The sequence below is a fragment of the Pinus tabuliformis genome, chromosome 6, assembly GCF_031772625.1.
Source record: "Pinus tabuliformis cultivar Carrire ecotype Pingquan chromosome 6, CPIR1, whole genome shotgun sequence".
Taxonomy (NCBI): Eukaryota; Viridiplantae; Streptophyta; class Pinopsida; order Pinales; family Pinaceae; genus Pinus; species Pinus tabuliformis.
Window position 1 is genome coordinate 384,730,717 of NC_142292.1, and position 72,089 is coordinate 384,802,805.

The 72,089-nt window shown below is 36.8% G+C and overlaps 1 protein-coding gene across 3 annotated transcripts; it reads right to left on the reverse strand.

Annotated features, from left to right (window-relative positions):
* Positions 1-11,015: 11,015 nt before the first annotated feature.
* On the reverse strand, positions 11,016-53,369 carry LOC149258928 (tubulin alpha-2 chain-like). Of its 3 annotated transcripts, none has more exons than XM_089416778.1 (6): positions 53,159-53,369; positions 14,672-14,879; positions 14,359-14,573; positions 13,291-13,490; positions 11,822-12,330; positions 11,016-11,673 (listed from the first exon to the last, which is right to left on the reverse strand). In XM_089416778.1, exons 2-6 carry the CDS (start codon positions 14,782-14,784, stop codon positions 11,355-11,357), a joined length of 1,356 nt encoding a protein of 451 aa, XP_089272904.1. In that variant the 5' UTR covers positions 14,785-14,879; positions 53,159-53,369; the 3' UTR covers positions 11,016-11,354. The 3 variants fall into 3 exon arrangements, with proteins under 3 accessions (XP_089272904.1, XP_089272914.1, XP_089272897.1); XM_089416788.1 differs by lacking the exon at positions 53,159-53,369 and adding an exon at positions 23,395-23,417; XM_089416771.1 differs by lacking the exon at positions 53,159-53,369 and adding an exon at positions 18,242-18,539.
* Positions 53,370-72,089: the final 18,720 nt, after the last annotated feature.

A 72,089-nucleotide genomic window follows, 5' to 3' on the forward strand; every position in this document is an offset into this window, starting at 1 on the left:
TGAATAAAAACTTAGGGAGATAAATTGAAAATACAAGTTGAAAAAATAGTTTTATTTATTATTTTTTAATCTTTGTATAATTTTACTCCAAAAATGGTGAATCATCCCCCATGGTTGACATCATCATCTTGAATCCTATTGGCTCTTATAAAGTTTATTTTGGTTGTACATTTTTCTTAGGAGGCCCATTTTAGACCTCAAAAATCCCCTAATGGAGTTCCCAACACCACGTTGCTCATATGGGCCATAGGGAGAGTATCGGGAACTATAGTATACCATTTTGCTAGTCATCTTTGATATTCTTCCTGCAAAGTATATCATGTCATCTAAACCAAATAAAAATAAACCAACGTACCTTAGCATAATTCGGGGAGGGTACCTCATCTGCAATATCTACAAATCAGTGTAATACATGTATAACATAATCATGACAGCGTGTAAAATATAACACATAATCATATAACCATCATTTTAGCTAGAGTCCAGTCATCAATGCATGACTTTATTAACCACACATACCATTGTACACTTGACCACATGTGAATACTAACGTGCATAACAATGCATAATCAATGATACAGTCATGAAGACACACTCCACAACAACACCATCAACTTCCCATGGTGACCTCACTACAACCATGAATCATACCATACAAATACAACAAGCACATGGTCTTACAACCCAAGAAACACATATGCAACAGACATGAATGCAAGACCAACACACAGCCCATCCAGTTCAAGGGGTGAAACATGCTCTGATACCACTTTGTAACACCGTCCTCCCACATCTACTCCAAGTAACCGGCAAACTGGGGTAAACATGTATGATTTGACCTCCTAAGTCACCTTAAGAAACTAGAACCAATGAAAACACATTGTACAAAACTTCTACATTAGTGACCATCCCAACCTCTGAGGTAACCAACCCTTGGGTCCCACTGAGATTTTAGAACATTTTACCCCTAGACGCTCCCTTGATATGGGCATGCATGCGTCAAGGAGGCTCTAGACACTCCCATAGCATGGGTATGCCAGCATCCTGAGACTTTTATGCCCAGTGTTGTGCCTGTGTCCCCGGGATTTGAACCACTTTTTCTGGCCCAGAGCACTGCCCATAACTAAATGACACCTTCATAATAGAAAGATAACAATGGAATAATGATACAAATGCAATCACTTGAACAATGGCTTGACTGGACCCCTACTAGCCATGACGGGCATTTCATCAAACATGTCACAAATATGTAATCTAGAGGTGTAAACAACAGATCTGAGCATAGAGGTCTCATGCTCATATGAGAATCGCTAAGAAGAATTGATGCCTCAACACATTAGCTACAGTTTCATCCATTAGGTCATATATACATTGTTCATTCATTTACAAGTAAAAACATCATGAGAGTCATACATAGCCACTGTCATAATACATGTTCACAACCAACATAATAACAACAAAAATACCAAGGAAAACACAGTGATATCATCCACATATGAACCAATACAATACTCATGAAATAACAGGGAGAAATAACCTCATATTAATGATTCAAAGGCCAACCAGTTGTGGGACTTCCACGAACCACCGACCATAGACATGTTTGAGCCAAATCTCTCTTCAACCAGTCACCCCCATGCCATATTTCAAGCATGAATGTGGGATCTCATAAAACACATCAATAAAAACCATCCATGGCTTCTAGATGCCAAACCACCTCAACCCATCAAACAACGATTCCACCTCATGGTCAGGCATCACAAAACCATCACGAGATTGGTCTCTACCCAAGCCTTCTAAGGCTCCAGAGCGGTTGTTCTAACCAAGGCTCCAGGACTAGTAACTCAACCCACAATTGTCGACGGGCTCTAGAGCGTTTGTTCAACCAAGGCTCCAGGCTAGTAACTCAACCGAAGTTGTTACAGGGCTCCAAAGCATTTTTCCAACAAAGGCTCCAGGAAATACTAACTCAACCAAAGCTAAAGGAAACATGAGAACCAGCCAAAAAAACAAAGAAATAAAACCACAACAACATGGCTATCCAAGAAATGGAAAGGCTAGGCAAATCCACTGTCAATCTAGACAATCCTCCATGGCAGTGACAGATCATGACCAATAAACCACATGCATATGCCATGCATGCCAAAACTAGTGAGGAAAACAAACATGCAACTCAGTGCCTACAAGCAAAACCCGTTGTAGCAGCTGATCCCGAAGTCCTCTTTTGTTTTCCTACTCTTCCTTTGTCTTCTTGCTCCAATACTCCAAGTATGGTACACTCTCCAATGTTAGTTTTTGTAGCATCGGATGTGTTCTATCCATGAAATTTGGTGGAGAGGCTAGAATATATGTATTCTCCAAAGCCCAGAAATCGTTTCTGGAAATTCCACCTAGAGACAACTTAATTAAAATAATTAATCAGATTGTAATGTTTCCTAAGTCTAAACTTAGGGAATATGACTAATTAATGGGTATTAATTAATTCATAGTGAGAATCTTCTAGAAAAAGACATGGATCGAGTTCTAGTTAATCTTAGCCATCGATTAATTTTTAATCATGGTCATTGATGTCTCAACGAGAGATTATAAGAAGAAACTCGATAGGGCTAGGAGGAGACACACCAACAGTTCGATTTCACTGGCATGGTGATTTCCTGAGTAGCAACATTGAGTTGTCGGAGAGAGATCTAGTGAGCTTGAAGTAGTGAGAGAGGGGCAAGGATAGTAATACCGGAGGGAGATTTCCTAGTTCCAGTGAGTGCATTATAGATAGGCAACACAGTGCTTCAGAGGGGATTTTGTACTTTGTTGGGGAAAAGCAGTGATTTAGTGCCATAAGTCAGAGAGAGATTCTGGAGGGCAGGAGGATCCATCTTCTAGACAACAGTTTATCAGATAGCAAGAGGGAAGTAGTTTTGAGTTTTGGGACGCAGTACTGCGTAGGCTGACGCAGTGAATGTGCATAGGCAGCAAAGAGCAACTCAACTTGAGCCAAGGTCTGTGTCAAATCGCTAGTGGGAGTGAGATTTTTCTCACTAGATTTGTTGTCAATCATTTCTCTATACGGATTGCTAGATTTGAGCATCCATAGTTTTGTACTCATATTTACTACTGCATAATAATAATACCCTTAGCTATTGCACCCATTTTCCCAAGTTGGGTGTTTTCGGGGACTTAGTCCAAAAATAACTGTGTATTTGTGTGTGTGCATTTATTCTTCCGACATTTTTATTTCTTCTGCAATATTTATTTTGTGAAGGTTGTAGTGTATTTAATTTGATATTTGTCGCGGCACACATCAAGTAAATTGTTTGATCGAATTAACAATTAGAAGAATTATAATTAGTTGTTGCAATAGGATTCGAGGTTTTCCGAATTTCCACATGGTATCATAGCACGAATTGTAAGTCAGAGAGTTCAGTAGTAGAAGGGAAGAGGAATTTCAAAGCTCTACATAGGTAGCAGTTCAAAACCCTTAGATGCGGTGCAATTCTTGTTCAGGAGGGTCAATTTTTGAGGAAAATTTTATTTCTCTGAGAGAGTCGACGGAGAATAATTTTTTGAGATCAAAGATTACGAGAGGCAGAGGGAGAAACAGTATTTTCCTTGCAAAGCATATCTTCATCTAGGATGTAGTTATTTTGCAGCAGTTTGCTAATGCAAGATAATGTCAAGAGGAAGAAAGAGCACACACTCAAGGAATTCCTTCCTCAGGGAACTTGTAGTCCATAAGTTTGATTTTTTCACTGCAAAGCAGCAGTAGTTGTGAGCATATTTTCCCACTCCAACAGGGAGTGTGTAGCGCCAATGAGCAGCTACGCAGAGGAGAAGAGAAGGAGTTCGAATTTTTGCAGAGATGGCATCAGTAGAGCTAAGAGATTAGGATCGATTGGACGAAGCCTCCAAGTACTTGATCTGGAAGGAAATAATTTCATGCCTTCTAGATGAATATGAACTCAAAGGCTACTTCGATGTAGTGGTAGTTATCCCACGGATGTAGATCAGATGAATACCTACAAGAAGGACATGACGAAAAAAAAGAGGTTGATTCTCGATGGGGTACGAGATCACGTGGTGTCTCACATAGCAGGCAAAGATACTCCTAGGTAGATGTGGGTAGCTCTCGCTACACTATACCAGGGATCTTCCAAGCAACGGAAGATGTATCTTGAGAAAAAATTGAAATGTATAAGGATGCAGAAAGGGGAGCACATAGACCCCTTCCTCCCTAAGATTCAAGACGTCTGAGACCAGCTGTCTACAGTAGGGTCAGCACCCCAGCATACATAATTGGTGCGGTTAGCTCTAAATAAAGTTTCCGAACACTGGCAGGTCTTCGTCAGAGTATTCTAGGCAGAGACAAGTTTCCTGATTGTGATCAAATGTGGGATGATCTGCAACAGGAAGAGATGAGGTGATATTTGGTGAAGAGCACCATCAGTGGCACCAGTAATAGCAGTGAGATGAAGCAATTGAAGGAAGAGGAGAATGCGGTCCTCGCATCAAAGGGGCTGCAGGAGGAAGAAAGACATTTCCAAGGTCAAATGCTTCAGATGTGGTGAGATTGGCAACTACAGTACCCAGTGTCCTCTTAGGAAAAGGGACAAGGAGGAGAAGCAGGACCAGGTGGAAGATCATGCAGAGATCGACAGGTTGTCCTCTAGATTGGAGGAAGAGTTTGCCATGATCACCGATATACCTCCAAGAGTGAGGTGGGGTGATTTGGTTTTGTAGCCCCAAAGAGCTACAAGATTGGTAGGATTTTTTAGGAGGTTCACCTCATGAATCAATACCTTCCTAGGGGATCCCATAGCATGCAGTAGTAGAATGGATCAGTGGTAGATGGTGCAATCAAATGCCGAAGTGACAGATGTAGTGTCTAGTAACGGTCAGATACTAGGAAGCATAGTGTAGAGTTGACAGCAGTGCAGTTGGCACAGAGCAAAGTCAGCAACATCACAGAGGCTTCAGTGATAGTGCAGAGACTAGCAGCAGCCAGAGACTCGGAAGATAGATGCATCATACTGATCGCAGTTGATTCCATATTTTGGATGCTTTTCAGTTGTAGTTGTATTAGCATCAGATGGAGAGGGAGTTGCAGTGCAGATGCAGTGTTGGCAACAATTCAGCAGGGCCAGCAATAGCATAGATGCAAAGTATATCAGAGTTGTGTAGTAGTTGTTGGCTAGCAGTAGCCATACATCAGCAACATAACATGAGATGATGCAGAGACAGGGTGTTGCTTTAATAGGTTGCAGTGCTAGAACACATTCCTCGCTAAGAGGAAGTGTTAGTTTTTGTAGCATCGAATGTGTTCTAGCCACGAAATTTGGAGAGGCTAGAATACATGTATTCTCCAAAACCAAGAAATCATTTCTGGAAATTCCACCTAGAAACAACTTAATTAAAATAATTAATCAATTTTTAATGTTTCCTAAGTCTAAACTTAGGGAATATGATTAATTAAAGGGTATTAATTAAGTCATGGTGAGAATCTTCTAGAAAAAGACATGGATCGAGTTCTAGTTAATCTTAGTCGTCGATTCAATTTTAATCATGGTTGTTGATGTTTCAACGAGAGATTATAAGAAGAAACTCGATAGGGCTTGGAGGAGACACACCAACAGTTCGATTTCATTGACAGAACAATTTCCTAAGTAGCAGCGCTGAGTTTCCAGAGAGAGAGCTAATGAACTTGAAGCAATGAGAGAGGTGCAGGGATAGTATGGTCAGAGGGAGATTTACTAGTTCTGGTGAGTGCATTGCACAGAGGCAGTGAATGCCATAGAGAGGCAACACAATGCTTCATAGGGGATTCTGTATTTTGCTGGGGAGAAGCAGTGATTCAGTGCTAGAAGTCGAAGAGAGATTCCGAAGAGCAGGAGGATCCATCTCCCAGACAACAATTGATTAGATAGCAAGAGCGAAGCAATTCTGAGTTGTGGGACGCAGTACTGTGTAGGTTGACATAGTGACTGCGCAAAGGCAGTAAAGAGCATTTCAACTTGAGCCAAGGTTAGTGTCGGATCGCCAGTGGGAGTGAGATTTTTCTCACTATATTTATTGTCATCCATTTCTCTATATGGATTGCTAGATTTGAACATCCATAGTTTTGTACTCATTTTACTATTGGATAATAATAAAACCCTCAGCTACTGCACCGGTTTTCCCTAGTTGGGTTTTTTCGGGGACTTAGTTCAAAAATAACTATGTATTTGTGTGTTTGCATCTGTTCTTCCAGCTTTTTTATTTCTTCTGCACAGTGTATTTAATTCGATATTTGTCATAGCACACAAGTAAATTGTTTAATCGAATTAACATCAGTTGTTGCAATAGGATTTGGGGTTTGCCAAATTTTCACATCCAGGGGTGCTCCAAGAAAAATTTAAGTGTCCAAGAGTATGAGAGAGAGAATAGAGAGAGAGCTCCAAAACTGAATTGGCAAAAGTCTATGTACTAATCCTCAGAAGCCTTTTCTATTTTCTTCATTTTCCATTATTTTCCTTCAATTTCCTCTTCACATGCAATATGTGACCTTTCACCTCCCTTTCCTCCTAATTTCCATTATTTTCATAAATAAATGTGCCAAAATGCCATTTTGTCTTTCCAAAGCCTTTGCCATTGTCTTTGTCATTGTCTTAACCATTAATCAATCACCAGTGATCCCAATTACTGTACTTTTGCCCAACATTCAACTTGGAAGACGTGTCCCATCAACCGTGGTTATTATTTGTCTTTATTAACTTTTATTACATGGATTTTTCACTAAAGTTGTTACAACAGTCTATTGGGATACTTCCTACTGTGAATTTGACATTAATGCAATAATTTTCTAAACAAACAGTGGCTTTGGGAACTTCATACTAAAATTTGTACTCTTGTGTTCCTAGCCCTATGACTTCTGTTTTTGCCTTTGTCCAATATTTTGCAGGGATTGATTTTTTGTCCAATACATTTATATCTACCTGTGTGTCTAACAAAGTCTTTAAGATAAAGACTTCTCCCTAGATCTGGAATGTAAGCATAACATGATTTTGTTGATGTTGTACTGTCATAATTTTCGTATTATTTAGCCCTAAATAGTCATATGATCTGACTTCATATATGTCTACATTTGCATTCTTTTTTAAAGAGAGTGGTTGTTCTAAGATTTCATCTTCTTTCATTTTACCTATTTCTAGTCTAAACCTGAGCTTTGATATCACTGATTTCTTTTTTCAGAGTTTTTATCTCTTAACTAACTTCATTTATAATAAGAATTATTTGTTTGTCTTACCGGTGTATTCTTTGAAATGATTTAGTATTTTTCTCATAAGAAGCATCAACAAAAAAGGCTTTTGGTGCAATACATTTTCCTGAATTTATTGATGTAGAACCTTGGTTCTTGAGCATGGTCTGTAAAAATGTTTCCATCAGTTTCTCCTTCATTCGCCTTCAGGAAGCATTTTTATTCCATCTAAGGCTTTTGCTTCATCATCATCAGAAATGTGAGCCATGCAGATTTTTAATTTATGTTGTAGATTAGGTCCTCCTCAAAGATATATTTAGAATCTGACTCTGAATTGCTGCAATGGCAATTTTCTAAATCTGTACATTTGCAATGATCAACAACAAACACTGCATCATGATCTTCTGAATATTCCAAGTTAGAAAGGCTGAAACTTGAAGTCTCAATAGAATCGCAACAGCTTTGTCCTATAACATGTATTTCTTCTTTAACATGAATGTTAAGACAATTTTATGCTTTGTGGAATTTGGACCCACATTTATAGCATTGAACTGAGGTTAGTGATTTTCCTTCTTTTCTCCTTTGTTTGTCTTGCTGACATTTCTTAGCAAATTCTTGTGAACTTTTTCCTCTATGTAGCTTAGATTGTTCCCCTTGTGGACATTTATTTGAGGTATGGCCATGTTTCCCACATAACCAGCAAGGTTACAGGCTTCTTGCTTGTGAGTTCCATCTAACCATGGTAATGGGATCTAGGGATTCTTTTGTAATATCTTTTTGTTCCTTTTTATTTTTGAGATTTTGCAAAGAAATCTTCTCTTTTTGAAACTTTTTTCATGGTCTTTTTCCCTCTTCCTTTGTACAACTAGTTCATCTAAAGACATACCATATTTATTGCACATATATTTTCTATCAAGTAGCCTTGGTAGTTTTTGTATGGACTTGTTTACTTTCATATTTGTACAGAGGCCTACCAGGGCTTTAGTTATAATATTATATATCTTCCCCAAGTATAGGACTCATAAGGGTTTTGGAACACATTATGTATTTTATAATAATCTACAAACTTTGAAGGAAGGGCTGCAAGATAAACCTGTTTCAATAAAAGATTTTTACTATATTTTACTTCATGGATCCTTTGGACCCAATCTCTTTGGAAATCTTCATATTGTGACATTCTTTTGCATTCACTGTTCATTAACACAAATCTACTATGTTTCTACTATGTTTCTGCACCCCACCTCTATTTCACATTTATACTCACCTTTAAAAATAAATATTGATTTTTACTTGACAAAAAAATTAAATTGCAAACATCTTCACACAACCCTAATATAAATCCAGTTTCTCCATCTTTAAAGTATGTTAAATGTGAAAGCAATGTTCTTGTGAAAGAATTAAACTTTAATCCCTCATTCCTTCTCAAACTATCATTTATTAAATCCCTTTTCCGTCATTCGGGATGTACTATAAAATTAGCTTGATTTAGTTTAACTATTAATGTAAATCATTATTTGAATATCTTATTATGTCTGCCGCTCGAAAGATATAATGTATTCAGTTTTTCATTGACTTGTTATTAGTTTTCCTTTGACTAAAAAAATTAAAATCTATCAAAGTTTAAAATCATGAAATTAAATTTATTATTTTTAAATAAAATTTATTTCTATTTATCTCAAATATGATTGGTTAAAATGTCTGAGTGTACTTTATTATTAATTACTATGTACTATATCGCTAATTACTATGTACAATAAATATAAATAATTTAAAAAATAACATTATATATTAATTACTATGTACCATAAATACAAATGGTTTGTAATTAAATTCAAAAATTCCATTTTCTCATTGGTGTAAAGTATTGAATAGATAATTTTTATGGGTTTTATTTTTTAATTTAAAAAAAATATATACATTTAGAAGAAAAAAATGTAAAAATAACATTATACAATTTGTACAACTCTCATTATATCAATATATACTCTAATGAACATTATATAAAAAAAATTGTCATCATTCAATATTAAATAAATAATTATTAACTTGTTATCATTCTCTTTAACGTCAAATATATATAAAACTAACTTTTATCTACTAAAAATAAGTTTAATTATATTTAAAAAATTAATAAAAACAAATATTCATATAACTTATTTTACAATTTTATTATTGTTTGGAGTACATACAAAACATCATGACATTAAAATATTTTATTAAACTAAGTAGCAGAAGGCTACCTCTGGTTACCTATGTTTTCCCAATAAAATTCATGCCAAATTTACATCATATGGATTGGGGATTGGGGATTTGGGGATTTTTTAAGTGCGTGCTACCCTAATAATCATTATCCTATCTCAACAAGATTGGTTCACTAGACTTCCTATTTAAAGAGTTTGGGAGGCCGGATGGTCATGAAAGATGTGATCGTTAAGTTTTTAGCGGTATATGCATTTAAGGCAGGGACATAGCCTGTACTATCAAATCCAAACGGTTGGTGAAGGATTCATGGGCATGTTTGTTGAATTTACAGTCATTCTCATGCGCGCCATTTGCATTTGCACAAGCTGAGTACCTGGACATCAACATCTGAAGCAATGAGATGCTGGAACAATTTGTGTCTGTAAAAGTGCCAGGTTGGGGGTTTTGCTTCTTCCACCAACAGGGGTTTCATACTGTATAAAAAGTGCTTGTTGAGTATTTTGCTTGTTCCACCAGCACGGCATTTTTCTCGTACTGTAATTCATTACAAATTTTCTCATCGTCATTTTGGACACTGCACGCCAAAGTAAAACTTTCATAGATAGAAAATGCAGTTTCCCATCCATGTTGATTTTATATTTAATATCTCTTGGGGCACGGGCCATCAACTGGGAAATGAAAATGACAAAATTATGACCACCAAATGGCTATCGAAATAAAATCTCGCGGATTGGAAATGCAGTTTTCCATCTGTGTTGCTATTATATTCTAGTATTTTTGGGGCATGAACCATCAATTTTGTCATGAAAATGACAAAACTGTGAACATCACCTGGGGCTGATGGGCCGATGACTGTGAGAACGTTGTGAAATCAGTGGCAGGGATTATGATGAAAGCAATAAGCAAATAAATGAATCCATCAGTTGATTTCTCTGGGGAACTTTTATTTCCATTAGACAATTAGTTCAGATCGGGAACTTTTATTTCCTTTAGACATTAGTTCAGATATTATGGAGATGAGTTGAAGTTGGGGCCATCTCTGCGGGATAGTAACTGCCGTAAGGGTGTCCACCATCAACTTTGCATATTAGAACTTTTGTAGTTCCTTGCAAGGCATGTCTGTTAATGTTATTATTTTCCTTCTTTTGTAGAGGCCTTATTTTTGCTTTTGCAGTTGTTTCTTTTTCCTGGATAATGTTTTAAATTTTTCATGTCACAATATTCACCAGACATAAAAAATTTCATGTCACAATATTCACCAGACATAAAAGTCAACTAAGCAAGTTCTGCTATTGCACCACGTATGTTACCAAAAAAACAATATTGCAGGTCCATGGGAGTATTTTAAAAATCAACGTACAAATTTATTTCAAAAATCAATAGCATGTCAACATAATTTAATTTATAGCATTTGCATTGTTCGAATGTGAATTAAACAAAATGAAAAGACGGCCTTTTTTATAGAATTTCCAACAATGTTTACTGTAAGATGGTTCACCCAAGAATTTACAGCAAGTTAATCAGCCCATGAGCCTCTTCATATACAAGTTGAAAATCCAACTCACAGAAGTGCTCAATAAGAAGATGAAGATTAATACTAGAATTTAATATAATTTGGGAGAAAGTACACTCGCTGACTCTGGTGCAGAACAAAGATACAACATATGATGCTCTTGTTTTGACATTGCTTATAAAACAAAATTTCTGCTAAAGGTGGCTAGATACATAATGTGATCCATGATGTTACAGGTACAACAAATCCAGACAATTCTACAAACTCGCGAATTCTGCTTTAAGTGCACAGAACTGAAAATTGGAAATAAGTGAGAAGGGAATGAATCTAATAAGGAATGCAAAATGTACATAATAAAAATGTATAGAGATAAAATTGGAGGAAAGAAAGAACGAGAGATTGGAAAGGTCTTCAATAAACTTCATCTTCATCCACCTCTTCATCATCTAGATCATCTGCAGCCACTTCGTAGTAGTCTTTTTCAAGAGCAGCCAAGTCTTCCCGGGCCTCTGAGAATTCACCTTCTTCCATTCCTTCACCAACATACCAGTGTACAAATGCACGCTTTGCAAACATTAGATCGAATTTGTGGTCAAGACGGGAGAACACCTCTGCAACTGCTGTATTGTTGCTGATCATGCACACTGCTCTTGGGACTTTACATAAGTCTCCTCCGGGCACAACTGTGGGAGGTTGATAGTTTATTCCACATTTGAAACCTGTCGGACACCTGCTAAAACCACGTTATATCAATTAGTAAACCTGACAACAGTGATAGAAGAAACTATTTCAGATTTTGAAGACTTTAATATGCATTTATTTAAACACGCGTTACAAAATTGGAAGAGTTTAGTCAGGTAGCTAGCCAATAATCTTACCAGTCTACGAATTGTACAGCTCGTTTTGTTTTGATCATTGAAACTGCTGCATTCACATCTTTGGGCACCACGTCTCCTCTATACATTAGACAGCAGGCCATGTATTTTCCGTGTCTGGGATCACATTTAGCCATCATGTTGCTGGCCTCGAACACAGAATTTGTTATTTCTTTGACTGACAAAGCTTCATGATAGGCTTTCTCTTTAGACACTACTGGTGCATAAGATGAAAGCATAAAATGAATTCTAGGAAAGGGAACAAGGTTCGTTTGAAACTCATTTATGTCTACATTTAAGGCTCCTTGAAATCGCAGAGAACTTGTTAATGACGATATAACTTGCGAGATCAGTCTGTTCAAGTTTTTGTATGTAGGTCTTTCGATGTCTAGACATCGTTTACATATGTCATAAATAGCTTCGTTGTCCAGAACAACTGCTACATCTGTGTGCTCCAAGAGAGAATGAGTTGACAATACACTGTTATATGGTTCTACAACTGCAGTGGAAACCTGTAAATCCAAGGAAAGGTACAATATTTAAGGAAACGGTGGCAGTCTTGATGCAATAAAAACTTGCGAAGTGTGTCTGTATAAATTGATTAAGTGAATACAAAAAGGAGACCCCACCCAGAGATGCCACAAATTAGAGAGGTAAAACAGAAATCAAAGAAGGAAAACGCCCAAAATGCTTCTTAAAACTACCACATACACATCTAAACCCAGGTTTGACATGGACCTTGAGGTTGCAAGGATGAGTATGCATATCTCAAGTTCACAACCTCAAGGCGGAACTAGAGATTAGCCACCTTGAAAAAGCTTGAAGCTTGGCCACCGAAAAGTGCATATTAGACCAGGGACTAAAAGGCTATCCATGTCTGGCGATCAATAAGCAAGCTTGGCCACCGAAAAGTGCATATTAGACCAGGGATTAAAAAGCTATCCATATCTGGCTATCAATAAGCACCAGGCTACAGAGTATTTAATGTCCAATATGCCGGGTTTTAAATTGTTGGATAAAAATAGCTTTAAATCCAATAGTATAAAGCCCAACATACAGAGCAATAAATGTTCTGTAGCTGGGTGCTCATTGCTCGCCATCCATACCAATGCACTCTTGCACACACCACATGTTCTCCAACTGGGCTATAAAATGCATCTCTACGCACCTCCATCCCCATCTGGGATATAGATTGCACATCTACACATAACTCCACATTCACCTGGGCTATAGAATGTACTTAACGTCGCTTGGTAAAAAGACTATTTAAACACCATAAACAGAGTACGAATAGTCCGAGAAGGAGCAAATGTTTCTGTTTGACAAAAAAGATAAGAAAAGAAAAATAGTAGGCAAGAAATTCATTAGGAACAATCCGATATGGCTTCTATGGGTAAAATTTTGATGTTCAATTAACATAGAAATGTAGCATGTTTAACTAGGAAATGTGAATATGCTGGAAGGAACAATACCTGAGGAGAGGGGTATATATTAAATCCCAGCTTTGGTTTTCGTCCATATTCAACAGAAAGGCGTTCCAAGAGTAAGGATCCCAAACCAGATCCAGTACCTCCTCCAACAGCATTAAAAACTAAAAATCCTTGCAAACTGGTGCAATTATCACAGAGCTTTCTTATTCTGTCTAGACAATTCTCCAATACATCTTTGCCCACTAACAAATGGGGAGACAAAAACTCACTGTCAGCCTCAAGAATAAAGCAGAAGTCATCTAAGAATTTTACTTTTTATTCAGTACTGCTGATAAAACTTTGTTTTTTCTATTGTTATGTCCATACGCTTGATGAGGGAGTATTAATGAGGTCCACTCGGGGTGTGCCACAATGCCACCGAGTTGTTTGAAGTTGTTTTCAAAATGAGTGCATCTAGATTTTCCTTGAGTTTCCACAATTAAAAAAATAAATGATAATCTCGAAGCCATCTAAACAATTGATCAAAGAACGCATCCTTTTCATTTGGATTTTCATATAATTCTGAAGCCTTACCCTGATCTCCACAAACTCTTTCATTAGGCACGTAATGACTAATTTTAATACGCTAAGGTTCTGTATTTCGTTTTCGTGCCAGCTTTCTTTGGCATGTAGGTTGATGGTCATTATAGTTTACACCCAGAGATACATGGTACATCTGCAAAACGAGCAAAATAAAAGGAAAGATAGATGAAAGGGATATGCATTACCTACATGCATGATGTAACTTTGAACTAATGAGCTTGACAAAGCAAACAATTCACATCTAAATGAAGTTCGGATGGAAGGGGCAGACATTTTCACAAAATTGCACTACTTTGGTTTAGATACTCATAGAAAATAACAATTTTAGAGGTAGAAAAAGGAAGAAGAACCAAAACAAAACCGCAGTAATATTTAAGGTACTTGAAGACTCAAAATCAGGCCTCTTGCGTTAATTGCTGCTAAGAAACGAATCAACCCAATGAGCTGACCCTAAGGGTTCATTCATTGCCTAAACTCTCTACAAATGTCTGCAAGCAATATATAAAAGAAAAGGAGCAGGAATCTAACCAGTGTAATGGCCCCGAGCAAAGTTGTTAGCTGCATCTTCCTTGCCAGAAATAAGTTGTTCAGGGTGAAAAAGCTGCCTGTATGGACCTGTCCTAACCTCATCAATAACTGTTGGTTCAAGATCAATAAACAGAGCTCTGGGAACATGCTTCCCAGCTCTGGTTTCACTGAAGAAGGCACTATGCGCATAGGTTCCTCCATTTATTATTCCATCACTGCTCATAGAAAATAGTTTCAGAGAAAATTATTTACCTTGCCATACAATACTTTCAAACTGTGCTCCAAAGTTCCTATGGTTAGTAAGAGGGTTTACCTAGAGGGATAACCATCTGGTTGAATTCCATGCTCTAAACAAAATAATTCCCAACATGTGTTTCCCACTTGTATTCCAGCCTGCCCAACGTGAATATTTATAATCTCTCTCATCTCCTTTGTTTACTCCTTATCTCCTTCACAGCCTTGTTAAATGCCCTTTAGTCCCCCAATGATGAGTGAGAAAACCAAAGATACAACCTAGAAGTCTGCAGATAATAAATAGCATCATCATTAATGTATCAACATAATGTGGAAAAGAAATAAATTGCTTTAGAAAATCCTCATACATCTCTTGTATTTTAGCTCAAATACTAATACGCAAAACAAAAGAAGTCACAACATGCTGTGTTTGATAACTTTAGCACAGATCTAAGAACGGAAGCAATGGATTAAAATGTATTTGTAAAATGAATTTGACAAGGAAGAAGTTGATTTGATGAGTTTGAAATACATCAGAAGCAATCTCTTGGAAAGGGGTACAAGGACCATTGGTCAATCCAATTATTTATTAATATAATCATAAAGTATTTTCTAAATAGAATGAATTTGACGAGGAAGAAGTTAATTTGATGAGTTTGAAATACATCAGAAGCAATCTCTGCGAAAGTGGTACAAGAACCATTGGTCAATCCAATTATTTATTAATATAATCATAAAAGTATTTTTAAATAGCAATTCATGAATTGTGTGCCATTTTATTTCACAGTTTCCTCTGAGGTTTTAGATACTTAAATTGTTATAGTACAACTTGAGTGGGCCTAATGGTTAAGAGAATGTGTTTCCTTATAAGAGGTCACAGTTTCAAATCCAGAGCGGATAGAGTATGTACACCTCTCTAAACTTTAACAGTCAAATCACTGCACAGAGGCAGGTCCCTTGTACCCCAAACAAGAGGTTCTCATACACCAATTTGGTGGGTCACAAATAAGAGGTTCTCATATACCCCAAACAAGAGGTTCTCATACACCAATTTGGTAGTCAAATCACTACACAGAGGCGGGTCCCCCTTATTCCACAAACAAAACAAGAGGTTCTCATACACCAATTTGGTGGGTCACAAATAAGAGGTTCTCATACACTAATTTGGTGTCTGGCTTGGCAATAAGCTTAAAAATAAAAAATTATTATTATTATTATTATTTATCGATATGTAGTTGCTCCTTCTCTCCATGTGCTTCTAACATGCCTTGGGAACTGCAACAGAAAAGCATAGAGCCCATACTAGTTATGTGGTTTTGTTGTTTATGTAAAACTAGAGATGTTCAAACTGTAGATGTCGCTTTCTATTAGTGAAGCAGATATCCCACTCTGTAATCACGTGTTTTAGCCTTTAGGCTGTAAGAGATTCACCAAGGTTCAATTGCTGAGAATGGATTTTACCTTGAGTTGTGCTTAACTTATACTGTAGATATTCTCGTTAAGAAAAAATTCTTAAATCGTTAGACATCTTTGTTGGAAAACATACTTCGCAGTGTACAAAATGTTTCCATTTTGAGTGAATTGTTAAACATTTGAAGGTGATTTAAAACAAGCACTTGGGGATTATATCAGTCTTCTATGTTGTACTATAGATGGACAACACCAAATACTTCAACCTCTTCACCTTGGGGGTATCTCTTACATACAGCAATTGGCATGCTGGGCAAGAGGAAATGTCTTGGTATTCCCTCAACCTTAGTGTTGTAGGAAGAATTTCAGCAGAGTCTTTGAATTTGACCCCAGAAGGCAGTGGTAGCCGGATTGTTGTTATTGTGTTGGTTCGTTTGTCTCTCCGGTGGTTATGCTTAACGTTATCTAATTTCATAAGACTCTTGCTAATAGTTAGTCCATTCATGTAACAGAGTATCTGTTGTAGGGTCACTTCCCACTGCTCAAACGTAAACTTTTATTTAAGATAATAGATGTTTTGTACAGGATTCTTTTAAGACAAATTCAGTCAACCAATTCTGTATAGAAGAACCAAGCTGAGTTTGATTGATGTCTGCGCCTTTGAAATTAATCAGTGGAAGTACCTGAAGAGCTCAATTGATGATCTACTTCAATAATTTCACAGTTGATATATGTTTATCTAAAAATGCTTAATATTCGTCCACCAAAGCGACCTTAATCTTTAATCTCCTCCGCTAAAAGACACTAGTAAGACTTTTTACCATCAAAACTAGATTTTGGACAGTGGGCTCTACAAAATACTATAACTACATGATAAGTTTAATTCAGCCTCAAGCACATCACTGCGTACGACCCCAGTGAGTGGCAGAAGAATTAACCACAGATAAATGTAAATAACATTGGCAAAGCATGAGTTCAAGTACACAATTTGAGCGCTAGTGCACACAATTAAGCCGAAGCTGCTGGGGATTTGGAACTGTAACAAGAAGCAAAAGGACTGAAATCGCGAATCAAAAATCCTATATAACAATTTTAGCAGAGGTTAGTTTCTGTACCAGGGGACACGTTTTCTTTGCATATTATTTGGGAATTCGAATGTCTTTATGGTTATTTATTGGCCGAATTCATGCCAATATGGTGAAATCGGCAGTTTCAACCAATTTATAATAATTTCAAAACCTAATGTTCATGAACAGTTCGAAATGCTCAAGTGTAGCCTAATGTGAGCATTAAAAAAGCACAAAAGAAATGGTATAGACCACACATTTAAGTTTATTATCCCATGATCAATACAGCTCGGCAGTTTCAACCGATTTAAGTAATCTTAAAATCTAACGTGGCCGGATTATATAACCTAAGCGAGCATTAAAAAAGACAAAAGAAATGGTATGCTCCCAAAAGCATGAATTCATCTCTCTGGATCAAAATCCTCCAGGCTCACTAAGCATAAGTACTTATGGAAAAATTTAGCGTACAGATTGGTGGGCGGATCGTTACAATATAAAGTATAACAATCACTAAGAATGCGTAAAATTTGTAGTAAACTATTTAGAGTAGAGTAATGGTATAAACATAACATTTAGTACAACGATACTCTGCAGGTTATAGATTCTCAAAAAAAGGCTCCAAGCCACTACAAAAACATGCAGATGAAGCTCTGAAACACGATATTAAACTTAGGTTATAGATTCTCAAAAAAAGGCTCCAAGCCACTACAAAAACATGCAGATGAAGCTCTGAAACACGATATTAAACTTAGGAAAAAACTTCTAAATTTTAATCACTCGGCAAAGTTCCCAAGAAAAAAACGAATTAGCAACGAGTTCTATACATTAATTTAGAGTAAAAGAACTAAGGTTCAGATTACATAGAGACCACCAAAATAAGTATAGTGGCGACGCATACTCTGTACTCTAACTCGTAGCTTTACTCAAATATTGCACACACAGCTTTCAATCTTCTTAAAACTCACATGAACGGGAGATGCCTAAATAATCGCTAAGAAACCTTAGCTTAAGGATCGCAAAAAGAGTCTCTCCGATTCAAATGGACCGGAAGAAACAAAAATTAAGCTCAAAGATTGAAGAAAAAACATTCAAAACTCCACATTATGCATAGAATAGATGAAAACAAGTAAGGAAAACTAGTGATTGTCAGAAAAACGAACGTTCCAAGTTACCGGGACTGCCGTTAGAGCAATCGGAATCGGTTGAGCGCAAAGACAAGCACAGGATAGTAGTGAGGGCGCCTTCCACACCCAGACAACTGTAATGGAATATTTCTGGGAAAAGAAAAAGGCTCAATACGAAACGACGAGAATCACCGCCATAACCATGTGCAAAAGCTTCGCTGTGGACACCGAAAGCATCTCGATACATGCAGAGCCAGCGTTGCAGGTCAAATAAAAGTGGGATAAAGACAAGTAACTGGGGGTCAAAATGACCAGGTATGTAGGCAGTAATCACTCGTTTTGCTCAAGGTCAGCGACGCCTATAAGAGTGCGATTCCCAAAGAAAGACTGCCTCCTTGGTGATAAGCATTGTCGCGCTGTGCATATTGTTAACTTTCCAACCATATGTGGAACCCACATTGCTCATGTAGCTTATTTTTTTTATTAGGGCAATGCCAAACCAAAGTTGTAGAGCAAAGAAGGCTGCCTTCTCGACTTGTGCTTTTCCTGTTTGGTCGTCGTTCCTTGAGTGGCTGCACGTTATGCTGTGGAGCCGTTACGTAAAGCCTTGTTGGCCACAGCCTTTCTCTCGATGTCCTCTTATCACATAACATAATCAAACCGAAGAACAGGTTTATTGTGGATATTCGTCAAAAGAAGTGAAGAACTTTTAATTAAGAAATATTTTATATTTAACCACATAAATAATATATGGCGAGGAAATAAAATGATATTTTATGTTTAGTTTATAAAATTATTAGTTTTATGTGTTTCATTTTTTGCAATTTAATTATTTTTTATTCAAATTGATGATGAGCTAGCTCAATTTTCTAACAATTTTTTTTTGAAAAAACAATGTCAAGAAATCAATGTTAACATATTCCCATGATTTTCTCCATGTCTTTGAATGCATCACATTCCAAAATGAAATGTTTTTTCTGATTCCACTACTTGAGACGTGCAAAATGTACACAGCCGTTCTTCCCAAACTTTTTTAGGTCTTTTCCACTGTCCTGTTTCACATGGAAGTTGATGCGAGTTGGTCTTGAGTTGAGCAATAAAAACCTTAGCTCTCCACTAAATGCTAGCTCCAATGAACTCTTTTTGTTGTAGATCACACGTAGGGTTGAAATGAAAAATACGAATATACAAATTATAAAACTTTATTTTATAAATGAAATGCTAGCTCCAATGAACTCTTTTTGTTGTAAATCACAGGTTGGGTTGAAATGAAAAATATGAATATACAAATTATAAAATTTTATTTTATAAAGTTTATTTAAATAATAGTATTAAAAAATATTATTATATTATGAAAAAAATTAGAATATAAAAGTGAATATTTAATTAATTTTTATTCATGATAAGTGAGAGATCAAATTGGTATATGAGGCTTTTTTACATTTGCAACCCTCTCACTTCATAGGTATCGTTTTTTTTTTTTTAAATCTAGGATAATCGGTAACTGGTGAGAGTTATCCTGAATAGACCCAGGATCAAATCTAACTCGCTGCCACTATAAACCTAGGCTACGTGCAACCACCTGCAAGCCACACAATAGCAGGAAACGTATGCCTCAACAAGAGCCGAGACGTCCACTATGGAGTCGCCTACTCTTCTAGCCAAGACACAACAGGTCATATATGTACTCAATGAGATTTGAACCCTCATCTCGCGGGTTACACCCCAGAAACTTACCGTTGAACCTCATATCGCTGTACTATAGGTATCGTCTTTGAGGGGTCTAGCGATTGGAACCCTAGTCGTCAGCCCTCTCTTCCTCTTTGCGGTTGTCTCTAATTCGATGGTGTTCCTTGGACGTTGTCGTTTCCATTTTCTTATCGCTACCTCCGTGAGTTGTCACTCAACATTATCACTTGTTGTTGCTCTCTGGCGTGGTCGGTTTTTGGGGTTTCGTGGTTTGCATGTGCTCAATTGCGGATGAAGAGTTGAGGGAGCAAATTTGTGGCACTTTGCTCCTCTACCCTAGTTTGTGCTTCTTCATGTTGGTCATTGCTCCTTTGATGTTCTTATCTCTGCCTGGGTTTTTGTTGGGTTTTTGCTCGATATTTTGTGAAGGCATGTGTTGGGCTTGTTTGTTGGGACTAATGGGCTGTTTGTGCCCAACTTCTTTGGCTAGTTTTTTTTGGCTTCTAAATATTTGCACCCTTTAGGGTTTTTTCTGGATTTTGGTTGCCCTTTTTGGGGTTTCTTGGCGAGCCTACGTGCCCTGCTTTCTTGCTTGGCCTTTCGGCTTTGTTGCTTTGCCGAGAGACGGTATTGTTTGAATGCTTTCAACATACGCAAAGGTATTGTTGGAATGCTTTCAACATATGCAAAATGTAACTTTGTTCCTTTTTCATGAATAAATTTATGATTTTTTTTCATAGGAAAAAAATCAAATTCATATATGAGATCTTTTGTTTGTAGATGTGGATGGGCCATATAGGCTACCCTCTTTGGATTTGAACCTATAACCTCTTATCAAAATATACATGTTTTTAACCATTAAAACCACTCAAATCATACAGTATGATTAACATGATTAATGTATTACCAACCTAGATCCATCTAAACTCCTAATCTACTAAGAGCCAAGAAGAATCAATTCTCTTGAGGTGCTCTTGATCTACTAAGCTTATATAGGGATCAAATCTCGTTTTACTTTGAAAGAGCTTTGCACCTCAAGAGATCTGATTCCTTTATGCTTAAAATTATATATATATATATATATATATATATTCTAACTTATAGAATAAATGATTTTTTTCACGACATGTTTTCTGGTTAATTTTAATAACCAAAAATCCAATAGAGATTTTTAAAATTTGAGTTTAAGTTGTTTAATGTACATAATTCTAGTGGCGTTGAATTAATTTATGCATTCTAAACAACAAAAAATGATACACTGATATGGGGATTAACGGTAAGTTTCGCTGGGTTCAAATCTCATTGAGTATATATATGACCTGTTGTGTCTTGGCTAGAAGAGTAGGCGACCCCATAGGGGACTCTAGCCTCTTGTTGAGGCATAAGTTTCTCAGGTCTTGTTGAGGCATAAGTTTCCTGCTATTGTGCATAAGAACAAGAGGCATAAGTTTCTTGCTATTGTGCATAAGTTTCCTCCTATTGTGGGGAGGCATAAGTTTCCTGCTATTGTGCATAAGTTTCCTCCTATTGTGCTCCTGCTATTGTGCATAAGTTTCCTCCTATTGTGCGGCTTGCAGGCGGTTGCACGTAGCTTAGGTTTATAGTGAGGTGGTCTATAGTGGCTAGATTTAAAAAAAACAAAAAATCACATTTTTTCTTGAAATTGTTTTGCGGAAAAAAATATATTTAGTTTATAAGTTAGACTACACACATATATATATTCTAACATATAGACTAAATAAACATATAGATGAAATAAATTTTTTCACCACTGGTTAATCTTAACCAAATTCCTCAATATATTTTTAAAAACTTGAGTTTAAGTTGTTTAATCCATTTATGCATTAAAAAATGCATTTTAAACAACAAAAAATCACATTCTTTCTTGAAATTGTTTTGGCGAATTCTGATGAAAAAATCTATTGAAGTTATAAGTTAGACTATATATATATATGCCCTAAAATTGTTTCTCTTTGCTCAGGGGTTCATCTTCCCATGATGTAAAGAAACAAGTTAACGACCTAAGCCTTACATACCACCAACTACAAGCAGAGTGGTTTTCCTTGAATAACAATGATGAGTCACCCTGCGTGGTTTTCCTTGAATAACAATGATGAGTCACCCTGCGAGTGAGAATAGTAATCAATGATGATTGTCGCTATTGTTGGTTTAACAACTGAGTTATAATAGATTTTTCCATTGTTATATATATATAAAATAATAAACTTTTTAAATTAAAAAAAATAAATATTAATTGATAAAAATAAAATTTAATTTTAAACTTTTGTTTTTTTTCCTAAAGTCAATTTAATGAATGCAATTTTAAAAATAAAAATAAATTATAGATATTCCAATTAAAAAAACTAAATTCAGATATTTTTGTATTAAAAATATATATATATATATATATATATAATTAAAATACATTTTTGGTTTATGTTAATCTTAAACCTTCTACCTTTGATTTTTAAAATTGATGTTTTCCTGCCTTCTTCCGGATTTATTTTTCAAAGTTGTTTTACCCATTAATGTGGATTTCTAAATTTTTAAATTTCAATTTTCAAACAATAATTTCACACAATTACACATTTTTAAAAACAAACCAACAAAAAAATTACAATTTTTTCTAAATATAAATTTATAATAATAATTTTATATTTTATTTAATTAGGTTTTCAATTTATCCTTGGTATAAGTTCTCCTGGTCACATATCTGTTTGCCCAAAGAGAACACAAGGTTTTCTAAACAAAATTCACCCACCTAACAAAATAAATAATAACAAATCCTAAACGGACGCCTCAGTTTCAAGTTACTAGACAAAAAATAGACTGTCTTCTAAAATATTACCACTCAGTTTAACCGGCAAAACAAGCTCTTAGGGCAGTTTTACCAAATTTTGATACTGGGTTCTGAAAGCTGCAATAACCATAGAAAAGTTTATCTACACCTCGGGCATGTTACTGAATACGAACGCTTGGCTCAATGATGCGCAGAAGAAACAAGAATAGGTAAAAATAAAATACACTGAACATCATTGCAGTGCACGAATTCATAAGTACATCTGTTGGCCAAATTCATGCCAATATTGTGAAATACAAATACATGAGTTCATTTAACAGTAAAGCTCTTCTGTAAAATATTTTTACAAACAAAATCTCCGGTTTGAAGATCGAAATGCACAAAATTGGCTCAGATAGAGCATAAAGTCAACATCCAAAAATCACAAAGAAACTTGAAACATTAGATTCAACCTAAAATTCACGAAAAGGGAAAGCGGAAATTGAAATAGTAGATTCAACTTAAAACTAACGAAATAACAAAATAACAAAACAATTTCTGAGAGATTCGAACACGAAACCTAATTGATCCAGACAACAAACCGTGTGACAAAAGAACAGTTTCTCAGAGATTCTAACACGAAACTTTTACAAATTGATCCAGACAACAAACCGTTGAATGTGACAAAAGAACTATATACATTAACTTAAAGCGAATTTCTGAAATTACTCACCGAAACCGCCAAAACAAGAAGAAAGATGTAGTGCCTTAACAATCTCGCAGTTCAGCTGAAATATCATAAATACAGTTTTAAATCCTTCAATTAAAAAAAGGGGAAAACGAATACGCCATTACCGAGAAAACACTATATGCACGGCCAAACAAGAAAAGAAAATCTCTTATGACTCAAATTTGCCCTGCTGAAATCGATTTTAAGCTGAAGGATCGAAATACGAGCATTCCTAAATTGCTCACTAAAGATATGCAAACAAGATAACAGTTGTCAGGGAAACTGAGGTTGATTGAAACTAAAGCGATCGGAGGCGTTTAGTGCTCCAATACCTGGAGGAGGCGCAGCGGTATAGTTATTATGCCTTCGGCAAGCTGAGAACTCCAGAACTCCAGCAAGAGTGAAATACATAGAAATAAAAAGTCAAGAGCAAAATGCAGCAATCCCCGTTATCGTTTGCCCAAGCTTATGTGGTCACTAAAAAGGGCTAGACACCTCTCTCCATCGTGTAAGGTAGAATCTCATGTCAAAGGTTCGAATAAAATATGATGGCAACTTGCCACGTAATTAGCGACAAAGGAATAAAGATACATTATTGGCAAGTAATAACTATTGTTTCGTTCGAGTAGGGTGAGGTTGGTGGTATATTATTTATTTATTTATATTTTTTATAATTTTGATATAAAATTTAAAATAAATAAAATTATTATTATTGTAGTATAATTATATAAATTAAATGGTTGGTTAGGCTCTTAAAATTATTTTTGTTTGGTTTAAATTCATTTTTTTTAAATATGAGAAAATAAGTTAACTAGTTAAGGATTTAAGTTTTTATGATATAAAATAAAGTAGTATAATTATATAAAATAAATGGTTGGTTAGGTTTTTAACACTGTTTTTGTTTGGTTAAAAGTTCATCTTTTTAAATATGAGAAAATAATTTAACGAGTTAAGGACCTAAGCCCAGAGGCAGGGTGAAAATCTACTCTCTTACGGACTATTAGTGGGTCATTCCAAATGGCTTGGTTTTCTTTGAATAAGCGTGTTGAGTTGGTCTGCATTAGAAGATATAGCAACAAGTTCGAAGATAGCAACAAGAACTGGTTGTCCTCATTGCTAGTTTGATAATGAGTTATGATAGGTTTTCCCTTCGAAAAATTAAATGGTTAGTAAATTTTGATAGATATCAATTTAGAGTAAATATCAAGAACACTTTTTCATGATACATCTCACACTACCCAGTTAAAAAATCATTATAATTTTATTTTAAATTATTATTTTAAATATTGATTGTTTGGAAAGACACTCTCAACTTGTATGAGGGAGATATTCTCTTACATTTAAAACTAATAAAATAATATTTACATTAACAAATTAAAAAGTAATAATAACTAAAAAATTCAATTTCAACCATAAATAAAATATTTCAATTTTCACATTCATTTTACATAAATTTTATATAGAGAGATAAAAATAGTTGAGAGTAAAATCGATTTTCACAATATTTTTACATCAACTTTATATAGAGATACAAAAATAATTGAAAGTGTATATATATATATATATATATATATATATATATATAATTCTTTTACTCATTAATATGGAGTTTACATTTTCCTTTCTTCGAATTTGCATTTCAATGTGGCTTTCCTTGAAGATTTGATTTTGGTTATTTATATATATATATATATATATTTCACTAATTAATATGGAGTTTACATTGCTTTTTTAACTTCTTCTTCTCTTCTAGTTTGCTTTTCAATGTAGCTTTCTTGGAAAATTAATCCTTGATATAAAATAGAAAGAGTCCTCACTTCTTTCTAATTCAAGCTATGAAAGAGATTTGTAATACCTTCAATATTTAATATGGAATTGACATGTAACATTTAAAAAAAATATTAAAAACAAAAATAATTTAACGTGTTATATATATATATATATATATATATATATATATATATATATATATATTCTACTAATGGATATGAAAGGGACATGTATAAACATTTTAATGCGAAGGATGGTGAATCATAAATAAATTTTTCCAAAATCAATTCTGTATATATTATATAACCTTAGTGAACAAAAAAAAACTTTAGTTAAAACAATTTATTAGTGTTTTACTCAAAACTAGCATAGATCCATCTTAACTCTAGATCTACGAAGAGCCCAGAGGAAACAAATCTCCCAAGATGCAAACATTTCCTCAAGTTTTGCACTTAAAAAGATATTTGCATCTTCAAATCTACAAAGGCTAAAAGGGATAAAAGCTCTCAAGATACAAACCTCTTTTTGAGTGGAAAACTTAAAGAAAATTTTACACTTCAAAAAAATTGATGTTTCTGAGAACTTGATAGATCATCTAAAAATATATGTAACAAGGAAAACATAATAAAACAACAATAAATAATAAAAATTTAATGTCATAAATAAAAACTAAATAAAATTGAATAATCGAATCTTATAGTTATTAAATGATTTTTTTTATATATTTATTAAATGACTCCTCTTTTAATAAATTAAAAAACATAAATTTTACAAATAACTTCAAAATAAATCTCAAACTTCTATCTTTAACTAGTATTAAAAATATTTCATAAAAATTATATATATATTTTATTTTATTTTAAATTATTATAAAAAAATATTCTATATTTATAAAAAATAGATATTGATATTTACCATAAATATAATTTTTATTGATTTTTTTTACAATAAAAATTATCGTTTCTTTAATTTTTTAAGTAATATATAATAAAAATGTATATATTTTCAAATAATATTAAATCATGCTTTACCACGATTATCATAAATAAAGTTTACCCAAGGACAAAGATTCTCACCAATATTTCTATAATTGTGGATGAATTGTGATGAAAACAATAACATTATCCATGCTTTTGAATTATTTATTTGATCAAAATCCTAAAAATTACGTTGCTTTAATTATATAAATAACCCCTTTGCATAAGTGTTTCTAATTATGAGCAAACTTATCTTTACAAATATTAAAATCTTGGTGGTATTACAAGGAAACATGTATCTTACCCACCAACTCAACACGCCACTCTACCTGCCACCCAAATCGTGTTGACTGACCTAACTCAAAGAAATTTATTGAAGAATTTTAAAGTAGTAGAAATGATACAATAATAGAATAGAAAAAAGAATCATATGATAAAGAAGGCGGTGTCAACTCCTCCACCAGCTCATTCCCATCCCTATTGATCTGATGTCGTGCCTTACTAATATTTTCTCCTTTTGCATATATGCGGGGGAGTGGATTATTGAGTGGCTCCACAGGTTGCCGACACAACCTTGTTTTGCTAGTATATTAATTTTTTTATATTTTTTATTAATTATTATTTTTTATTTGTGGTAGGTACCGTAGTAGTATTTAGTTTTATTTTGACTGTGTATTAATTTGTTTTTAGTTTTATTTTGACTGTGTATTAATTTGTTTTTGACTAAAAAAATTACCGTTTATTTATAATTTATTATTGGAAATTTAATTTATATTGTTTTTATTATTATTTAAATATATTTATTTGTAAAGTAATTGGTTGAGGTTTTATTATGGGTTTTTAGTACTTTAGTTTATGTTAGTTATTATTTTTTTGTTTTTAATTTTATTTAACATTTTGATTTTGATTTTGATTTTTTTTTTTTTCTATTTTCATAAATTATGAATTTCCCTCCATGATGATGATGATGATGGTGGTTAACGTCCCAGACCAAACATTGGTGTTGGTCTATCGGACCTAAAGAAACAAATTATTTATTTTGATGTAAGATTTTATTCCTATGCTCAAAAAGTTTGGAGAGAAACCTCGCGAGCTCACTATAATTTTGACATTGTAAAAAGCTAGGAAGGTCAGTGTTGTAACAAAGATTGTGAAACTGAGATCTAATGTGGTTGTATGCGGGGCACTCTAAGAAGTGGTTTTCATCCTCACGTTCCTATTCTCACATATATGGCAGATCCTTACCATCCATGGCGTTTTAGGAATTGCCCGACCTGTTTCACTATGGAGCTCATGAGAATTCATTATAATTTTTGCTATATTAATTTTCTTCTTTGAGCTAGTTAAAATAGAGAGATGCTTTTGATCTTCTAGGGTGGGGTTGATGACCTTCTTATAATAACTTAATTTTCTTTTAGCCGCTAAATCTTTCTCACACCACATTTTTTCTTTGAACTTAAAAGTAACAATATCTTTAATGTTATTTATGTCTTGCAATGCATCATTCTCGTTGATCTCCCAATAGTTTAACCAAGCCCTTGTGTCTTTATGCCACCCCCGATTGAGCCTTAGGTGGTTTTGGCTGGAATTTAAAGCTAGCTTAGGAAGTCTATGATCGTTTATGTTATTGAGTTTGTGCTTGTATAGCAGAAACCTAATCATAGATAGGCTCTCAATAGGGGAAAGACATGCTTCTATAAGGAGAATAGGATATGGTGTATTACTTTTAATTTTCAGGTTATAAGTTATAAAATGCTTCTGGATTTGCTCAATCTTTCTCCATGATTCTCTGGAGATGCTACAACCCCAAACCTCACAGCCATATAAGATAACAAGAGTGACTAAAGTTTCAAAGAGGAACTTCTTTTTATCCCACATTACGAGGTTTGTTGTTTTACAATTATTTTCAAGACCAAAATAAGCTTTCCACCCCCCATATTTTCAATTTAAAATAACTTATTATAATATATATATATATATATATATACATAAAATAAAACACACATATATATAAAATAAACATATATATTAAAGTGTATATATGTTAATGTGAACAATATTACTTATTCATATTTAGGCCGATAGGCCTTCCTATGCATCAACTTCTTCGTCAACACTTTTACCCTGCTCCGTTCGATCAAGTGAGACACTTTCAACCGTTGATCTGAACCAGAAAAGGAAACAACGGAAAATCAAGAAAGCACGGAAAGTCAAGAAAGCACAAAAGCTCACGAGAAAGGATTCTATGCAGAAAATCAAGAAAGCCCACCCTTTTTCCTGTGGAAAAATCATCAATCCCATGCCTTTCCGCCATGAAGCACTATCATTTCCTATTATGGAACTATAGGAACATGTTACGAACAGAGGCAACTGTAGCGCCATGAACAAGCTCGCCCTCTGTCAAAGCCTCCTTTAAACACCATACTCCCACATTCGATTCCGCTCCGCAGTTTTCCTGCAATCGACAACATACTGGCTGTAGCCGCTGTGTAATAAGAGCCTTTTGAAGATCCGCCCTTAGATATTCAGATTTCAGCCAAAAATGGCTCTGAGCAGCGCTGCGGCTGATACGGATGGATCGGTTCATTCAACTTTTGCTTCAAGATATGTTCAGGAATCCTTGCCTCGGTACGTCTTCCTTCCTTCCTTCACCCCCATTCTACTGCTTTGCTTTTTCCAAGGATCGTTTTAATTCCACTAGCAAATAATGGGTGCATTCAGGATCTTTGCCATCTGTCTAGTCTGGTTTGAATGTGTGTGTTCTCAGGTTTCGAATGCCGGATAGGTCCATTCCCAAAGATGCCATGTATCAAATCATCAGTGACGAGCTGATGCTGGATGGGAACCCCAGGCTCAATCTTGCCTCTTTCGTGACTACATGGATGGAACTTGAATGTGATAAGCTCATCATGCAGGCCATCAACAAGAACTATGTTGACATGGACGAGTATCCTGTCACCACAGAATTGCAGGTAATGGTAGTTCTTGTGATAAACTTCTGCTTTTATTATTTCTAGATCTGAAATCCGCTCTCAGATCTATTTTGATCATTTAGGCCCTCGAAATTTTTTGAAAGGTTTGGGTGCTTTCCTCTTTTTTTTTTGGTTTGGAGACAGAGGGGCCGAGGAACTTCTTCCTCTTTTGCAAAACCTCATCGGCGGAGGGACCTTTGTAAAGCCGCAGCACGTAGTTGAATGGTGGAAGTTCCAGTTCATTGACATCTTTGACAGCCGAGGTCCCTGATTGCTGCGAGAGGAAACGGCAACTGCTGAGAGACCCCGAGGATCGAACCTTCGACCTCAGGCTATTACTGCCAAGCAAAAATCTCAACATATTTTCCCCGTGTAAAATGGAATGAAGCCTCTGCATCTGAAAGGGAATGAAGACTGAACCTTAGCCCGTCTCCACTGGTTTTTATCATGAGCATAAAGTAGCAGGGCATCGCCGGGAAGATTGGATGGAAGTCCATGTTGGTCCGACTCACTCAGAGTCCACTTTCCAAAATTCTGAGAATCCAGATTCCAATAATGTTGAAACATGTACGTTGTGGTGTGCAGCTGTAGATCCGCTTAGTCTGATAAGGCTTTTGCAAAATATTCGGGTAATGTTTTGATAAAATTTAGCGGAATTTTTTAATTTTGGGAAATTTTAGTTATAGTGAGAAGTTTTAAAATTTTAGGTATTTAAGAGTTTTTGACGGTGCTAAATCTATTTTCACGATCACAAACAAAATTCAAACACTATCAGATTTATTGAGAAAAAAATAACCATATCCAAACAAATTTGTCTCTCTATAAACAACGCCCTTTAAATCAATTCAATGTTTAGTTGGGATCCTCTCTAAATGTAGATTCATCCCATTTTTAGTTGATGTGACAGGTTTAATCAATTCAATGTTTAGTTGGATCCTCTCTAAATGTAGATTCATCCCATTTTTAGTTTATGTGAAAGGTTTATGCAAACTTTTTTTTATGGGATGATGTGTTTAGTTGGAATAGATTCATCCCATTTTTAGTTGATGTGACAGGTTTATGCAAACTTTTTTATGGGATGATGTGTCAGGTCACCATGTCCATTGCCTGTGACCTCTTAGAAACCAGGTTTTTTATTTAAAAAATTTTCCAGCTAGGTTTTTCATTTAATTTTTATTTATATAATTTTTTATTTTTATATTAGATTGAGTGGCTTATATGAATTTTTTAAAAACAGAGTAGTGGTTGAATTGGAATGGAATCATCTATATAGATTTTTTTATTTAATTTATTATTTATATATTAAATAGAGTGGTTTATATAATTTTTTTTGGGTTAAAAGTAGTGATTGAATTGGAATTGGAAAAGCTAAGCAAAAAAAATTAAAAAATTAGAATATATATATATATATATATATATATATATATATATATATATATATATATAATTTATTTATTTTTCTAATATATTAAAATTTATTTTTATGTCATTGTATTAATAGAGTAATGGTTAAATAATATTGATCGAAATTAAAGTAGTATAAAAAATAGAGGAAAGCCTAACAAATTTTAAAAACATTGTCACAATACAATCTCTAATTAATAAATTAATCACCAAATAAATAAAAGAAATTTATAATAAGAAAAGAAAAAATAATCCATTAATATATAATTTTGAAGTATTGTGCAAAATATTTGATAATAAAGAAACTAATATTATATAAAAATTAGAATCATACTCAAACACCAAATTAATTTTAAAATAATAATAATAATTTTTATTATTTTAAATATTTTAAGTATGTATTAACTTTAATAAATTTTTAAGTATATATAATTTCATTTATGTGGATTTTTTAAAAATTAATAAAATCACGTTGTATTTTATAAAATATTTATATATATTAGATATCATTTTTGGGATTCAACTGCGTTAAGTAAGTCATTCAAACGTATGACCATTTCCATGAGAGGTAGTCGTAACTGACTAATTTCTCATGATTTTTGAATAGTTCACTTAGCACTCATTGCATCGGGTGATGCTCACAGGGGTGAAGAAGTGGGATTGAAACTAGTGAAATGTGGAGAACGAATCACATAGCATCAATCATCACTTCCGGGGCTTGCACCCGGTAACCAGGACTTCCCAGGAGGTCACCCATCCCAGAACTCCTCTGGCTCAAGCGCGCTTAACTGTGGAGTTTTTCCCCACAATCAAGCCCACTTAGCTTGCTACCCCATTTGCAAAACCTTAGCAAGTATTGTGCCTCATGAACCATTCAAGTAGAGATCCCTTGACTCTTTTTGAATTTAAGTATGGGGGATTTACGCAGTGCATTATATTAGATATCATTTTTGGGATTCAACTGTGTTAAGTAAGTCATTCAAACGTATGACCATTTCCATGAGAGGTAGTCGTAAGTGACTAATTTCTCATGATTTTTGAATAGTTCACTTAGCACTCATTGCATCGGGTGATGCTCACAGGGGTGAAGAAGTGGGATTGAAACTAGTGAAATGTGGAGAACGAATCACATAGCATCAATCATCACTTCCGGGGCTTGCACCCGGTAACCAGGACTTCCCAGGAGGTCACCCATCCCAGAACTCCTCTGGCTCAAGCGCGCTTAACTGTGGAGTTTTTCCCCACAATCAAGCCCACTTAGCTTGCTACCCCATTTGCAAAACCTTAGCAAGTATTGTGCCTCATGAACCATTCAAGTAGAGATCCCTTGACTCTTTTTGAATTTAAGTATGGGGGATTTACGCAGTGCATTATATTAGATATCATTTTTGGGATTCAACTGCGTTAAGTAAGTCATTCAAACGTATGACCATTTCCATGAGAGGTAGTCGTAACTGACTAATTTCTCATGATTTTTGAATAGTTGATTTATATATATTTTAGTGTAACAAAATGTTCTTTTATTATAAAGTTTCAAATTATATATATATATATATATATATATATAGATAATATTTTTTATAATTTTAAATATAAATATTATTATAAAAATAAATTTAAATTTAAATTATATAAAAAAATTATAATTATTAAATACACTAAAATTATTATTATTATTATTATAATTATAGTGGTGAAATGATACTAAAGTCAATTTTATTAAAAAAAATGTAATGTTTAGTTTTTTTAAAATAATCACAATCAATGTAAGTAGATATACATTCTCAAAATAAGTGATGGATGATTTTAATTTACCCAATGTGTGCATATCTCCTCTCTGAGCTTAGCCTAATTTGTGAAAGATGCTCTTTAGATGGTAGTATCTAGAAACTAGAAACTAGAGTCCAATTAAATATGTCTATTTTGAAGTAGAGTTTAAAGGATTACATGAAGGTGATTCATCTATTTAATCTTTGAATTGAATTTATTACATTATACCATTTGTTTAATCCTTGATACCTCACCATTTGTTTAATCCTTGATGCCTCTCAAAAAGAAGGAAAAAGTGAAATCAACATATGGGCACAATCTTTTGGTAAATATATATTCTAATGGGTTTATCATAGTTTGATAACTAATCTCTGCAAATTAGTTTATGTATGGGTCTATGTGTGCAAAGGTTGAGATTCATATATCTAAATTCATTGTTTGATTTTGCAAATTGCTATATGATTTATATGATGTAAGCCTTTGATACTTGTGATAAATTATGTTAGATTTTCAATTATAATTATTTGATCTTGTAGTAAATCTTTTTCCATCTATTAGAATCCAATAATATAAGAAGTAAAAACATTGACTAATTTGGAATTCCAACTAATTTTTTGAAGTTTTGAGTTGATTCAAAATTGAGAAAAAATATTGAAGATATTCCTTCATCATACAAAGATGTAAAATGATGGCATAACTTTATTCATCCCTAAAAAAATTGTCAAATGAGGAAAATAAATCACATTGCTATAATATTAGCTTACTTGATTTTAAATTCTAAAATTAATCTTTGAAAGATCCAACCATCTCAAAATCCATTTCTCTTTTTTTATTAATCTTTTGAGAAGAAGAGTCGATACATATAGTAAAGTATATGACTGTATTTTAGTATCTCTTCTAGACATATTTAATTGGACTCTAGTTTCTAGTTTCTAGATACTACCATCTAAAGAGCATCTTTCGCAAATTAGGCTAAGCTTAGAGAGGAGATATGCACACATTGGGTAAATTAAAATCATCCATCACTTATTTTGAGAATGTATATCTACTTAATTTGATTGTGATTATTTAAAAAAAAACTAAACATTACATTTTTTTTAATAAAATTGACTTTAGTATCATTTCACCATTATAATAATAATAATAATAATTTTATTGTATTTAATAATTATAATTTTTTTTATATAAATTAAATTAAAATTTATTTTTATAATAATATTTATATTTAAAATTATAAAAAAATATCATATATAATTTGAAACTTTATAATAAAAAACATTTTATTACACTAAAATATATATAAATATTTTATAAAATACAGCATGATTTTATTAATTTTTAAAAAATCCACGTAAATGAAATTATATACACTTAAAAATTTAATAAAGTTAATACATAGTTAAAATATTTAAAATAATAAAAATTATTATTATTATTTTAAAATTAATTTGGTGTTTGACTATGATTCTAATTTTTATTTAACATTAGTTTCTTTATTATCAAATATTTTGCACAATACTTCAAAATTATATATTAATAGATTATTTTTTCTTTTCTTATTATAAATTTCTTTTATTTATTTGGTGATTAATTTATTAATTAGAGATTGTATTGTGACAATGTTTTTAAAATTTGTTAGGCTTTCCTCTATTTTTTATACTATTTTAATTTCAATCAATATTATTTAACCATTACTCTATTAATACAATGACATAAAAAATAAATTTTAATATATTAGAAATATATATATATATATATATATATATATATTAATTTTTTTTGCTTAGCTTTTCCAATTCCAATTCAATCACTACTTTCAACCCAGAAAAAATTATATAAACCAATCTATTTAATATATAAATAAAAAATTCTATATAGATGATTCCATTCCAATTAAACCATTACTCTGTTTTTAAAAAAATTATATAAGCCACTCAACCTAATATAAAAATAAAAAATTATATAAATAACAATTAAATGAAAAACCTAACTGCAAAAATTTTTAAATAAAAAACTTGGTTTCTAAGAGGTTACATGCAATGGACATGGTGACCTAACACATCATCCCATAAAAAAGTTTGCATAAACCTGTCACATCAACTAAAAGTGGGATGAATCTATTCCAACTAAACACATCATCCCATAAAAAAAAGTTTGCATAAACCTTTCACATAAACTAAAAATGGGATGAATCTACATTTAGAGAGGATCCAACTAAGCATTGAATTGATTAAACCTGTCACATCAACTAAAAATGGGATGAATCTACATTTAGAGAGGATCCCAACTAAACATTGAATTGATTTAAAGGGCGTTGTTTATAGAGAGACAAATTTGTTTGGATATGGTTATTTTTTTCTCAATAAATCTGAATCGTGAAAATAGATTGATACCTCACCATTTGTTTAATCCTTGATGCCTCTCAAAAAGAAGGAAAAAGTGAAATCAACATATGGGCACAATCTTTTGGTAAATATATATTCTAATGGGTTTATCATAGTTTGATAACTAATCTCTGCAAATTCGGTTATGTATGGGTCTATGTGTGCAAAGATTGAGATTCATATATCTAAATTCATTGTTTGATTTTGCAAATTGCTATATGATTTATATGATGTAAGCCTTTGATACTTGTGATAAATTATGTTAGACTTTCAATTAGAATTATTTGATCCTGTAGTAAATTTCTTTCCATCTATTAGAATCCAATAATATAAGAAGTCAAAACATTGATTAATTTGGAACTCCAACTAATTTTTTTGAAGTTTTGAGTTGATTCAAAATTGAGAAAAAATCTTGAAGATATTCCTTCACCATACAAAGATGTAAAATGATGGTATAACTTTATTCATCCCTAAAAAAATTGTCAAATTTGTAATGAGGAAAATAAATCACATTGCTATAATATTAGCTTACTTGATTTTAAATTCTAAAATTAATCTTTCAAAGATCCAACCATCTCAAAATCCATTTCTCCCTTTTTATTAATCTTTTGAGAAGAAGAGTCGATACATATAGTAAAGTATATGACTATATTTTAGTATCTCTTCTAGAGAAATTCAACAATTCTAATTTAATAATCCTATCGGCCTCTCTTTGTACCTTTTGGGACAATTGCTAGTTATTAATTGTATTCAACAATACAACATTTTATTAGTTGTTTTATTTTTATGATGAAATCTTTGTTTTATTATTTTTTTAGTTTAATTAAGTTATATAAGCGCTAGTTATAGCTTTTATGTATTTTTTATTCAAATAAAGTTAAAAAAATGAATAGTGTTCTTTTAATTTTTTTAGAAAATTATAAACTAAATAATTTTAAAATAAATTAAAAAAAAATATTATTTTTAATTAATTAAAATTATAATTTTTCATATAAAAATAAAAATAAAAATAAAAATTATTGAATGTAAGAAAATTTTTATTTAAATAATTGAAAGTAAAATTTTACTATCAAAATTCTTAATTCTCATTGATTACATAAAATTGTAATTTTAACTTTAAAAATTGCAAAAAGTTGCTTAAAAAAACTAAATTTATCCACAAATCAAATTATTCTAATAGCTTTATATTAGATTATTTTATAATAAATTTATCCACGAATTAAATTATTCTAATATCTTTATATTAGATTATTTTATAATAAATTTATCCACGGATTTTGTATAATTCACTTGCCATCTTAAAAACCCTAAAAAGTAAAAATATTACATGAACTGCCATATCAATGTGGGCTAAATAATGAAGTTTAATAATTCACTAGCCACCTAAAAACACTAAAATGTAAAAATATTGCATGAATTGCCATATCAATGTGGGTTATGTAAACTTGTTTAAGAATTTGCACTAATTCCGAAGTGCTCGAGTTAATGCATTAGATGTGACAACAAATCTCATTCAATTATGCAAAAAGGTTAGGGATGAGTGCAAACTCCAAAAGATGCTCAGCAATAGCGAACCATATCCATGGTGTTGGGTCTTTCTCGCTCTAAAACCAACGTACATTTTTCTAAAATATAATATACATATTGAAGTCAACTTCCCCCAATGTTGATTGGAGTATAGAAGTAAAAGGCTTGTTTTCCTAGGTGCTAAGGCCAGTGAAAGAAACCACGAGACAACTACTTTAGTAGAATATTAGTTATTTAACTATTTTCTAAAGTTAAATTTAGGAAAATTTAAAAAATCATAGGTTGATTTGTGATCTAATCTTAGCGCTTTATCACGATTTAATCTGAGCCATTGTGAGGAAGATTAGGGTTGAGATCAAAATTATAAGAGGAGATAGAGCGAGTTAATTGACCACAAGTAGTGTGTGTCAAAACAACAAAAGAAAGGTTGAGGGCTTCAACATGTTGTAAAGATTTAGAATCCAGGAAGAAGAAATGAAGTTAAGGTCAATTTGCCTTAGCTCAAACAACCTTAGTGCAACCTCTAGTTTGTGTTATTCACACGGGGCGCACATAGTCAGATTTGCACAGGTTGTACAATAACTCTAGTGCGTGAGAGGGAGATTAATTCATCTCATAGCTGATCAATTGTTTGTTTAAGATGGAAGGGAAGTATCACCCTTGTTGTAATTATCAGAAGAAAATCCTTTTACTAAAGAAGGAAATAAAAGACACAATGTTGCAAGTTTTCACCGGAGTTGGGGTTTCATGGGTATATCTTGTGTTCTATGTGTTGATGAGTTTGTCTTTTGATTTATTTTCTATAGTGCATGTTAAGTTAGAAAACTCAATGTATTTGTGATTTAAGTTTCCGTAATATCATTTTTTTGTATTTATGGGTTTTTACACTTAGAAAATTGTGAATCAGATTATTGGGTTTGAAGTAAATCTAACATGGTATCAGATCTTAGTTTTTTTTTTGAAGAACAAGTATAAATCTTATCTTCAGGAGTAGATATTGTGATTCATAGGGAGTAGGTCTATCAAATTGATTTGGTTGTTAGGGTTTCAACGCAGTGCACATTGTTTCTGGTAGTGTGAATTGTAATCAGCAATTTGATTTGTCAGTATGGCATATCAAGGTCTCATTTTTGAAGACAAATTGGATGGTACATCCAACTTCTGTTTGTGGAATGAAAGGATAGTAGTGGTGATAGAGGAACAAGGGGTTTGGGATTTTGTTGATAATGTTCCAACAACACCCACTGACCTCAATAGCTGGATCAACACAATAAGATGGATGTTGAAAGAAGGATCATCCTGGAAGGAGTCAAAGACCAAATTATCCCTCCCCTAACAAGGAAGAAGAAGGCCAAAGATATGTGGACAACCATCATTGGTCTCTATCAGGGTTCAAGCGAGGCCAAATAGTTGGTGTTGAAGGACAAACTCAGAAGTATTAAGATGTCCAAGTTAGATTATGTAGTTACTTACCTCACCAAGTTTTCAAAAGTAAAGGAAGAGTTGGTTGATGTGGGTGAGACAATTCGAGATAAGGATCTGGTAAATTTTACTCTATTAGGTTTCACCATGTCATGGAAAACCTTCACAGATGGCATATGTGCCCAAGAAAACTTTCCAGATTAGGAGAAGTTATGGGGTGATTGTGTCCGATAGGAGATTTGTAGAAAAGCTCAAGCTGGATCTTGTGTTAAAAGCAAGGAAGATGAAAAAGATTTTGCTCTAGCCAGCAAAGGGACCAAGTCCAAGGGTAAAAATAGCAGTGGTGGTGGTGAACCGAGTTCTAAGGGTGAGAAGAAGAAAAATGATCTTAGCAAGATCAAGTGCTTTTCGCGCCACTAGTTTGGACATTGTGCTACTAAATGCCATAACAAGAAGAAAGGGTCCAAGAAGGACCAAGTAGCAGCCTATGCAAAGATAGATGAGTTCTCTTCTCATTTTGAGAAGTTTTCACTCATCGCTTGCATGTCAAGATTAGTGACTACTAGTTTATGGTATGTGGACAATAGTGCATCTTGCCATATGACAAGAAACAAGAAGTACTTCAGCAAAGGCTATTTACTAAGGACTAAAAAGTTATGCCTATTTATAGTATTGTAGGCGACTATTCCTGATTGACAAGTCATACATATAGAATGTAGGCAAATATTCACTAAAAACATGTAATTTACTACTAGAATTGGTAACTTCTTTTTTTGCTAATATCATCCATTTAACCATATATATGTAAAAAAAAAGGGCATTTTTTTAATGAAATGGGCGAATATTTTGTTAGAAAATGTCCAAAAATTTGCCAATTAGCGAAAATTTTCCCCTAAAACTTTCCCTGGCAAATTGTCAGAAAAGGACATGTAGTTGGATATTAAGATGAAAGTCAATGGGATGTACCAAGCCAAGGGTATTGGTACAGTTCATTTTGAGTGGGAGTCTCGAAACCCTCTATATCTCATAGATGTTCTTTACATATCATGGCTCAAGAAGAACCTCATTTCAATTTCAATTTTGGAGGATAAGGGGTACGAGGTGACCTCAACATAGGGTAGGGTTTTATAAAACCCTATGACTCCAAGGTGTCGAAGTATATTGGGGTTAGGTGCAAGAGCTTATTCAGATTACAATTTGAGACAACAACAACATAGACTAGAAGAGGAGGTTGTGACTCAGGGAGCGAGCTTGGAGAGTTGTGGCATAGGCGCATGGAGCATTTGCACCATGGAGCTTTGAAGATTTTCAAGAAGATAGTGATAGGGTCGCCATAGTTCAGTGTGGATCAACATGAGGTGTGTAAGGGATGTACATTTGGCAAGTATGCCAAGTCTTCTTTTCCTAACAAAGACAATAGGGCCTTGGACCTTATTCATTTAGATGTTTGCGGTCCATTCTCTATAGTATCCCTTAATGGGTACAAATATTATGTCACCTTCATAGATGATCACTCGAGAAAGACTTGGATATTCTTAATGAAAAAGAAAGATGAGATCTTCTCGAAATTTTTGAAGTTTAAGGCCTTGGTTGAGAATCAAATTGGCAGGAAATCAAGGTGCTGAGATTTATAATGGTGAGGAGTATACCTCAAACACATTCAAGGAGTTGTGTACCAAGGAGGGCATCAGGAGGGAGTTGATCACACCATATAGCCCTCAGCAAAATGGGGTGGTAGAGTGCAAGAATACAGCCATAATTAGAGCGACCAAATCCATGTTGCATGATCAAGGATTGCTTAAGTTTCTTTAGGTCAACGCATGCAATATTGTAGTTTTCTTGTAGAATCAAAGCCCACATAGAGTGTCAGGACGAGTTAAACCAAAGGAGGTGTTTATAGGGAAGAAATCGGATGTGTCTCATTTTTGCATATTCGGTAGCCTTGTATATTTCCATGTACCATAGGAGAAAAGGAAGAAGTAGGAGCCCACAACAAAGAAGGGAATCTTCATGGGCTACATCAAGGCATCTAAATTGCACATTGTGTACATTCCATCACATAGAAAAAAAATCATCATGAGAGATGTGATGTTTGAGGAGGATAGCCCACCTTGAAGAAGTCCTTAGAGCATGAGTAGGCTATAATATGTAGGAGGAGGAGTAGCAGTCTCCCAAGTAGGAGGTTCATTTAGTACCTCAGACTACAACTTAGCATGGGCACGTTGAACAACATGAGGATGAGAAGGACACGCTGATGGAAGAGAGAGTAGAGCCCACTCAGGCAACGAAACCCAACACCGGGAGAAGGAGAGCGAGATGGGAAGATCAACTGATTTAGGAGGTGAGCGAGCAAGTTGGTGCTCCAAGAACATCATTTCGACAAAATAGATAGCCACAAAGGTACACATGATATATGGCACTTATGGCGAAGTTATTGATTGTTGAGCCTTCCTGCTATCAAGAGGCAACCACTCAACAAGTGTGTAGAGATGCCATGGTGGAGGAGTATACCTCCATCATGAAGAATGATCTCTGGGAAGTGTTGTCGAGGTCAGAGGACAAGTTTGTGGTAGGCTCTCACTAGGTCTACAAGATCAAGCATGGAGTTATGGGAGCATTGAGAAATATAAGGCAAGATCCGTGGCTAAAGGGTTCTTGCAAGTAGAAGGAATTAACTATGACGAGACCTTTGCCCCAGTTGTTGGATATTCATCTGTTAGACTTGTTAAAGTTATTGCAACACAAATGGGGTGGATGACCCACTAGATGGACGTGAAGATAACCTTCCTCAATGGGGTTGTTAAGGAGGAGATTTACATTGAGCAGCCGGAGTGGTTTGAGACATGCAATAGAGAGACACAGGTATGTAGACTCAATAGAGCCTCGTATGGGCTCAAGTAGGCTCCGCAGGCATGGTATGCTCATATATAAAGTTACCTTCATGGATTATGCTTCATGAAGAGTGAAGCGGACCCCAACCTCTACTACAATGTCACTGGAGTTGAGAAGCTCATTCTGGTGCTATATGTGGATGATTTCATTTTGACAAGCGCAAATAAGCTCATCCAAGTGTGCAAGAGAGATCTTCCAGGTGAGTTTCAGATGAAGTATATGGGGCTAATACACTGTTTCCTTAGGATAGACATATGGCAGGGTGATGAAGAGACCTCTGTGGGACAAGGTAAGTACAGTCTGCAGATTCTAAGGAGATTCCACATGCAAGCTTGCAGGCCCATGACCATGCCTCTAATCACAAACTAGAGGAAGGTGGATACATCCATATCGAATCAAGTAGATCCCACTCATTATTGGTGGATGATTAGATCACTGAAGTATTTGGTTAACACATGGCTATATATATGTTTTGCAATCAACTCTGAGCTAGTTTTTGGTCAAGCCGACCAGAGTGCATTGGGTTGCTGCTAAACATGTTTTAAGATATCTCAAGGGGGTAGTAGAGCATGGATTGTGGTATAGATAGGTTAATGAGATGAGGTTTGAGGGCTTCACTAATTCAAATTAGGCAGGGAGCTCCATAGACAGGAAGAGCACATAGGAATGCACATTCAGTGTTGGATCAATAATTGTTTCTTGGTTTAGCGGGAAGCATAGATCAGTTGCATTGAGCTCAAATGAGTCTAAGTATATGGTTGCCAGTTTGGCGGGGTGCGAAGCTATTTGGTTGTGGAAGCTTCTCGTGGGCTTGTTCAAAACAGAGTTGGAGCCCACTATAATACATTATGACAATCAAAGTTGCATCAACCTCTCTGAAAATCCAGTGTTTCATGATCACTCTAAGCACATCGACGTATGTTATCACCACATCAGGGATGTTGTTCAGAGAGGTATTGTAACACTTCAGTACATACCAACAGAGACGTAGACAACAGACATTCTGACCACGGCTTTGCCAGGGACCAGATTTGTATATCTCAGAGACAAGTTGGGTGTAGTGCAGATGGAGTGTTGATTGGAGTAGAGAAGGTAGGTTTTTTCTTACCTAGGTGTTAAGGCTAGTAGAAGAACCCAAAAGGAAACCACTTTAGCAAAATATTAATTTATTTAACTATTTCCTAAAGTTAGACTTAGGAAAATTAAGAATTCTAAGTTAACTTATGATTTAGTCTCAGTCCTTGATCACGATTTAATCTCAGTCATTGAGAGGGAGATTATGGTTGAGATCAAAATAATAAGAGGAGATTGAGCAAGTTAGTGGCAAGTTAGTCGAGCACAAGCAGTGTGTGTCAAATCAGGGAAGGAAAGGTTAAGTGTTTCAGCAGATCATAGACATTCAACAATCAGGTAGAAGAAATCGAGTGAAGGTTGAATTGCCTCAACTCACAAAGCCTTAACTTAGCCTCTAGTTCGCATATGTGCACAGGAAGAGGAGCTTATGCATCCATACTATTCATGCAGGTCATAGATAGCAAGATCTACGTAGGTCGTACGACAAATCTAGTGCATGCAAGGGAGATCGATCATCTCAAAGCTTATTAGTTATTTTTCTATGATAAAAAGGAAGTCTCTCCCTTGTCTCATTTTTTAAGAGCTTATTCTTATCTTGTGATGCTCTCAACGATAAGGCATAAGAAGTAGAACAAAGATGATAACTAAAATTCATTAGAAGAGGGGTAATGCTCCAAGGGAAAGCCCGGGATTACCTCCTCTATAACAAAACATGGAATTTTCGAACTTAGGGTGTTGGCTAGACTGGATGAGGACAAGAGGGGATCTTTTGGGACTAGCATAGGATTTTCCTAGGAGCCTTTTGAGCCTTGAAATCCATCTTTGTCTTCTACTCGCTCCCCACTTCTTGTTGGACTTGTGATTGATACGTTGAGCCCAAGGACCCCTTTGATGAAGGCCTCAAACTTTCCTTCAAAAATTGAATGTTGTTTCTTTAGCTCTACAATTTCAGCCCTCTCTGGAGAAATGCCCTGCATGACCATGGCTTTTGTGGTCCAACACATTTATGCTTAGCCTGAAGAATCTTGTTTCCTGGGTTTGGGTGTTCCCAAGGTCATAAACCCAATCTCGCCTCTCTGCTAAAGGTTTCTCTAAGTCTATGTTTTCCCATAGCCTTTACACTGCCACACCTACCTCGTTAATGGTCACTTTCCAAGGACCCCTTTGATGAAGGCCTCAAACTTTCCTTCAAAATTTGAATGTTGTTTCTTTAGCTCTACAATTTCATCCCTCTCTGGAGCAATGCCCTGCATTATCATGGATTTTGTGGTCCAATACATTTATGCTAGCCCGAAGAATCTTGTTTCCTGGGTTTGGGTGTTCCCAAGGTCATAAACCCAACCTTGTGTCTCTGCTAAAAGCTAATCTGAGTCCATGTTTTCCCAAAACCTTTACACTGCCACACCTACCTCGTTAATGGTCGTTTTTCTCTCCACGGGACACCCATAAAGAAACTGGTTGTGAGTTCACTCCATATCCTACTTAACTCACACTACATGCCTTGATTTTGTCTCTTTATTCGAGCCACGTCCCTAGAACCAGACATCAACTTCTTTCCTTTGTCATGCCTGCAACAAGTCAAAGTCATGGTTCGAAGGCACTCTGTCCTTAGAATGTGCTTGAACCAATGTTTTGCCACATACAGGCTCCCTCTCCATGAACCATAACTCATGTGAATGTCAACGCAGAGATGAATGAATCCAAGCACACAAAAACTATTACTAATAAATCCCAAACAACTATCCTCTAGTAAAAATACCCCAGCACTAAGTGAATGAGGAAGAGTACCCAAATACCATTATGCTTGTCTCTAACAACCTTCCCCGAGTATAATATTTTATTCATGACAATAGTCCTTGGCATGATCCAAATCCAGGCTTCACTCCAGTGGGAGGTCACATCGACATTTGCCCTCTCAGGGTACCAACTAGATGAGCTACCTCCCTCGCATGGGCTATTAGTGGTCATTAGCCCCATGCTCATGTTTAGAGGGGGTGTCATACTGCAAATGTGAAGGAATAAATAAGCAAGGGAACCTGTATAGGGAATACCCTTTAGGGTTATTACCAACCTCCATTCCACCCATTTTCTTTGTCATGTGTTGATCACCTCATGCCACCTCGCTTACCCTCCTTTGCCACCCATTTGACCCATGAGTTGTAACCTCGTCATGGAAAAATTTATAAGATAAGTTATTTAAATTTCAGAATTAAGAGTAATTTTTTATCTTAAAAAATACATTATTTAAAGTTTAAAATTAATTAATTTTTATTTTTATTTTTTATTTTTTTGAGAATAAGTTATTTAAATTTAAGAAAATAAGTTTACAATTCAAAATCCTAATTACAATTATTTCTTTTTAACATTATTGACTATGTTTTCATCATTAATTAATTATTTTTAGTGGTGTGATTTTTTTAAATGGAAATGATGAATTAGAAAGTGATAAATCAATCAGTGAAATATTTGTGGAATGTGATAAAATCCATGAATTTATACCATGATAAGGGAAGTAGACTTGTCATTAACATAATTGCAAAATCAAAATTCCGAGGAGAGATTAAAATAGGACAAAAATGGCTCAGTTACAAGTTACCAGTAAATTCTTTATCAATTACAGATTTCTTAAAAACCCACCCTACGCTGGAAATTTCTTAGGGTTTTTAAAATCCCCAAGTTGGCAAACAAACGAGCAAATAAAGTCTAAAAGCTTTAGATTCAAGAGAGAAATGCAACTCCAAGTGCGGGTATTAACTTAGAAATAAACTTCTAAGATTTAACCCAAAATAGCTGCAAGGTGGAAATAAACTTCTGAACATTGTTTGGTTCAAAGCAAACTTGAAAGTTTTTTAACATAAAATTTAAAAAGCAAATTCAAAAGTTTTTTTAACATAAAATTTTAACATTCAACTTGAAATAGGTATATGATTCAACCCGGAAATAAACATTTGAAAACCTATTGAGATAAAATTGAACTCAAAACTTCATATATAGCTATAAATCTTTACCCCCAAGAACAAACACCTCTTATACATAAATTCACAAGAACAAACTAGGCATTATGCATGGGTTTGAACTAAAAACCTATGACACGTTTATAGGAACAAACCCTATCAAAACCTATTGCACATTTAAAGGAACAAACTAGGTACAGGAACATAAAAATGGTATGCCTTAACTTCAAACTTGCACTCAAAACCAAACATAAATTGAAATCTTTAATGAGAAGAAGAAAACCACCCCCTTCTACATAAACATAAATTCTTAACCACAGAAACAATCGAGATATATGTGGATAAAGACATTATGTATGTATAAGATATTGATCCTCCCACCCTCTTCTACATAAACATAAATTCCTAACCACAAAAACAATCTAGATATATGCGAATAAAGACATTATTTATGTATAAGATATTGATCCTTAACAACAATGTATGTATAAGATATTGATCCTCCCACCCTCTTCTACATAGACATAAATTCTTGACCTCAAAAACAATCTAGATATATGCGAATAAAGACATTATTTATGTATAAGATATTGATCCTTAACGGCAAGAACAAACTAGTTTTTTTTTCCCTGGAAAAAAGTCATAATTTTCATTAGTAAAGAAAATTACATTTTGCAGATGCCTATGGCATATACTGTACTTTGGGCTAGAAGCCTATCCTGTTTGAGAATTCAGAAATTGAGGTGATGAGCTGCCACCCCAGTTTTGCCGCCAGGGTTGTGGAGAAAGTACCAAGGCTTTTAATTCCCTATCCTCCCCATTTCTTTGGGAGTGCCAAAGATTCCCATTTGGTCCAGGCAAATATCCTTCCCAGTTGTTTCCCTTTCCACAGGAATCTGCAACATAGATTTTTTATTTTGGCCAGTATTCCCCTTGGTATCCATGCTAAAGACATCCAATATACTGGGGTTGCTTCCAGAACTGCTTTTATGAGTATCAACCTTCTTGCTCTTGATAAATATTTGTGGTACCAGATGTTTAGCCTTTTTTCCATTTTGGTTATAAGCCAGATCCAATCAACATTCTTATATCCAAGGGGCTTTAATCTATAGCCCAAGTATTTTAGTCCCTCATCCAGGTGTTGTAGGGTATAAGGGAATCTTCGCAGGGCATACTGAATCTCGTATGGTGAGCATCCTATAGCCGTTATAGTGGACTTTTCATCATTAACCAACATGCCTGTGGCTGCTAGAAAGATAGTGAAAGAGTTGAGAAGAGCAGTCACGTCACCAATACTCCCATTTAGGAAGAGCAACACATCGTCTACAAAGAGCAAGTGTGTCAATGTGCATCCTTCTGTGATGTGGATCCCCCTAAGCCTGCCTCGTTGGTGTTCCTCCTTTATTATACGACTGAGTCCTTCCATGATGAGTAAGAAGAGAAGTGGGGACAGTGGGCATCCTTGCCTAAGGCCTCTTTCAGAGTGGAAGAAAGGAGAGGCTGCACCATTTATAAGAACATTGAATGTTACATTAGTAATACAACACATAATCCATCTTATGAATTCATATGAAAAACCAAAGTGTGTTAATATCATTCTAATGAATAACCAATTTACTCTGTCAAAGGCTTTCGAGAGGTCAACTTTTAGGACCATACCTTTGAGCTTCTAGGTCTGAATAGAATGTAGAATTTCTTGAGTAGTTTTGACTGCTTCATGAATTTGTCTATTCTGTAAGAAGGCAAATTATTCAGCTGAGATGTGGTTTGATAAGATCGGCCAGAGGCGATTGGCTATTATCTTGGAGATGATCTTGTAGATATAGTTACACTAGGAGATGGGTCGGAAGTCATTGAAGGAGGTGGGATTGTCCGATTTGGGTATAAGGGCGATAAAGGTTGAGTTGTAGGCCTCATACATTCTTCCAGAGGATCTGCATTCTTCTATAACTTGTAAAAGGTCCCCACCCAGAGTATCAAAGAAATCCAGGTAGAATTCCACATTCCAGCCATCCGGGCCAGGGCTTTTGTCTCGCTTAAACCATTTAAGGGTGTCTTCCAGTTCTCCCAGGGAGACCTCCTTTGTCAATTCCAAGCCTTCTTCTTGCTCAACAAACCTTGGAAATAGTTGAGTTGTCCTCATGATTTCAGCCAGGGTGGCATTTGGGGGAGTCTTATAGATGTTCCTGAAGTGGGCAGTGGCCATAGCTGCTAGTCGGGGGAAGGTGTTCACAGGTTCTCCTTGTTCATCTGCTAGCTGCCAAATAGTATTTATAGCTTTGTGCCCATTCACAAATTTGTGATAGAACTTGGTGTTATCATCTCCTTCCTTGAGCCAAATGGCTCTGCTTCTCAATCTCCAGCTCTCCTCCCTGTCCTTTAGAATTAGGTTTCTCTTATAGCTAGTAGAGAGGTTATCTGCTCTTTGTGATCTAGGGAAGAGAAGATCCCCTTATATTCATTCTCATAATCCTCTGTGGCTTCTTCAATCAATTTGAGTATATGATCTTCCTGTGTTCTCTTCTTATGTGCCCATTTTTTGGAGAGGCTTTTTAGTTCTTTCAGTTTTTTGCAAATCCTTTTGAGATAGTCCTTTCTGTCGCAGGGGGATGAGTCCTCCAGAAATTAGTTACTAGACGAATATAATCAACGTCTCTCAGCGATGCAACATTAAATTTGAAGGGACCTTTTGGTTTGTTTATACCCCCTTTGATTTCCAAATAGATCGGCCTATGGTCCGATATTCCGCCTGAGCCCACCCACTGTCTAAATCCCTGCCCCAAGTTTAGCAGTTGCTCCTTGATGAGGAATCTATCTAGTCTTCTGGAGAGATTGTCCACCCTTGATCTGTTGTTTCTCCAAGTAGGTAGGATTTTTGAGGAGGGGATATCTATGAGATTATGATCCTCCAGAATGGTCTCGAAAAAATCTGAGAGGTTATCTCTTTGTGCATTGTACCCCCATGATTCTGCAAAGCCGATGGAGAAATTTAGGCCCCCCCCCAAAATGAGCTTGTCCTTTTGAAGGATGTGTGAGTCTAAGAGTCTGCTCCAATATCCTTCCCTGTTGTGACAGGGGCCATATATGTTGATAACCCTAAGCTCAGAATCGAGCTCTGAGGAGTAAATGTCAGCTCCTAGGTGGCCCGAGCTCCCCCAAGTGTTACAGATTCTGATGGAACGGTTGTTTACACCCAAAGCGAGACCCCCAGAACGCCCTGATGCATCTAGGGTGTAAAATGTCCAACTAGGTAGCCATGATTCAAGGAGGTGGGTAATGACACAACCCTGGCCTAGGGTTTCTTGAAGAAATAGGATATCAAGGGGTTCAGCTGAGAGCAATCTTCTCATAGCTAGTTTTTCTTCAGGGCTAACCCACCCTCTATAATTGAAGGAGAGAAATTTCATGGAGGAGGGAGCTCATGGGTATTCACTGTTCTAAGTACCTAATCGATGGAGTGTTGCTTGCCCGCAACAATGTCTTCCCCAGCTTGTAACTTAGATTTGGATAGGGAGGAGGGTCTGCCTCTAGTCATCTTTACAGGAGGGGGAGAGGTAATTAGGTCGATACCCAGGGTGTCAGGGGCCTGTGATCGAAGCCGAGCTCGGGTGGGGTATCTGAAGGATGGAGGGCTGGAATGAGGGGGGGGGCATGGTTAAGGGAATTTGGAAGAGGTTCATCGGGAAAGGATGGTTGAATGCAGGAGATGGTTGGGGGAGGAGGGCTTGATAGGGAAATCCACGGATAAGGGGGTGTTGAAGGTGTGAGCAAGGGACTGAACTGAACAGAACTTGTATCAATGCAGTGTGGAGAAACATTAGAGTAAATAGAGGAGGAGTTTGTATTCGACATACCCGTAGAGAATGTAGCCTCAGCAGCTGCCCTTGCTCTGGTTAGAGGAGGAGAGGGTGCGCCAATGGGTGCCTTTCCTTGCTTCTTTCTGATCTCCTTAGTAGGTGCGAGTACTGCTTCTGAATGTGCCAAATTTGTTGCCTCTTCCGCCACTGGAGGGCTACCCTGTGCTTGTGGGTTTTTCTATGGTGTTTCCTTCCCCTTAGCTCCCTCCCTCACCTTCTTATTCAGAGGATAGTCTTTGAACAAGTATCCCACCTTCGTAATCTAGGATTTTCTTTCGGGAGAAGGTTTTCCACTGTAAGGTGATATGCTCCTAAAGGCTGCCTTGAGTATCCAGATGAACAAGAATCCTGGCATATGCCATCATGCCAGAAGCCAGATATGATCTATCATGTTCGAGATAGGTTCCCAAAGTGTTGCCGATGCATTGGAATATATCCTCCGACCAGAATTGAAGGGGTAGTCCAGGTAGTCGAACCCAAATAGGCCCAACTCCTATCTGTTCTTTTTCCGGATCAAAAAGAGGGTTCCAACACTGGAGAAGAACTGGAGCATGCTCGAAATGCCAGAAGGATGACAAGACCCAATTTGTGTGCTTGGCTCTGGCAAAGCGCAGAGCAAACCAGCCCCTAACAAAGGTTTGTACAATTGGGAGGTCCGCCAGGTGTTGCCCCCATACCTCAGAGGTCCACAGCTTAAGCCTAGCCGCTGTGTAGCTTCGGCCACGAATCCTTCCAACCAACACCCGGTCCGCCGTGTCCATGGTGTCGCCCCACTGTATATCCTCCCTGAGTCTGAGAATAACGTCTTCGCCTCTGGCTTTGAAGCACTTCCTTTTTTTGCCTAGCCACGTCGGCTCTTCAGGGGCGTCCAAACTATCCTCCGATTGGTTAGGGTTTGTAGTAGGGTTATCGGGGTAGGGATGGTTGACCGCTGGAATTAGCTCCGAAAGCCGGGTACCACCGCATAACTACCCGATGGTGGCGCCTCAGGTACAACAACTTGCGGGATTCCCTGGGCCGGGTTGAGGTGTCCCGGGGGGTTCCTTGAAGATCCACCAGTGTGGTATGAGAGGGGGGTTAGTGAGCTTGCAGCCTCAGGTACAACAACTTGCGGGATTCCTGGGTCGGGTTGAGGTGTCTCGGGGGGTTGCTTGAAGATCCACCAGGGTGGGATGAGAGGGGGGTTTGTGAGCTTGCAGCCTCAGGGTTAGGGTGGAGGCAGGCAGATACGAAAGTTGTAGCCGAGGGTGACTGTGGTGGCGAGGGAGGAAACGGCCAGATCGGAGGAGGCTCTGAGAATGTCACTATGGAGCAGGAAGGTCCCGAGATCGAAGGTAGACCCGCAATGGTAGCCGACAGATCGCAGCAGAAGGGTAGGAGTTCATCCACGGCGAAGCGAGGGTTTTGCCAGATATTGACATTCTCCAAAGGGTCCTCTGAATAGTCTACTAGGTCAAGCTCCATACCTGTTTCGAGATGTTCTCCGCCAGCTGCCTCCAGGACCATCATAACCGTTGTCGCGTTGAGAGTGTCAGAAATCGGTGGGTATGCAGTAATCGAGGAGGAGGACGGTTAGTTGCGCTATTACGGAAGGCCTCGACGGGATACAAGATCCGGTCCACGGTTGATGCAGCCGAAGGAAAGTGGACGACGACAGTTAGGGTGGGTAGGGTGCAGTTGTGGCAAGCGATTGCAGAAAAAGCCCTAACCCTTTTCAGACAGGCTCCGCAGCTCCATTTTCTCCCGCTACAACACCATGTTATAAGGGGGAGAGAAAGTTGTTGTTTGGAAAGAGGTATTTCGCAAGAACAAACTAGTTATATACACATAAAAAAGTTATGCCTAAACTTCAACAATTTGAATAAACTTCTACTTAAATCCTCTCATAAATGAACATAAATTTTTAATCACAAACCCCTCTTATACATCAATGTGAATCTTTTTTAATCACAAGGTGAAACAGAGGTATGCGCATAAATCTAAATCTTATTCATAAACATAAATTTTTAACACAAGATCAAACCCGTCTGGATATATACACATAAAAGCCGTTAAGCAGAAACTCGAACTTAAAACCTCTTAGACATTTATAAGATAGGGATTCTTAACTACAAGAACAAACCAGATACGTGCCTAAACTTGAAGTCAAACCCGTGGATACAGATCCTTGACCACGAGAATAAACACAACCCGGGCAGGGATGGAATTTGACGGGCATTTTGCCCGTCATAAGGCTTTTTCAACGTATTTGACGGCTGGAATTTGTCAATGCCCGTTTTGAGTGACGTGCCTCGGAAGAGTAAAAAACGTATTTTTGACATTTGGAACTTTTTCCAAAACGTTCTTATGCCTTTTTATTTTTCATATAATAGAGTACTTTTTGGGCAAGTTTTTTTCGCTGAAAATATGCTAAATTCTATTGAACGTCGGTAACCAATAAGCATATTAAATTACGGATCGCATTATCTAGATACAGAGTAGGAACGGTAACTTTCCAGATGGTATATAGAAAGCCCAAAAAAATAGCAAGAGTTTCTTTTTGTTTTTATTTATTTTTTCTTTTTGCAAAATTTGGGCTTTAAAATATTTGGGTATTTTTTCTGGTTTGAATGGGATTGATGTGATGAAAGATGGGTGCAGATTCATCGTTGCCAAGGGCCCCCTCAACTGCCCTTGTCCTTTCCTTTGCGTAGAGCAGAAAATAATAATTTAAATCAAACGCTAGGAAATTGTGTCATCGCAGTGCAAGCATTTCGTCAAGTAATTTGCTTGCAAATTTGAGCGCTTATCGATGATTTTATGGCGGTTTCTTGCGTTTTTCCGAATATTATTGTTTGAAGGATTTTAATGCATTTGACCTGCCAGCCAGCCAGGCACCCGTATGGTCCTCGGGAATACGCACCCGTCTTGAGAGGACGGACAAAGGAATTCATCCGATGGGGGAGCGCGGGGGATTCTTGGAATCGCGAAAGGCATTTTCACAGGATATAACAGTTGATTCGATTGCTTGGTTGGTTTGACTCTTCTGGGTTGAAGGAAGGAACTCAGAGAAGCGAATTTCTGTTGGATTTGGATTCTTGGGTTCTATTTGAGCGATGGATTGGGTTAGTGAACGCCTTCTACTGCTGTGGGGGTAATTGTTGAGAATTTGTGTCTATTTCTAGTGTTTGTGGTCGATTTCCATGGAGGTGGTATTGGAGCGGGGGTTAACAGTAAGGCAGCGTTGGGACTATCTGTGGCTTGCGTTGCAGTGTCGTGCAAGGTTGCCTTTTTGCTGGTGGCGAGGCCGGTGAGGAGTCGAGGCAAGTGGAATCGTGTGTTGGGCATTCTGCGAGATTTCGAGGAGGGATACTCTACTCCTTTGTATAATTTGAGGCAGTTGGTTGACGCCATCACTGTGGAGATGCATGCTGGATTGGCCTATGACGGGAAGTAAGTTCAAGATGCTGCTCACCTTCCTCGTCAACCTGCCCACCGGGTATTTTGTATCAAACTTTATATTAGATAATGTCAGAAATTATCTCTGAATTTATATGCAAGTTAGTTTTATTAGAAATCTGGTTGATTTTAAATGATAATTTAAAGATTAGGCATCTAAATATTCAGGTTGCATAATATAAATGGTTGGTTTTAAATGATAATTTAGATATATGCAATGGATAACCATTTTGTATTTTACTTAGGACTAATTATATACAGCGTAGTCTAATTAGTGGGAGGAATTGCCTGGAAAGTTATGGAAATTCCGGTTATATTTAGAAAAAATCCGGCAAGGATTTTTGTAAATCCAAGTTATAGTTGTTAAACTTCAAAATTTTAGGTGTCCTAGATGTTTTTGATGGTGCTGAATCCATTTCCACCATCAAAAACAAGATTCAAACACTGCTTCTACAAGATCTTTTGAAATTTTTTTGCCCAGATTCCAGCCACTTTTGGCTGTCCGAGCAATTCCTCCGACAACTCTTATATATACTAAGCAAATTTCAAATGCTTAACATTTTTTTTGTTGAAACTTCCACAATTGAGTTACAAATTGTTGGTTTTAAATGATAATTTAGATATATACAATGGATAACCATCTTGTATTTTAGTTAGGACTAATTATATACTTTCAATCAACAAATTTCAAATGTTTAACACTTTTTTGTTGAAACCTCCACAATTTAGTTTTTTCATATTTTGGTTTTTTGAAGGGATAAATATATGAAATTTTAAAACATAATTATGTTATTGAAGGGTATTTTTTTAATAGTGAAGGGTTAATTTATTATGAGAACATCACTAGCATTATTTTCAACATAATGTTTATTGACGGGAAGCCTAAATATCCAAAACGTCAAAAAAAAATTGTATGACGGGTAAAGAGAAATCCAAATTCCAACCCTAAACCCGGGTTTTGAAAAAAAACAGCAGTATTCATTTATTTAACCAAAATTACAAAATTCGAAATAATTCAAACTTCAAAGATCACCAAAATAAGTATAAAGAACGCCATTCTCGGATTAAAAATTCCAAACTCAGAGTTCAGGTGAAAGATAGGCAGTAACGGTATGAGAATTTCTAAGTTTCAACTCTCCAATTGGAAAACAGAAAAAAGCCTAATTAATCGCCGGGAATACATTAAATATGGAAAGATTTTTGAAACTCATTTACTCTAGAGAAACGGAGCTTAAAGATCGATGAAAGAACATTCCAAAGTACAAATTACTCGCCAAAGACAGCAAAACAATCGAAATTGCCGGAAATAGATATGTTTTAACCTACCTGCAGTGAAACTGTTGAATGCTAAGACGTTTCAAGCGCCACCACTTGGAGGAGGCGCATAAGTGTACTGATTGCGCCTTCAGCTGTCTGGTAACTCCAGCGCAAGTTTAAAAACTACACAGAAATCAAGAAGAAACTGCAGTAAACAGTGTCATCGGGGATTTCCCGCAGATTGTGTAGCCGCCAAAAAGTAGCTCAATACAATGCGCCCCATGTTAAAGTTGAAGAGGCGAGGATCAAAGAATAAAGAATAAAGGATGAATGAACGGAGTTGGACCATAAAAGATGTCACGATTAATTAGGTCAATTTTTTCGATAGTAGGCAACCCATGTTAAAGTTGAAGAGGCGAGGGATCACAGAATAAAGAAGAAAGGCTGGATGAAGGGAGTTGGACAATAAAAGGTAAAAGATATCACGAGGAGTTAGGTCAACTTTTTTATACGATATGTGGCTATTTTTTAGGTATTGGTTAAGAATTTATGTTTATGTTTTTTCTTTTGAAAAAACAAGTTAATGTCTTTTTAATGCGATGGGTGGCTGTTTATTTTGTTGGATTGGTTGAGGGGATTTTTTAAAACAAAGAAAACAAAGTTTAGAGCAAGTGATTGGCTCTTTAGATTGTGAATAAAGTTATTTACATTGAAATTACATTATTAATAAAGTTATGATAGATTTTATTAATTTTTTATTTAAAAAATAATTTTATTTAAATTTAATAAAACTTTATTTACATTGAAGTTACATTATTAATAAAGTTATAATAGATTTTATTATTTTTCAATTAAAAAATAATTGTAGTTTAAATTTAATAAAATTTTATTTAAAATTGTAAATTTATTTGAATGTATTATAAATTTAAAAGTAAAATAATATTTTTAGGAGATTTTTTTTTGAAAAATACACTACAAAATAAATATAAAAGTATTGAAGTTAATTAACATTAAATTTTATAAAATTAAATTTATAATTTATTTGGATTAAATTTATAATTAAAATTAAATTGTTTGTATTTTTTAATTTATTATGTTGATAGGCATGTTTATTTTTTAATTTATATAGTTAGGTTAGTTTTTAAGAAATAAATTTTATATTAGAATAAAATTATTACAAATAAATTAATGTTGGGTATGGAATTTCCCTCAAGGCATGTTTTGGGGTTTAAAGGCTAAGTTTTGACAAATTCTTTTGTAAAAGTTCCGTGAATTATGGGTGCGGAGCGTAAAGTTATAATAGAGTCACATGGTTGTTCGCCCTCGGTTTTGTAATGTAATGTTGGCTTGATAGACCTACCCATGGTCCGCAGACCATGAGATTGTATAAATAGAGCGAGGCTCTAAGTGTATAGAAGGAAAGAAAATAAAATGAAAGCAGGATGAGTCTAAATAATTGAATCAAAGTGTAAAGTGCGTCTTTGGGTCATAGAGTACGAGAAGGCTCTGCAGCTGAGTGCGCAGAGGCCTAGTAGTCCACAGCTGAGTGCGCAGGGAGGGTCAGTTCTGTAACCGTTGGAAGAATTAATAAAGATAAGTTTACCATATTTCTATGTATCTTTTCTTGTTTTAATGTATGATTGGGTATAAATTGCAAGTGTATTGTTTATTTGTTGTGCAAAATTATATATGTGTGCTGTATAAATAAATATAACCCAAGGCTTCTATTTACGCGAAGGTAATTCACTGGTATAGGAAGATAAGTAGGATCTCGGGTGTGACTTAGGGGAATAGTGTAGAGCGCTGCTCCAGCAGCGCAGAAGCCCCACAGCCCTTGGTTAGGGCTGCGAGAAGGTAACTATATTAGGATGCAAAGGCCTGGGAAGTGCGTGAAGTAACCTGCACGCAGGGACAAACAGTTGGACCAATCGAATCTCTCAGACATCTCAAGGGTGCGGAAACCTGGTTCCAGCACCCCCCCCATACTACTTCGGGTGAGACCTCACTCCGCGCTCCACGTGCTGTTGCCGAAAGGGCCAGTAGTATAGGGATTTGTTTGGCTAATTAAATCCGAACTTGGGTCATGCCCCAATAAGCCAACAAATGGTTCCGTTGTCGGGACCGGGATCTGCATAGAGATGTCTGATGTCGTATCACTGGAATCCGACAAAGAAATGAATTGAAGATTGGTTGGACAGAAAAACTCACGAGTTCGCAGCGCAGGAAAATAGGAATCTGCGACTATCAAAGGAAGAGTGGTTAGGCTGCTACTTATATACATAGATCCATGAAATTTTCTTCGCGTCTTTCCCTACTGAGCTATACGAGTGATCACGAAGCTAGAAAATAGCCATGGAAGGTGTAAACTCGACAGACCGATTGTGTGGACTCCAGAATTGGTGCGCAGATTGGAAGCATCGGAGGATAAGATTGCACGCATTGTTGATCACTGGCTTGATCGAATCATAGGAGGATTCATCATCGAGTTCGCGGTAAATACTTCAGTCAGCTATAGCGAGGCAGAACGACGCTTCCTCAAAGGGCTGCGAGGTAAGTACGTTAAATCTTTGAACACTTGGATTAAAATGCTACTATGTGAAAAATGGGTTATGCGAATAAATTGATGTTTGAGGCTACGCGAAGTGGGAGAATCTACATAAACAAAGGTAGTACAGAACTTGAAACCAGCCTCTTGATTTCACCTCCGCAAAGGGGCGAAAAAGAGCTCATGAAGGTCTCACCAAGAAATACGATCAACTTGATAAGATAGAGAATTCTGTGCATACCACCTCCACCCACACCACCGCCAGTTTCACCGCTTTCACCCGCATCTTCGCCCATACCACCTCCGCCACCACTGCGAAGAATTATCGCGAGCGCAATAAAGTTGCCAGTGTTCAAGGGAGTAGGGAATGAAGATTCGGACCAATTTTGGTTCGTGATAAAAGCTGTATGGGAAGCACAGGGAGTCACGGATGACAATATAAAGAAGGCAACATTGGTCAGTGCTCTGCAGGATCGCGCACTGACCTGGTACATTAAGCATTCCAATGACAATCCGAATGCGGGGATCACAGATATCCAAGCTGCACTAAACAAATAATTTAGCAGGCCAAAGTCAGAGGCGCAATCGATCATTGGGTTTAAGGAAATCACAATGCTACCAGGCGAGACCCCTTGGGAGCTGGATCAGAGATTGAAGTGCACAATTCGCGAAGCTAACATGACGTTGACAGATGGACAACACCACGAATGGTTTGTAGCATTATTAATGTCGCATCTAAGGAACGCACTGTCACAACAAAGGCTAACAACTCAAGCTAAGGCCTTGGAGGTCATGATGAGATTGCACGAGTCCCCGATATAAGATCCCAATCTAGGAGTTCAGCGGATTTATGCACAGTTGAAAAAATTGTGCCTTGAGATGCAGAGTTTGAAACGGGACATGACAACTTGCCCAGAAGTGCACGATGAGGTATGGTGCATAAAGTGAGAGGGCCAAGGGCACGACAAAGACCACTGCTCAGTGTTCATGAATTACCTCGTGGGAGGAGGACCAATGCCATTGAGGCCGGAGGCACAAGCAGGACCAAGCGCGACCCCTGCATTATGGTGCGCGATTTGTCAGATAGGAGGAAAGCATGCTACATATAATTGTCATTTGTTACAGAAGTATACACAGAATTCACAGTAGTTGTTCTATAATTTCTATAGATCAGTGGGACATGATGAGCACACCTGTAGAAGTTATGAGTTGATGATGGATCAGACTCCTACCTACAGAGTTCAGGCTGAAACACAGCCCCTTGACTAGAACGCGGGGATGGTGCGAACCAGATTTCAGGGGCACGGACGAGGCCAAGGTAGAGGAGAACCAGGAAGAGGTCGCGGACAACTTATATGTTACAATTGCGGAGGACCAGGACATTATGCCTACGATTGTACAAATCCAACGCAACCATCATGTTTGTATTGTACGTTGTTTGATCACGAGATAGAGGATTGTCCCACGCTAATAGCAAGTTTGTGCGATAAAGGAGCACTCCAACCTCCCCCAACTCAGAACCTGTAAATGATGAGGTATAAGATGCGTGAGGAAGACCCTAATGTGAATATTGTGCTTCGAAGTGGAATTACGACAGGGGATGACAAAGGTAAGTAGCCTGAAGAAAGTACTTGGGTTTGCAAGGCTCCAATGAAGGAACCAGAGTTTGATTTGGAGCGCGCTAAGGAAACCTTCATGGAAGCCAAGAAGAGCTTCGTTGATGCCTCCACTTCAGGAAGTAAAGACAGACTGGAGTCGAAAATGGACCCATTGATGCTCACCACATTCCTGGAAACATGCATGAAGCTGCTGCGCGACAACAAGGCTGTAAAGGGGCTGCAAGAACTCATAAATAGATGCGTTGGGACTACGCCAGGAGAACTGTGTGTAGTCCGGAAGCTCAGAAAGCACACAACGTGAACGGGAAGGGAGATGAGATTGACCGCGCAGATTGGAGAATATGAGATGGACCAAGTGATTCTGGATCTAGGATCGAACGCAAACATCCTACCGAAGCAGACATGGGAGCGCATGGGAAGGCCTACACTGCAATGGTCTCCTATCCAACTGTGAATGATGAACCAACAAAATATCCTACCTATGGGGAGATTGCATGGAATCATAGTAGATATCGAAGGAGCAAGCGTGCTAGCATATTTCGAAGTGATAGAGATTGTTGATGACAACAATCTCTACCCCACGCTATTAGGAATAGATTGAGCCACTGACATGAATGGGGTGATAAATCTAAAGAAGCGCAAGATGGTTTTTGAGAAAAGGTCTTTGTGCTTGATTGTACCTTTAGACCTTACAGAAGGATTGTGCTACATAGATCCAGTGCGTGACTATGACAGTGACGATGACGTGGACTACATCTACAAGGTAACCATGCGAGAGCAAGACTGGGTGAATCCGACCATGGATGGACGAATCTCATGGGCGCGAAAAAGCTCATGCACATCAGATTCGGATGAGGAAATAAATGATGGCAGAACTGGTTACACGAGGTAACCACACTGAATAGTAACATGATGACAAGATCGTTGTGCTGCGTATCGACGGAGGTGAGGGATCTGCCTACGTATGATGGATTAAGTGAGGTGGATGACTTCCTAAATAGATTTGAAAGAGAAGTGCCGGAACAACACCGTTTCGAAGCTTTGAAATGGGTACTGTGCGCTACGCCCATGAGGTGGTGGGGTACGCACCAAAGAAGTTTTGAGGATTGGTGCGAATGCAAAAGGATGATGTCCATGTGGTTTGGGAAGCCTCAAATGCGGTTAAAAGACAAGTGTGACAGATGGGATGATTCGTGTACGCACCTCGCAAAATGGAAAAAGGTCTATGGAGAAGAGCCACAACCTGAGTGGGTGCACCTGTTCTGCCATACCTTGGATATTATACCTATGAACTGATATATAGAGATGGAGCTCCACCATGGAACGAACGAATGGGATATCTTGTGCGAAGGATTCCTATTAACCTTCACATTTGAGGATCGTTGGTGGGATATTGTTGATGATATGCTGCAAGCAATAAAAAGAGCTATCTTTAAAATACCCCAGGAGCCAATGGAAGTGCTTCAGCCTGAATTGGAGACCTAGCTAAGCTACGTGTTGGATTGTTACAACATGAATATTGAAAAAGACGATGAGGATCCGTGGAAAGTTAACATTACAGAAACTGACGGCTATCGCGAGGTTCAAGGGCCACTTATTGAAGACCTTGACATAACCGCGTCGGTAAATACAAAGTAGGTAAACATTGATACGGAGGCCGAACCTAAGTATGCAATGCTCGGTGACTACCGAGATGACACGACGGTGGATAAGGTCGCTGAGTTACTCCGCGAGTACTAGGACTTATTCCTGACCAAGATCACTAACTAAAAGGGATCGTTTGTGATTTAGGGATGATGAAGATCACCTTAAAACCTGATGTGTAGCCGGTTAAGCAAAGGCCTTACCACTTGAATCCGAAGTACAAGGAAAAGGTCTGTGCAAAACTAGACAAAATTATCACAGTTGGAATCATTGAGCCAGTGGAAGAATTTGACTGGGTAAGCCCTATGGTAGTGTAGGAAAAGAAGCAGAAGGGTGAGATAAGAATATGCGTGGAACTCAGGAAATTGAATGACACATGTGTGCACGACCCATTCCCAACTCTATTCACAAATGAAGTATTGGAAAACGTCGGTGGGCAAGAAGCATATTCTTTTACTGATGGGTTCTTAGGGTACCACCAAGGTTCTGCAGCTGAGTGCACAGGGAGAGTTGGGTCTGTTACCGTTGGAAGAATTTACAGAGAGAAGTTTACCATATTTCTGTGTATCTTTTCCTGTTTTAATGTATGATTGGGTATAAATTGCAAGTGTATTGTTTATTTGTTGCGTGAACTTATATATGTGTGTTGTATAAATAAATATAACCCAAGGCTTCTATTTACACGAAGATAATTAACTGGTATAGGAAGATAAGTAGGATCCCAAGTGAGACTTAGGGGAATAGCGCAGAGCACTGCTCCAGCAGTGCGGGAGCCCCACAATCCCTGGTTAGGGCTTCGCGAAGGCAAGTATATCAGGGTGCGAAGGCCTGGGAAATGCGCGAAGCAACCTGTGTGCAGGGACAAACAGTTGGACCAATCGAACCTCTCAGACATCTCAAGGGTGCGAAAACCTGGTTCTAGCATCCCCCCATACTACTTCGGGTGAGACCTCAGTCCGCGCTCCGCGGACTGTTGCCGAAAGGGCCAGTAGTACAGGGATTTGTTTGGCTAATTAACTCCGAACCTGGGTTAGGCCCCAACAAGCCAACAACTAATAAAAAGTTAACATTTTAATTTTTAAAATTTTATTATTGGAATTCCATTATAAAAAAATTTAAATTGTAATTTTAAATTATTAAAATAATTATTTTAAATTTTTAAAAAATGAATAATCTCAAAATAGGAAAGGTCTATCATCATTCCTCATATTCACAAGATTATTAATTTGGTTATAAAACATGGCTTCCTTAAGCCTTGGACACAAACCCTGATTGTGCCTATCTTTAAAAGTGGGGATAAAAACGTTCCCTCTAATTATAGGACCATTATGATTAACCACATATTAGTCAAACTATATGGGCTCATTTTTGAAAAGAAGAATAGAATATGGCTTAAAATCCATGGTAAAATAGCTCAAGGACAAGCTGGTTTTAGAAGACATCCCTCAACTATTGACCATCTTATCACTCTTAGGATCATTGTCAAGGAATGTCACAATAGTAAAAATGATATCTTTTATTGTTTTGTTGACTTTAGAAAAGCTTTCGACATAGTTCTTGGGGATAAGTTACAAAAAATACTTGAAGAGATAATGATTCCTCTTGAGTTGAGGGTTGTTGTGATTCAATTATATGAGAACATTCTCGCCAAGATTAAAAGCACTGAGGGTTGGTATAAATAAATTAAATGCAACATCAGTGATAAGCAAGGGTGTCCCCTATCCCCTACCCTTTTTGGAATTTACATTGATAAGGTAGAAGTGCATTTAGAAGCTACAAGTTGCACTGGCACTAAGCTCACTAGTATGATCATTACTCTTCTCCTTTATGTTGGCGATATTGTTCTTCTAGTCATAAGCCATGAGGATATTGAAAATAAACTTAAAATCCTCTATGATCATTGCTCTAAGATGGGTATGACTGTTAATATTGACAAGACTAAAGCCATGATAATAATTACTTGGAGAAGGTTTATTCATACAAATATTTAGGTATTGACATTCATCATCAACTCAACTAGAATTACAACATTGAGAAAATTATTATTGGTGGTTGGAAATCTTATTATGAGCTTGAAAATAATTGGAATACAATTGATTTATGGTTTTGGAGTAAAAAAAAAAAGTTCCTCTTTGAGACGCTCGTCACCCCTGTTATTTTGTATGGATGTGAGGTTTGGGGTTGTAGTGTATCTAGAGAATCGTGGAGGAAGATCAAGTTGACCACAAAGCAATTTATAACCTACAACCTTGAGATTAAAGGTAATACTCCCTATCCTATCCTCTTGAATGAAGGTAGCCTTTCCCCCGTTGAAAGAATGGCCATGTTTCGCTATTTGATGTATAATAATAATCTCTACAACATAGAAACCAAGAGGTTCCCTAAAATTGCTTCTAACTATAGCCAAAACCCCCACCTTCGGCTCAAGCATGGTTGGCACAAGGATTCACAACAATGGCTCGACCATTAGGGCCTAAAGGAGGAGATCATCTTAGAGAATAAAGATAACATTTTTTTTTTTTAAATCAAAGTTTCCCATTCATTCTATAATAGCCCCGGGTTAAAAGTTAATAAAGGAAAAATAAGACCAAGGTCAAGGGTCACTTATTCTAAGCTGAATGTTGGGAAAAATATCCTAGTGGGCATCACTTGTTGTGTTTATGGCTAAGGGGAAATTGGAAAAGGCAATGGAAAAGGCTTTGAAAAGGAAAAGATGCATTAATTGACATTTTATTTATGAAAATAAACGAAATTAGGAGAAAATGGAGGTGAAAGGTCATAGGTTGCATGTGAGGAGGAAATTGAAGGAAAATAATAGAAAAATGAAGAAATTAGAGATATTAATAATAAAAAGACATTAGGGTATCAGTTGGTATCTTTTTATCAGTTTAGTTTTGGAATTAGTCTTAGAGAGGAGAAGAGCACCAAGAGGAGAAGGAAAGAAAGCAAGCAAAGGAAGGACAAGGAAAGCAAAGGAAAGCAAGGATCAAGCAAGGAAAAGTTGGATCAAGTAGCTTCAACAGGAATACTTGCAGGTAATAGGTTTCATGTATGATTTACTAGTTGGTTTTGACATGCATGGTATGTGCATGTTGGTATTTGGTTCTTTTTTTGTCATTGGCATGGATTTTGTTAGGTTTCGATAGTGGATTTTAGCCTTGCCTTGCCATTTTCGGATAGCCATGGTGTGATGGGACTTTTCTTAGTTTGAGCTTTGGATTGCCGGAAGATTTTGGATTTGGGTGAGGTGGTCTTAGGAAAATTCCCAAAGGCCTAGGAATCCCTTGACCGATAATGGTGGGATACATGGTAAAGCCTGAGGGTGGAGACAGGAAAATTCCTCAAGGTATTGGAGAAGAAATTCTGAGGCATCCAATCTCGGTTTGGTTTTTTTATCTCGACACCGGTTTAGGTGAGATCACAATATGGTGAGGATGGAGGTGGTTTAACCTCTAGATTCCCTTGGTTGTTTATGGATTGGTTTATCCCATGAGATCCCACATTCATGCTTGGAATATGGCATGGGGGTGATTGGTTGAAAGAAAGATTTGGTTCAGCCAATCTATGGTCGGGTGGTACGTGGAAGTCCTAAACCTAGTTGGCTTTTTCCTATGTTTAATAAGAGCTAAGTTTCTCTTGCTTTTGATGAGTAAATGTACTAGTTATTATGTGGCTTTAATGGTTGTTCTCTCATTATATGCTGGTTATAAACATGGTTATTTGATAATCCTTGGTCATGGATTTTTCCATGTTTTTACTTGCAACTGAATGAATAATGAATGCAAGACCTAATTGATGTTATGGCAGCTAATGTGAGAATCCAATGATCCTTCTTATTAAACCTAAAATAAGTTTTTATCTCCATATGTTCAGAATTGCATTCATGACTTGTAGGTTGCATGTTTACCGAGTGTTTGACGGAATGTCAGCCCTGGTTGGGGAAGGTCAGGTCAAGTCCTGGTTTTAGTTTTGGTTTAAAAGCATTGTTTCTATGTCATCTATGATATCTAGAAGTTTCACTAAGTTTTGGGTAGAGGCCTGAGTCCTGGTGTTGATTATGATTTGGGTTGACCCAGATTCGATCTATACTGCACAACAACAAAACCCTCAACCACTGACCCTTTCGGCAACGACCTGCAAGCAGATTGCAGTCTCACCCGAAGTGACTATGGGAGGATGCAGAACCAAGTTTCTACAACCTTTAAGGATGATGTGATGTGGTGTTGTGATCCAAAATGGATCTAACATAGACTTCTAAGTCTATGAATTTTCCTCACAGAGGAAAAATGAAAGTCATTGGATTATTTTAAAAATAGTCTCATCTCATAGATTGTTTCATTATAAATCCAACGCAATTTGAATGGGCTAAAACGGACTTCGGATGAAGAAGTTATTATAGAAAGAAGATTGCCCATTATCCTTAGAAAAGGAGGCAAATTATTATAAAAATGGGCTTAAGTCTTTATATGCGTCCCTTAAGGAAATCACATTGGACAAAAGCAAAGGAGCGTACAACAGGCCAAAGGACGCAACGATATGCGATTGCGATTATCGCATCGCAATATCACATCGCACATAACCCAAGGGGAAGGACCCGTAGCATTGCGAAGGGCCGATAGCGATACGCCGATGCGATCAGTGATTGATGATTGGGTCGCGCAAATACCAAGGGGGCCGTTACATGCGACATACACCGATGTGATACGCTAATGTAATGGGCAGATAGCGATAGCACCGATAGAGGGATAGGCGATCGATGATCGGCGAATCCTCGATACAAGGGTCGTTGCGACTTGCGACATGCGATTGTGATATGCGATCGACAATCGGCACAAAGGAGCCATGCTAATGCAATGTGCGATTGCGACATGCGATAAAGGCCAGACCCGATAAGGTTATGGACGTGATTTCATAATATTTGAAATCCGGATTTGCGGATTTTCTTTGTATTTTCCATGTATTTGGGTTTTTGGCCTATGCAAAGCGATTGTGATATGCGATGAAAGGACGGACCTGAAAGGCTTATAGGGGTGATTGCATATTATTTGAAGTCCGGCTAAAAGGCCCATGATGTGTTTTGCATGCGTTTCTCTGTGTATTGCCATGACGTGTTGGAATTCGGGATGATTGCAGGAGGAGGCCAAATGACAGGGTTTCCTGCACCTGCCGGTGCGTTTCAGTGGAAAAACTGATTCTTTAATGAATCAATCAGTCTTCCATGCTTGCAGAGGTGAAAACCGATGCACGATAAATACACATAGAGAACAGAATTGACAGGGATTCGTGTAGAGGCCGAACAAAACACATAAAGCACAAAGAAAGAGGATTCTCAGAGGCTTAGGCAGAGTAATGCTCAGAGGAAGCTCGAAGAAGCTCAGAGAAGCTCGACATAGCCACCAGAGGTTGGAAGGCAGAGCCAGAGCACTGATAGAGGCATAGCCACCAGAGGTTGGAGGCAGAGCCATAGAGCCAAAGGGCTCAATGGACTTCTACAAGCCATGAAGTTGTAATGAAGTTAGAACAGCAAAGAGATCAAAATGATCAAGTTGTTGCTGGTGTCTGATGTGTGCTGAAGATAGAAGAAGGAATTCCAGAGATAGTTAAAAGAATTATGAGGGAGTTGGTGCAAGCCAGGAGCTCAAGATAGCCCGGAGCGCTGATTGAAGGAATCTAGTCCAGAGAAGCCTAGATCTGTTTGTAGAGTATGGACAGCCAGCGGGGTAAGATGGTATTCTAAACCCATTGGTTCAGTTGTAAACCAATGGAGTTGAGTGTGGGACTTGTAAAAAAAGTTTACCATAATCCCAAAGAGCCTAGTCGAGTTGATAAGAGCTCATGGAGACATAGCCCAAGATATCAGGGTGAATTCCTAATTAAACTTGTTGTCTTATGTGTTTTCTTATTTGCTGCTTTATTTACTGTTATATGTGTTTTATATCAGTTTAAGCAAATGAAGTTAAGGCATATGATCAGTTAAGGACAAACACAAGCATACACCTATTTCAAGTTCTTTTAATTCCGCAAATTGTCAAGCATAAGCATAGATCTTGGAATATATAAGCTTTGGAGTGGGAGAGGTTCTTATAAGTCTGACAAGAGGCCTTTAGGTCACCATTTCAGATCAGGTGGTATCAGAGTTGGTTATATCGGATCTAGTTATACCAGAGCAGATGGTATCATGGAGTAGAGTATATCATGATGCAAGTGGTATCGGATCAGAATGCTTGATTGACAGAGCAATCTATATGCTTGTTTGACTTGAAAGGTGTTCAAATAGTAGCAAGGATTTTGCTTTTCGATTGTTTGTAAATTGACTATTGTTTGAGTTTGTAGAGGTGAAGGGAAAGTTGTTGTTAGCTAAGTCCAGGAGAGGACAAGAAGGAAGAAGGGCTAAAGGCATTCTTCTTTTTCCAAAGGACCTCAAAGCAGTGCTTGAAGCACAAGAGGTTTGTTGCAAAAGGTTGCTTGAATAAGCTCTTTGTTAATCTTGTTAGAAGTTCTTTTTTTCATTTTGATAATGACTACTTCTACAAGTGAGTCCTAAAATCCTTCCTTCATCACAAGATTCTTTGATGAAGACATGAAGCAAGACTTGTTCATCATGATGGATATGGTGAGAGAAATGAGTGTTGGGCTTCGAGAGCAGTTGAATTCCATGAAGGAAGAGAAGCAGTTGCTTTCTAACAAATTGCAGGAAGTGGAAGGCCAACTTCATATTGCAAATATGAACCTGGAAAGGTGCATGAGTTGGAGACACAGCTCCTTGTTGCCAAAGAAGCCTTAGTCAAGTATCAGCTTGAAGAAGAGGTAAATAATTCCAGTTTGTCTTCAATTTCCTCTAAGAATGTTTATATTGGTTCTTTTGAAAAACATACCAGAGGCATAGGGTCCAAGTTAATGTCCAAGATGGGCTATGAAGGAAAAGGCTTGGGAAAACATGCACAGGGTATTGTTGAGCCAATAATGGTTGAGGAAAGGCCTAAGTATTTGGGTCTTGGCTATGGACAATCTTATGGAGAAAGTTCCAAAGAAACCATGAAGGCAAATGAAATAGTTCCAAGAAGGAGTTTCATTTCAGGTCTTCTACCTCAAAAGTGTAAAGATTGTATTCATGGGGAATGCAATAGTGTGAAGCATACTTTGCAGAAAGAAGGTATATATCAACATACACTTGAACCAGAGAGTTTTGGAAACTCTGAAAGCCTTGAAGAGACTAATGGTATTCCAAAGGGAGCCACTTCTTCATTTTATTGACCTCCTCATGAAGGTAATAAAGGTGAAAAATAAAGGTATAAATCTGGTTCTAATCATATTCCTTTTGATTATGTTAAGCATGATAAATTTCCATATAAGCATGGGAAAAGAATTGCATGTTCCTTTTGTGGTTTGGTTAACCATAATGTTTCTAGATGTTGGAAGAGAATGGCCACATACTGGAAACTTTTGAAGGAAAAGAAGCAAAGAGCCAAAGGTCCATTGGACAAGGCAAATCATGCTATCAAGAAGATGCACATGTGTTGCACTTACTGCCATAAGCAAGGACACATTGCTGAAAAGTGTTGGACTCTGAATCCAACAATGCTTCCACGAAACTTGAAGAAGGTGGAAAGAGAGAATGGCAAGAATGGAAAGAAAGATTCCATGATTGATGTGTTTCAGGATGATTCACATGTTGATGCTGATGTGCAGACAAAGGAAGGACCTTTGAAATGGATTGGTAAGAAATGGTTAGAATTCTTATCCAATTAAGATTGCATGTATATTGATATAACATATCTATTTGCATTTCTTTGTTAATGGAATTCAAGTTGCAAGGTTTTACCAAGAAGGTGAATGGAAAAGTTGAGTAGGAGACTCACTTTATTGCTGCAACATTATATTCATTTCAGCTTTGAAAGTACAGTGTGCTTAAGCGAAAGTTGAAGGATGAAATGCATGCATGAGAATGATGTGCATGAACACAGGGATGTTGATGATTTCCTTGTATTTGAACATGTATGTGTGATTAACTTGAAGGGTTGATTACTTTGTTGTAAACATGCATGTAATGCAATATTGACTTGGAAAAAGTTGATTTGGTCTCCAAGATGGAGATAATGATGAAGTGTTTCATCTTTGAAAAATAACTTTAGGGTCAATTGTTTCTTTTTCTACATGCTTGAATTGAAGGGTCAATTGTTTTAAAGGCATGTTTTGTTGGCTTGTTATCTAGTCAATCATTTGTATGCAGATGTAAAGACATGGAGGTGTTCACAAGATGTGAAATTTGTTTCTTTTGTTGAAGCAGGAGTTTAGGCCATCTAGTTGTTGTCTGTAATCCTGTTGTTGTTAACAATTGTTGTTGACAGTATGTAAAACAGGTACAAATGAAAATTTTGTGAAGCAGATGTAACTTCACATTGGTTTGAGCCACCTTGGACAAATGACCAAGGCAGAGAAGTTCAAACTACCTTCTGTGACCCTCTCAGTAGGAGTTATGCCAGAAGTCAAGGAGGAAGACAGTTCTTCCCAGGAGGCACATCCAGGAAGGGAGTATTCAAAGGCTTTGGTTCAGAGGCACTATGCAAGGTAAGTGTATGGAGGTTGAAAGAAGAGGGTGAGGTGTTGGGTTGTGTTATATTCTTTCCACGACTAGCCCACGTAGTTAACCAAGGGGTTAGATGGGGGTCGGAGCCCCCCCTTCGTTGTTCCGATTGCGTAGCGGGGGGGTCATAGGGGTTTGATGGGTGTAGGTAACCCCACTCTATGGGGTCCAGGGTAGCGCCCCGGAAAATTTTGGTTTTGGACCCTATATTAGGTTGGGCGGACCTACCTATGGTTTTGTGCATGTTTTTTGCACATGGTTTTGGACGCAATGGTTTTCGGTCCATGGAATTGGATGCTTCGGCATGTATAAATATGTATTGTAACATTGAAAGGAACATACTGAAAAATAAAGCTGGTAGTCCCAGTTTTTGGGTCCAAGGGAAAATCTCTGTGTATATGTGTTATGCTCTCACATTGTTTATTTTATGTGTTTTAGAATTCGTATGCAGGTAACTCCTGTACGGGGTTAAAACCTACATTTGGTATCAGAGTTATTTTGGCTTCAAGGGGATGCCTTTTCTACTGAGGGGTTTCGCTTGGGCCTATGGTAGACCCTATTTAGTGGGAGATCTGCGGGATCGATTCTAGTGGTGAAAGAAGATGGCGAGCAATGGAAAGATAAAGATCGAGAAATTTAATGGTTAGAGTTTTGAGTTGTGGAAACTCAAGATGGAGGATCTGTTGGGGGATAAAGATTAGTGGATCGCGGTAGATCCGGGTACTAAACCAATGGGAGTGTCCGATGAAGGATGGAAGAAGTTGGATCAGAAGGCAAAGAGCACAATACGATTGTGTGTCTTAGATTCAATATTGCTGAATGTATCAGGGGAAGCTACAACGAAGGATTTGTGGGACAAGTTAGGGACTTTGTACCAATCTAAGTCTTTGGTGAATAAACTGTTCCCGTGGAAAAAGCTGTATAACCTGATTATGAAAGATGGAGACTCGGTGACAGAGCATTTGAACGCATTTAATACTGTGGTAATTCAGTTAGCATCTGTTGATATTAAAATTTCAGATGAAGATAAGTGCATCAATTTGTTGTGTTTTCTACCAGATTCGTGGGATAGTCTGGTTATTGCAATAGGTAGCAATGCAACTGCCTTGCAGTTTGATGAAATAGTCTCATCCTTGCTGACGGAGGAGATGAGATGGAAAAATATGGAGAGCCATAATGGTGATGCCTTGTCTATATGAGGACAGTCCCAAAATAGAAACAAAAATAAGTCATCGAGTGGGAGATCTAAATCTATAGGGAGATCTAAATCTCCAGGAAAACTTGTAAAGGTGGTGTGCTGGAAATGCAGAAAGGAAGGGCACTAAAAAATGGATTATAAATGTAAAGCTCCTGATAAAGGAAAGGGATCTGATGATGCTCCTTTTGCAGAGACGAAAACCACTTCAGATGAAGGTGGGGATATGTACTTGGCTTCCTCAAGTAGACATGTAGATCATGAGGCATGGTTGATTGACTTAGGTGTATCCTTTCACTTCACTCCCCATAGAGAGTGGTTCTGTGAGTATGAGAAATAAGATGGTGGTGATGTCTTCTTAGGGGATGATAGGAAGACTAGAATCATTGGTCGTGGAAAAGTAAAGTTGAAGTTGCAAGGTGGAAGGGTTAGAACACTTCCGGGTGTTCTGCATATTCCTGGATTGGCCAAAAATCTGATTTCTATAAGCAAGTTGGATGATGCAGGTGTAAAAACAGTGTTCGAGAAGGATACCTACAAGATGGTTCGGGGAGCACTGGTATTGATGCGGGGAGTTCAGATTGGAACTCTATACAAGCTGCATGGTAGCATAGTTGTTGATGGGTGCAACAGTTCTGTGGCTCTTGAAAGTGGAGCAAAAAATCTAGTGGTCTCTGGAGAGAAAAACATGTTGTGGCATCAAAGGCTTGGAAATATTGGAGAGAGGGCCTTCGAATACTTCATGGTAAAGGTATGGTAGAAGGTATGAGTAATAGCTCATTGGATTTTGATTTCTGTGAAAATTGTGTATATGGGAAGCAGAATCGGGTGAGTTTCCCCTCTGGTGGTAAGAGGGAGAAACATATATTAGAGCTTGTGCATAGTGATGTGTTTGGACCTGTGAAGGTTCCATCACTAGGTAAGGAAGAATCAAACTCTAAAGTAGAGAAGGAATCAGAAGATGAAGAGCCACAAACTCCAGGTGTGAGAAGATCAGTTCGAGAAAGAAGGCAACCATAAAGGTATAGTCCATCTGCTTTCTGTTCAAATTTTGCTTTATCTATAACTGATGACAATCCTAGAACTGTGAAGAAAGCAGTAGATTCAGAGGATGGAAAACTCTAGAAAGAGGCCTTGGTTGATGAAATGACATCTTTGCAAAAAAATGAGGCTTGGGATCTGTTGTAGTTGCCGTCTAGAAGGAAACCCATTGGCAACAAATGGGTGTTCAAAAAGAAGACAAATGCAGAAGGAAAGGTGGAGAAATACAAAGCTCGGTTGGTAGCAAAAGGTTATTCCCAGGTGCCAGGAGTTGATTTTGGTGATATTTTTCTCCTGTTGCCAATGTAACTTCTATTAGATTACTTTTATCTATTGTTGCTTCTTTTGATTTTGAGGTAGAACAGATGGATGTGAAGACAACATTTCTTCACGGGGATCTAGAAGAGGAAATCTACATGAAGAAACCTGAAGGCTTTGCGGTGAAGGGTAAGAAAGAACTGGTATGCAAGTTAAAGAATTCTTTGTATGGGCTAAAACAAACACCAAGGATGTAGTATCAGAAATTTGATACATTTATACGGGGACTTGGCTTCACCAGAAGCAAAGCAGATCACTGTGTGTATTTTAAATTAATTGGTGACCGTGTTATTTATTTGGTCTTGTATGTGGATGATATGTTGCTGGTTAGAAATTACAAACAAATTATCCAGGATTTGAAGACCCAATTGTCCTCCAAATTTGACATGAAAGATCTTGGTGCTGCAAACTATATTTTGGGTATGGAAATTAAAAGCGATCGGGCAAAGAGGAAGCTTTGGTTAAACCAGAGGAAGTATGTCGAGATAATATTGTAGAGATTTAATATGAAGTATAGTAAACAGGTGAAGGTTCCTATTCTTGTAGGTGTAAAGTTATCTGCTGAACAGTGTCCCAAGACACAATAAGAGGAAGAGGACATGTCCCGTGTTCCATATGCAAGTGCAGTCGGTAGCCTGATGTATGCGATGGCTGTACTAGACAAAACATTGCACATGTAGTGGGAGTATTGAGCAGGTTTATGTCAAAACCAGGGAAGGAGCACTGGACAACAATGAAGAGGGTTTTCAGGTATTTGCATGGCACTAGTGATTATGGTTTGTGCTACCAAGGAAGACCAGGATTGGACAGAGTGTTGGATATTCGTGGCTTTGTTGATGCGGACTAGGCTGGAGATCTAGACCAGAGAAGATTTACAAGTGGGTATGTGTTTAACCTATTTGGAGGTGCAGTCAGTTGGATGAGTAAGAAACAATCTGTAGTGGCACTATCAACTATAGAGGCAGAATACATGGCAACCACTCATGCAAGCAAGGAAGCAATTTGGTTGCAGAGATTGTGTTCAAGTATGGGGTTAGTACAGGGAGCTATAAGGATAGATTGTGACAACCAAAGTGAAATTTTATTGGCAAAGAACCCTGCATATCATTCAAAGACAAAGCGCATTGATGTTTAGTATCACTTTGTGAGGGATATGATAGAAGACAAAAAGGTGTTGCTGGTAAAGGTGGACACTCTGAAGAATAGTACAGATGCATTGACAAAATATGTGAGCTCTTAGAAGTTCTCTTGGTGTAGAGAGACAATGGGCATTGCAGGGTTGGATAAATGGCTAAGATCTCTTGTGGACCCCTGTGGAAAGAAAACAACAAGTGGGAGAATGTTGGGTTGCGTTATATTCTTTCCACGACTAGCCCACGTAGTTAACCGGGGGGTCTGAGGGGGGGCAAAGCCCCCCCTTCGTTGCGCTGATTGTGTAGCGGGGTGGTCACAGGGGGTTTGAGGGGTGCAGGTAACCCCACTCTATGGGGTTCGGGGCAGCGCCTCGGAAAATTTTTGTTTTGGACCCTATATTAGGTTGGGCAGACCTACCTATGGTTTTGTGCATGTTTTTCGCACATGGTTTTGGACGTGATGGTTTTCGGTCCATGGTTTTGGATGCTTCGGCATGTATAAATATGTATTGTAACATTGAAAGGAACATAATGAAAAATCAAGCTGGTAGTCCCAGCTTTGGGATCCAGGGGAAAATATCTGTGTATATGTGCTTTATGTGTTATGCTCTCGCATTGTTTATTTTATGTGTTTTAGAATTCGTATGCAGGTAATTTTTGTACGAGGTTAAAACCTACATGAGGTACTCTTATTTACTGTTCAGATCAGTATATCAGTATTTTGGAGTCCAAAAGCTTTTTAGTGCGAAGGCGTGATCCAAAATGGATCTAACATAGACTTCAAAGTCTATGAATTTTCCTCACAGAGGAAAAATTAAAGCCATTGGATGATTTTGAAAATAGTCTCATCTCGTATATTGTTTCATTCTGAATCCAACACAGTTTGAATGGGCTAAAACGGACTTCGGATGAAGAAGTTAT

Bases quoted from the DNA above. Each gene is read 5' to 3' on its own strand.
- LOC149258928 (XM_089416778.1), bottom strand. From the start codon at position 14,784: ATGAGAGAGATTATAAATATTCACGTTGGGCAGGCTGGAATACAAGTG. The intron at 14,574-14,671 runs GTAAACCCTCTT...TTCTATGAGCAG, and splicing joins CCAGATGGTTATCCCTCTAG to TGATGGAATAATAAATGGAG. The intron at 11,674-11,821 runs GTAAGATTATTG...TGGTTTTAGCAG, and splicing joins GCTGTACAATTCGTAGACTG to GTGTCCGACAGGTTTCAAAT.